General features: G+C 39.7%; 3 protein-coding genes across 3 annotated transcripts; 1 reads left to right on the top strand and 2 right to left on the bottom strand.

The window, feature by feature from the left end:
- The first annotated feature begins 5,814 nt into the window (after positions 1-5,814).
- On the top strand, positions 5,815-19,601 carry LOC106647315 (organic cation transporter 1). Its single transcript, XM_023389770.2, has 9 exons — positions 5,815-6,140; positions 7,004-7,453; positions 16,199-16,457; positions 16,546-16,637; positions 16,734-16,937; positions 17,017-17,269; positions 17,843-17,974; positions 18,064-18,421; positions 18,846-19,601. The coding sequence occupies exons 1-9, from the start codon at positions 6,015-6,017 to the stop codon at positions 19,120-19,122; spliced, it is 2,151 nt and encodes a 716-aa protein (XP_023245538.2). The 5' UTR covers positions 5,815-6,014; the 3' UTR covers positions 19,123-19,601.
- Positions 19,602-22,429: 2,828 nt separating this feature from the next.
- On the bottom strand, positions 22,430-35,694 carry LOC106647373 (tubulin beta-3 chain). Its single transcript, XM_014363715.2, has 4 exons — positions 35,484-35,694; positions 26,713-26,821; positions 24,691-25,190; positions 22,430-24,194 (listed from the first exon to the last, which is right to left on the bottom strand). Exons 1-4 carry the CDS (start codon positions 35,538-35,540, stop codon positions 23,493-23,495), a joined length of 1,368 nt encoding a protein of 455 aa, XP_014219201.1. The 5' UTR covers positions 35,541-35,694; the 3' UTR covers positions 22,430-23,492.
- A 4,008-nt stretch (positions 35,695-39,702) lies between these two features.
- Positions 39,703-48,766, bottom strand: LOC106647374 (tubulin beta-1 chain). The gene is made up of 3 exons (XM_014363716.2): positions 48,534-48,766; positions 40,910-41,574; positions 39,703-40,665 (listed from the first exon to the last, which is right to left on the bottom strand). Exons 1-3 carry the CDS (start codon positions 48,588-48,590, stop codon positions 40,044-40,046), a joined length of 1,344 nt encoding a protein of 447 aa, XP_014219202.2. The 5' UTR covers positions 48,591-48,766; the 3' UTR covers positions 39,703-40,043.
- Between the last annotated feature and the right edge of the window lie 9,028 nt (positions 48,767-57,794).

The following is a 57,794-nucleotide window of genomic DNA, read 5'->3' as shown; positions in this document are numbered from 1 at the left end:
TGACACCGGAAGGGCAGTTTTTTTTTTTCTTCTTTCCCCCCCTCGCGCGCCCAAGTTACACCGTGTGCGGTATAATATTCTGATTTCTGGCTTAATTAAAGCGGGAAGTTGTACACCCGACCGGGCGATGATGGAAATTTTCAAATTAAGATTGCCGGGATTATACCGATGGAAATTCTCTCACCGCGCGGAGGATTTGGTACGTATATATACAGCGTGTGGGTGTACGATGTGTTAGGAGGTGAAATACGAGTTAATCATCTTTTCACGAGGTTGAAAGTGAAGTGCTTGGAGCTGCTTAACTTTGAAAACATACACACAACACACACACACACATACGCGGAATCAATTGAAGCAGGGCCACGTAGGAACTCTTAAGCGACAAATGATAAACTTCCTTTTTCGCTTCGCTGCTCGTCTCTCGGGTTTTTGGTTCCGCTGGGTTTTCCTACTCCCCAAGTCTGAATCAGAGGAACTTTGGCCACTGACCGCCATCGTTTGCACTTCGATCGCTGACTTTAACTATATTGAAAACTGTGTTTTTTGTTGCGCGATGATGAAAAAAGATCATCATCAGGTCCGGTAACTTTGTGCTTTTTGTACTTCGGCAAAAGTGATTATTCCCATCCGAGTCGCATGCGTGTGATTGTTGGCATTTTTTCACGTTCGCGTCAACACAACAAAAGCTCTTGTTTAGGTATTCAAGTAATTTTATTTCGATTTCTCAAGCATTTCTGTTGGCCAACCAAAAGCTTTCGATTCGTGCCGATTTTCGAAAACGGAGCCGACAACCACATAGTTTGCAATGCATGCACGCCGATTCCAAAGACACACACAGAGTTTGTGTATTTCGTGCAGCGCGTGTCGCGGTGACGAAGATCGCGTGTATAATTGCGACGCTGCACGCGACGACTCGGACTTAACAGGTATAGCATACACCAACACATCCGATACTTACGAGAAGAAGAAACCATCAACAGCATCTGAGCATATGTATATGAAATATGGGTGATATATGGCATACGCATAATATACACATGTATACACGAGAAGGAAAAGATAGGCGCACGCGCCGACTTTGCTCGGTTGACTTGCAACGGTGTACGTGTTGTATTGTATAGTACTTATGTATACTGGGTAAGTTGCGCGCGAGTCGTGTACTAGCTGTCAAACGCAGTTAGTGCCCGGCAGTCAAGTAGCGACGACGAGTTTATACATTTTATTTTATTTTTTTTTTACATTAGTACTCGTGCTTCTTGACACGTGGTGTTTTTACTTTTTTTTTTTTTAATGCATGATTTCGCGTACATCCAAGCAAGTGTACAAGAACCGGCAATGTCGATAATCGCGCTCGTGCAGCAGGGCTGGCTGTACCTGCTCGAGAACTACTGGGACGCTGCGGTTGGTTTTGCCTGTTAGGTCAGTTGTTCTTTCGATATTTTATACTCGCGTTGTCGTTTTGGTACCCATTCGATTATTGTTTTTTTTTTCCCACAAAAAGAAATCGAGAGACAATCGGTTAGCATCGATCGATCTCTTTTTTAGTATACCGATCAGCTCGATCGTACCCATACTCGCGTGCTTGTAAAAAAAAAAAAAAAAAGCTACTCCAGCTCCTTCTCGTAAATCATCGTCCGTTGCGTGCAGCTGTGTCACTTCTCGTTTTGTGCTTGAGTGTATCCATCCACGAGAGCGCATCTCCCTCTGATGCATCACAATACATTTACACACAATTACTTCTATAGATCGATGCGACACCTGCAAGCGCGACCCATCAACTATTATTCATTTTGTACATGTATATGCACGTACTTGACGTACACGCGATCGAGAAAGTGCATTTTTTTTATCTCTTGGCGTTAATACCGTGCGGTTGTCGCGTGCGCTTCCGCGTCGTGGGAAATATTGCGGTTCGAGGGTCGCGCGCTCCGAGATTTTTCGATTACACGCGTCGGCATTACGGTACTTCTGTCCGTTTTGCACCTCCTTCGTCGAGGCACGTCATCCGTCCATTACTGACTTTCGGTTAATGGGTAAACGGTACAGACATCGGTGGAGCTTCTTATTTCGTCGCGTCAAAGAGGATCGATTGAAAGGACACTGTGTTTTTTTTTTTTTTTATGGCGAATTGGCTCGATGTTTTCGTCAAAGGAGCACGCGGCGATGTGTGCACTTGATCGACAAACTTTTGGCTCGTCGAGTAAACTGTCCCAAATGTGCTTTTACCACTGGGCGTTGCAAACGGAATTAATTTGCAAGTTAAATCCACGCGATCGAGGGCACATTTAGTTGAGATTTTTGAGAAGGAAAGTCGTGACCTGATTATAACAAAGTTCAATGTTTATGTGCCCTAACGAAGCAGAGAACGCAAATTGTTTGAAATTATACAGGGAGTCAAGATGCTGATGAATGAATAATATATTTTGTGCGTCAATTCGCCGCTGGAAGTTGCAGGTTTTACGCGCTAGTGTACACAGAAAATACTGTATAGAGATGTACGTTGAATAGACATTAGGTTTCTTCAAAGTTTATTGTTTTCTTTAATGGGTGTGAAATTATTTACATATAGGCACTTATAAAGTATACAACTTTATTATTATTATCCGCAACTATTAAAAAAATACTAGATTCTGCACGTATACGGGTACTTTTTTTTTGTTAAAAATTTAATGAATTAGATATGCTCAAAATTTTTTTTTTTTTTTTTAAATTACTACTTATCACACGCAGTGATGGAGGACATTTTTTTCAACAAAAATAATGCACTAAAGAAAAAAAATAGTCAAAGTAATTGGAAAAGTATTTAATCCTCTTACTTCAAATATTTGTGAGAATATTGTACGACAAACTCGAGAAGAATTACACTTATCTACTGAAAAAAAAACACACAGAACAAATGCAACTACGCTTGTTTTTCAAAAAAAGATTTCCGGAATTTAGTCCGACATCTGATGCATTGCTCTTTAAACAAAATGAACAAAGTTTTCAACGATTCGCAACTAGTGCATCTATGCGTGGTCAGTCACGCTTCAAAATGTTTTTCCGTACAATGTACGCACCAAGAGGATAAGAAACCGAGCGCACTTTGTACATATTGTAAACGTATAGTCAAGCGCGCGTGCATTTTTCGTCAAATGCGAAGAGGAAGCGAGAAAGAAGGTGGCAAAAAAAAGTCACTCGTGCCCCGATATCGTTTGAAGTGTCCGCACACGTGTGTGCGCTCTCGAAACGTGCAGGTCCACCGGGCGGTAGTACACGTACGTTCAGTCGCAAGAGGAGGGGATTATGTACGCTTTTGCTGTTCACGGGGCCGGAAAAACTCACGGGTTTCTCTCTACTGATGCGCAACGGGCGAGAAAAAGATCCAGGACTGGGAGAAAAAGGGGTGGGCGCACGTGTGCACGTAGGATTTTTTGCCAACCGCGAGCAGGTTACGAGTTTTTTAGGGGCTCTACCGAAGTTCCCCGGATGGGGTGAGGTCGATAATTGGAGGATAGCTATGGGATCGCTTGATTATAAGGTGACCGGATGACCTTTTTTTTTTTTGCTAATTATGAGATATTGAACTTTGAATCTCTATTTGCAAACTTTCGTGCATGTGGTTGAGCGCGCAATAGCTGTTTACTATTGAAATTGAAAAAATTAGTAATTATAATATTTTTCAACTTTGAATCCATCTAATCCAACTATTGTTCCACATGAAAAAAAAAGCTTACAAAACTCAAAAATTTTACCTCACATATTTGACGCAATTTCGTCAAACTTACATATACACCAACCAACAAAACCTCACGGTAACGACACGCATTATTCATCACTCGACACGTTTTACATATAGGAATTTCGGTGAGCTCTGCTAGCTATGCGACTCTCGAGCTTGACTTACTTATTCATACTGTGCCTTTTTTCTCTATTCTACGACCAAAAAACTTTATCTCATGCAAAAAGTCACAAGCGAATGGTATAGTTATCGTTGTTGCTGAGATTCTTTTTTTTTTTTCCGGCGCGTTGTAGTCGATTTCAGGAGTGCAATTAAAACCTAAAATCTTCCTTATGCGCTTATTCAAATAGTGTGTTTGAACGAGCAATGACAGTTGTGTACTTTGTTTAGGTTCAGAAAAAAGAGAACCGGTTGAAATCTTACAAATATCTACTACTTAACGGCAATTAAAAAAAAAAAAAAAAAAAAAAAAAAATCACAAAGTTTATCAAGCACGAAATTATCGAGGGCAACTCTTCAAACGATCTACTGCCTAATTTGGCCCCATTGGCTCATTCTTCGACGCTACCGATCTGCCAACCTGCAATATTCTGCTCAGTCGAGTTGCTAGTAAAATAGTTAAAATAATAATAGTTATTTTTAAAATACTTATTATACACCGCATTCTGTAGTAAACAGCTTTAAACATGTTTTTTTTTTTTTTTTTTTTCCAACACGCTTAAAATTACAGATTTAACACGTAACTCGACGAGCCAACAAGCTTTGCCATTCTTTCCTATACCGAAAGAACATTACAAAAAAAAAAGTCCCATTTAAAAAAGCTACCCGCACTTGCTCGTGGTGTTGTACCTATTAATGCTTTTCTCGTGTAAACAAAACAACACGTACACACACACACACACACACACACACACACACACACTCATATTGTAGCTGTTATATATACATAGACGTAAGTCGACCAGTGCCACTCTGACAAAAGCGCTGAGGTCTGGTTGTATACTTACCGATCCCCCATCGAGTCTGCCTCGCAATTGCGACGGTCCGGCGTACCATACACGAGACAATTCGAAGGGCAAGAGGAGCATCAGCCATTGGGTTTTTTTTTTTTTTTTTTTTTTTCTCTTCTTTCTGTTGCAGAGACGAGGGGCCGGAAGAAGAAGAAGAAGCTGAGAACACTCGGACGACGCGGCTCATTGGCCAGGGGCGGGAGGGGCCGAGGTTAATGGTCCCGAAGGTGCCCCGGGCGCTTGTCTGCTGGGAAGAGATGACTATTGGTACATATAAATACACACGCAATATACGTACACGGCCTCTGTTTACATACGTGGATAGTATATTGCTCGGTTATTTACGACACCGAGATAAATGTATCCTGCACGATTTTCTTCGCAAAGAGCCGGCACACTTTTGAAATCTTGTTATCGCGACACGAAAAGTTCTTTCGCTCGCGATCGAACGACGTTCACCGACAGATAAGAAGAGCTTCTGTTTGTCGGAGAGAAAGAGAGAGGTTTAAAGCGCGATTTTCATAATTAACCACTGGCCAATTACAAAACACGGGCGTAGCGGGCTCAAAGCAATTAATTTGATCAGCGAGAGCAAAGAGTCGCGTTTCCAATGAAACCCGGGCATCAAAAGCCTAGGATGATAATAACAAAACGAAATCCCCAGGGACAATGGGAGGGGGGGGGAGCATGGAATACGGGCTTTTGTAAATCCAATAAAATGCCGTGTTCTCGCAGGTAGAAAGAGACGGTCGAGCCCCAGAAGCGGTGGGGCGGATGCCAAGCTGGTGTATTATGACGGGGTGCGAGCCGAAGCCGAGCACCACTCGAGAATCAAATAAACCGTGCAGGTGGACCGTGAGAGGAGAGGAGGAGGAGGAGATGCGCGCGTGTTTGCGTTTACGCGTGCTCGCTGGATCGACCTTGGCGCGAAAAAATTTGCAGTGATAAGGAGAGATGGAGGGAGCCGCATGAAAGGAATTTATAAGTTGGGATTCGAAACGCGTGCGCGCGAGTGTGAGAGCCTCGAAGGGGAGGAGGAGGAGGAGGAGGAGGAAAAAATAGAGAAGCGCGGAACAGGTGCGACAGTGCTCCGCAAGCTCGACTGCAAGAGGGACCTATCGTGTATTTTGTGTGATTAAAAGTAATGCATTGAAAACAGTAACAATAAAGAAGAAGAAGAAGAAGAAGAAGATAAAGGTGCAAAAGTGCGAGGCGATGACGGGGATTTTTAACGGACGTTGCAAAACCGCATCGGTCGTCGAGTGAAAGGGCGCGCCGAAAATATGAGCGCGATCGACTTTGACGAGGTGCTGCTGCACGTCGGCGAGAAGGGCCGTTACCAGAACATCATGTATTACCTGCTCTGCATACCTGCTACACTACCGGCTGCCTTTCTCGCCTTTTCTCAGGTGAGTTGTTTCTTTTGTTTTTTTGTCCTTTATTGAGTGTGATGCTCAAGTTAATAAAAAAATCCAGTTGAGTAAGATAGAAAAGTGATACCGATCACTTGACTATCACTTTTTAGATCGGTAAGATCGTTTCTCCTAATTAAATCCAACTTGGTGCTGTTTGCCGTTTTACCACTACTGATTTTACCAACCTGCCAACATTGAGAAACCAAAGTGATGAATACAACTCTAGTACCGATTTTCAACCGATTTAACGACACAGAACCCTTTGCATGTAAGCCGAACCAGTTAAAATTGTACATTAAAATGTGCATTATAACAACATCCTTCATCCGTTAAGGTCCAGCTGTTTAACCCAACAACTGTTCGATCGACACAATCGACGTTCCCGACGCGCAAAGAAAAGCGATTACTTGCCTAATCTCTTTTCCGTTATGCTCTCGCGCTATACCCCGGCGCTTCGGCAACATCGTTCGAGTTCAATAAGTATATGCACACGCAACGCAGTTTACGCGCGCGTACATTACCCGAGTAAGTATATTGTGTATACGCGCAGCTCGAAGAGTCTCGATTGTAAAAGTTTATTTCCAAGTGAGAGGCGCATCTTCCTTCGCCTCTCGATAAGACAACGCAATGGATTACCCGGGAAAACTTTGCTCCGCTCTCGCAACTTGAAGCTTTCCTCGGTCTTTCGAGTTTTCTCGATTAAGCGCACACTTATAGCTGCACCGCATACGGCGTTCCCCCGAGGCTCGATCGAAAATTCAGTAGTAATACGAGATTTAGGGCAGACCGACGCCTGATCGATCGGAAATGAAGAAAAAAAAATAAAATAAAAAAATAAAATGAAATGTCCCCGACAGGTGTTTGTGAGCGCGTCACCGGAGCACTGGTGCCGGATACCGGAGCTGGACAACCTGACCGGGATCCTGAGCCTCGAGGATCGCAAGGCTCTGTCACTGCCCTACCGCACCAAGTCCGACGGCCGGCGCGAGTACTCCAAGTGTCAGATGTACGACGTCAACTACACGGCCATCATCGAGACGTGGCTGAATTCGGCCTACGAGAACGGCACGGCTGTTGGAGGCCTCGATCTCGCCGATATTGCCGATACCGGAGGTGGGCCGCGCAAGGACCTGCCGCTCGACGACTCGAGTCGCGGATCCACCATCAACCCGACGACTTTGCTGAGGTTCCCGAGGAGGTTGCCACCACCACCACCGCCGGTCAGTGATCCTGGCTGGCCGACGGCCAAGTGCAAACACGGGTGGGACTACGACAACAGGGACTACGACAGCACGCTCGTCACCGAGGTAAACTCGACAAGAGCAGCTTTTCTTTCTTTTCGGGAATCTTGTGTACTTTTTTTCTCTCCCCTTTTTTCATGATTTTTATTTCTTTGATAGCCCTTGCGAAATTTTACAATAAATCCCTATAATACCCCGAACAATTCCAAAAAGTTCATCCGTGTCTTTGGATACCGAAAAACACATTCCTTCGACTTTCAAAGACTTTCCTCGGTAACTCTGTGCAAAATCTCCTTGGAGGAGAATTGTTTTTTTTTTTTTATGTTTTTTTTGTTTTTTCAATCTTTCATTATGAGATACCCGCAACACGCCTCATACAACCTTTGCGATGGTAAAAGTCTCTTCGGGTTGTAATTCAATGGCCAATAGAGCCGTAAATTTCCAACAAAAACCCGCACCTTCGTACGAAACAAAGACCACCCGAAGGCCCCAAGCTGAAGCGTGAAAATCAATCTATGCGCTCTACAACGAGACACTTCATTAAACGCACGTACGGCCGCAAGCTCGCTGATAAAATCATCCTGGCAAAGACTTACGTGTGCATAATATTACATATATGTACGAACACACTTGGATGTTAAAAAAGTAAAGGAGAAAGGAAGGGGGGAAAATTAAACGCCACCCGTCGCGATAAATCGCTTTTAACAAGTTTGCGCGAAAAGATATTTATTGCCCATCGGGTGCGAGGCAAATTGATTTTTGAACCGATACTTTTTTTTTTTTTCGAGATTCTCGATCGATGGGAGCATTCGATCGTTAGTCTGGATTTTTTTAATCAACGCTTTTTCCGTGAGTTGTTGTATCCTTTAACCGTTTTGCCCTCGAGAAAAATCACCTCGAAGCAAAAAAAAAACAACAACATTATCCCACACGAGCTCCAACAAAGATCAGCGTCATAAATCATCCGCGAGCATCTGCATCTCTGGCTCGGGAGTAATCGCCAATTATAATCCACGCGCTCGTCTTATAATACGATACACACGTATGTATATGCGTAGCGAGATTTCCAACGCGATTTTCCAGAGTATTAAAAGCGCTGTAAGTTTTTTTTTTTTTTCAAAGAGCAAATCGCTCCGTCCATCTACGTGGAGCCTATATACGTGCATGTACACGCGCAAAGCATCGCATTGTGCGCGCAGCATCGGGTTTCATTTCGTACGTTCTTCTCCAACCTTGGCCTCTGGATCTGGTTATCTTTCTTTTCCTCGGCGACTGGCTGGTGCACACTTCGTATATGCGTATACATACACTGAGAGCACCGGACGACAATGGCAACAACAATTTCTGCGCGCGATTTTTCACTGTTATCCTTCACAGCGTATCATCACAGGGCCTTGGCACGTTTATTTTTCCTCTTTGCATCTCGGACTCTGGATCATGTGCACTGCTTTATGTCACGTTTTTCTTATTTGGTTACAAGAACCAGAAAAAAAAAAAAAAAAAAAAAATGGTACGAGCCATGCGAGTTCGTATTTATACACGTCGGGAGTATTGCTCGACCCTTTGCCAATGAATCGGCATCCAAAGCCAAGAGAGAGACACACTTGGAGATTGCGCTACTCTTAAACTCGGGTACAGCTGTAATCTACCAGGAAAGAAGGAACATCAACTGTTCGCGTCTTATCAGAAAATTTGCCGAGACGCGTAGCTTTCCCATCCCATGGAGCTTTTATTCTGTAATGTGTGTGGGTACATGAATCATTAGTTGAAAAAAAAAAAGGTGCCATCCTCTGTCGGTCGCATCGGCGTGACGAAACAATATGTATATCTGGAGGAAGTTTCGCGCGCGCGCTCACCAACTTCCCAACTTCCGTAGACGTCAATGCAGGAGGAAGTGACGACCCGAAAGAGAGAGAGAGAGAGAGAGAGGCTTGCGATACCTATGATGCCTGTATATTATATATACGCTCTCCGGAGTGGACACTGTACACGGGCGCGCATCGCGTCATAAGGGACACTAGGAGATTTACACACACGTCCCATCATCATGTACCCAGTGGCAATCTCGGCGCGGTCGAATCATCATAGTCGTCGTGGCCGTTATTACTTAATTATACCATTATCCGTTAAATCAATTGATGACGCGCGTGGTGTGTTATTTATGTAATCGGGTGACATAAATATACATATACTTATGGGCTCATGCGTAATTATATAGGTATGCGTGTGCACCCCGAAATGCACGTCACTGCATCGTCGCCGTAAATAAAGCAATCGCAGGGATCGCTATGCTCTCTATATAAACTGTTCCGAAACGTAAAGTTACAGAGACAAAGAGGAGGGTGAGGGAATTACAATGGAAAGAAGTGTCGGGCGTCGTGTTCTTAGCCGAAAACAACAATCGGGGAAGCCCCGACATTTATCATTTGTATGAGCCAACAACAACTCCGATGCACCGTGTAGGGACGCGGTCCGATTCGTGTTGTATAAGCTTTGATTTCATTTGGGGAAGACCTATAGAATATTTTTTTTTGTTTTTCTTCTTCTTCTTTCTTTCGGTATGTCTTTGATACACGAGTACATACCATAATGTATAACGATTATCGACGAGGGAGATGGAGCTACGTGTAGATATGGATGGGTATAGAGCAATCGAGCGCCCGATAGTATGGTCGTCGGCTTTGGAGGCTCTCGTGGCGTTAGCGCAATTGCCGGCCAATTTACCTACCCCCGCATCCGGTCGTGCTAGAGATACATACATACGTATACGCATACCTATCCGCATCTCTGTATACCATATATGTATGTACGTATAGTAGACAACAGTATAAGGTATACATATACATCAGAGATCACGTATGTCGGCCGGCCACCTCTATACGTTACTGCACGTACCTATGTATACTTGTACTGCGCTCTGGAGTGCGATAGATCACGATGGTGTATATATATGGTTCAAGTAGGCTACGGTGTAATATTTATATGTGTTGCGCGTGAGCTCCGGATTTGCCCCAATATCGGCTATGGCTTCAATCGCCCCGACGCGCACCGATCCTCTGCAGTATAGTCTTCAAGGGGACGCGGAAGCGGATGCCAAAAGACGCACTCGGAAATCGGCCTCTGACACCCCTTCCCCACCCCCCCCCTTTCTATTGCCGATGAAGAAGCTTTTTTCAGCCGAAAGCTCGGAGCTCGTTATCGGGCCCACCTTTTGTTGATTTTTTTTTTTTTTTTTCCTTCTTTCCTTTTTCGCGATGACGATCGTTGTTAATCTTACGATGGTTCACTTGAGTTTTTCAATTCGGATTTATCCAAGGGGCAATAAGACGGTGCACGAAACGGCTTCCTTTTGCACGTTGCAGAAATGATTCGTAGTGTTTTTTTTTTTATTATGCTCTCTTTTTGAATGAAGGGTTAAAGTGAAGCCAAAATTTTAATTGACTTGATAAATTTGGTGATTTTGTATGGTTACTTAATTATTACGGTGGTGGTAGTCTCGTAAGTACGAATGAACTTTGGCCTACTTTAGAACTTTTGCATTTCCGCTTAAATTTCTTCTATGGTGTACATGGCACTGAAGACTTGAAAAAACCGTGTAATTTTAATGATATTTTTTTTTATAGAACAGTTATTGGTAATCCTAACTTTTGAAAAATCAATCAATCAAGCCTATAGTTGTTAGTTCAATTAATTTACTGAAAATAGTTTTATGGAAACAAATTTAACTTGTAATAGTTGAACTAATCAGTAATACTAGCTTTTAACGCATTTTTGATGTACAAAAAAAATTACAAAACAATATACTATAAATATTTTACTAGTACAATGTGCATGACACTTGTTTTTTTTTATAATTAAATTTTTATCCTCTTACGATTTCACGTTTTATGTAATTGTATTTTGGAAGAAAGTGGTTGTAGATCTCCTTGCAATGAAATATCAAGTATAACTTTTGCCGGGTTTCCTATACGCGACGTCGATCAGTACAACTGTCAAAATCTTATGGGACTATTAACAAATGGTGATTACCCACGTAAAAATAGTTGGGCGTACAAGCCACAGCCGATCAATTATCGCGAAATGGCAAATGCGCGACATCCTTGGCAATCAGTGGCGGCTGAAGGAGTCGCGACAAATTAGTCGTAGTGAGACTCGCCAAAGTGTACACAATTAGGGAGAGAGAGAGAGAGAGGGAAAAACGGAAGAAGAGGAGAGGAGCGATTTAATCAATCATCGGCCGTCGGAAGCAATGGTTCAAAGCCACACGCTCCAAGTGCGTATATATTATATCTCCGCTCGGCATCTCTCTCTCTCTCTCTCTCTCTTTCTCTCCATTGTGTTTGCTTTTGCTCGTTCATACTACGTGCGAATATTTGCTTGGCTCTACCCTCAAAGGTCATGTTTTGATGGACTTTGGGAATTTGATGGATTTCAGGTATACGTGCATTTTTTCGAGCTGGAGCTTTAGGATTGTTGTAGCTCTGAGTAACTTTTCATTTTTTTAAAGAAAATTTAAATAGTCATTTTCATGACTTTTTATTCGACTGAAAAACAAGGACTTGGCGTACTCGATTATAAACGTATTTATATATTCATACACGCGAACGGTACTTACGATTCTGTCAAATCTCGTTGATGAGTAAAACTGAAAACCCAACATTAACCAAACAGCATTCGTTGGAGTTGATAATTTTTTTGCTTGTATAATTCACGTTCCACAATATTTAGCCTGCAACAAAAAAAACTCGTTCAATCAGAGAAGCCGGCAATGTCATCTAGTAAATAGCGAGCTTGCTCATATACATCGAATATCCAACAAGTGTTTGGACATTTTTCTCATTTTCTTTTTTCGTCCTCCATCTTTTAATTATTTTCTCATTCCTTTTTTTTTAAATTTTTTTTGTTTTCTTTTTTTTTTAATTGTCTTTTGACCCTTAAAGATGACCGGGACGCTTTTTTGTTTTTTCTGTACACCATCATCATCATCATTATTATTATTATTATTATCATTATTTTTTTTCTGATTACTAATTAATTATAATTAAGAGTAAAAAAATACGTATACTATTGGAGGAGATTTGGAGACTCGGAGAAATTCGTGCAAATTCTACTTTGAAAGCAACACCGGCATCTCTGCCCTTACGATCCATATGAAGCGTTTACACGTATCCGCTTTTGTAAACATCGCGCCAAAGTACACGTGTACTTACTTATGCCTATAATCTTCCCGTCTCTATCATTGTTTCTGTGCTTGGCCCACATACATCCTCCACACCGACTTCGTTCTTCGTTTTCTTTTCTTCGCCTTCTCCTTTTGTCAGCTGTTATTGTTAGCCTTAACGTTTGTTTCAATTTTTCGGTCCCCTCGCTTATACACACTGTACTGTTTGACATTCCAGACATTATAAACCTCAAGAGCTTTTGTCCTCGTCGTGGCATATATTTTTAATACTTTTTTTTTTTTTTTTTTTATTATTATTATTACAAATGCACAGTTTTTTTTTATTACTTTTTGAACTTCTTGTAATTGACATATTTTTTTTTTTTTTATCACATACAACTCTATTAGTAGTTTCCTCGTGCAAAATTGTGAAAGCTTTCAATTCAATTTCGTTGTCCGGCTGAATACGCGCTTTCTTATTTGCACAATAAATTTGCGCCGCGCGGACTATTGCTCATTCAAATCTATTCGGTGATTCGTTCGCACTTAAAAGTTATGCGTGATTTCAAGTGGGAAGAGCAGTACGGGGTTTCCTTTGTATATATGTTTTTTTTACATCCATGTCAAAGCTGAAAGGAAAATGCTTTCAAAATTTAAGACTACCAGAATAAAATTTTTATGATTTTAACTTTGATGACGAAAGCATTTTCATATAAACTAGCGATGAAGAAGCAAATATTTAAAATATTTTTCTAATCAAAACTATTATTTTTCTCTGATTTATTTTTTTTAATGTTGTGATTGATTATTTCGATAGTTGTGATAGCTCTTTTTTCTTATTGTAATCGCACACCCACATAATGGTTGTACAACTTTTGAAATTGTATTAAGAAATACCAGATAAGTCTATTTTTTACATAACTTTTTTATGGGTCCATTAACATTAAATTTTTTTTACAAAAGAAACATCTCTCCGTATTGTAAATCACTTAAGTTCAACTAACACTAGCCCTCCATTTAATATTTTTTTGAAAAAAAAGAAAATAAAAAAAGTTATTCGAATATTTTATCAGAGATCATCTACAATCATCTTACATATTTGCATAAGAACTTAACTTATTTCTACATTATTTAATCATTTGCCGAGTTGATAATGTACCAAATGTACCACGCGTGCAATGTTGCGAGGGCAAAATTATTTTAACACAATTTTAATTTTCGCAGCATGATAAAATTTTATTCATGCCATCAAAATCAAACATCGCCTCATAAAATGTATTACACGATCTCTCAAAGTCAATGAACTGAGAAATAAAAAAGCTTCATCATGCAACTCACGAATCTTTGAAAAAAAAAAAAAAAAAAAAAAAAAAAAAGATAACGATTTTGTTAAAACTACATAATTTTTACAACAGTCCTTCAATTACTAAAAGTTAGCAATGAAATGAGATTGATGGTAGTTTTGGCATTGGACGACATTTGGCACGACTGTCGTATTACTTTGTACTCCGGTTTCGTGCATTTAAGAATTAAAATCGGTATTTACATTACTAATCGCAATAATCGAGAGGCCAATAAAAGTATACGTGAAGAGCGAACGTTTACTCTTGGTCGACGCTCTCACACTCTCCTGCAGCACAAATGGTAACGCTCACGATATCTAACACACGTGGCTCACCGCGCGATCCATGACACTACTCTCGTTGGTTGGCGTTACACGTGTATATACCTATATTTGCTGGTGACGCGCGAGTATCATCATCATCATCAGCTCCTCTCGCTCTCCATTACACCAATTTACACGTATTATCCTTCGGGTGCATATGATCAGTTCCACAAAAAGTCGTGCTCATGGTTCTAGAAGAAATATTTTTTTCTACGTTTTTGAAACTCTGGCCTCAATTTTATCGTAATATTACTTGATGAGAGACATGAAAAATTTTTCTATTTTAAATTAGCACCCATAGTAGTAAAAGTTACAACGGAAAAAAATAATAAAATCGGTTGTAACAATCTCAGAGACGTATAAGTACAATTCACGATTGATTTTGAATTTTGTCCAAAGACACGCAATGACTAATCAATCAAGAAGTAATCGCGCGACAGATAAACCATTTTTTTCACGGAACTACTCACATGTATATACGTTCGAGAGAAGACGAGCCTCCTATGATGAAAATTTTGCGACGCGAAATCTGACGACACAATGACACTTATGGACACGAGCTCACGGAAATTCGCTTATTGGACACGTGAGATGTGCACAGTGGCTGCAGGGGATTTGACAGGAGTATATACGGCGCGGGGCTTTCGAAACGTTGCACATGATTATACGGACCGTACGAGCTGATGGATTGTCATTGTCGGCACAGCTTTGCTCGGAGAAATCTTTGGTATCTAATAACCATGGTCATACCAATCTCTACAACAGAGTGACGAGCTCACCTTCATTCGTTTTGGTTGTTGTCTACATGTATATACCATAACATAAGTGTGGGAGATTCTTATTTAACTGTGAAACCCTTTGAAACAGGAAGCCGATGAATTTGTTTTGATTTCGTCCCACAATTCAGGGATGTATATAGCTTTACAGAGCCATTAACTATGCATAAAAAGACGAGATTGCAGCTTTGCGAATTAATCTGATATCCCTGTGTGTGTGTGTGGTTTATCGGTATCATGAATATACGTTTTATCGTGGACCATTAAGCTCAGAGACTATAGAGATCGCTGTTCTGCGAATCAATCAACTTCGTTCGCGGCGCGCGTATTACGAGAGCGCTTAGTCACTTTTCGCTTTGCTCGTATGTCAGGTCGATTTGTCTATTTGTTATTTAACACTACTTTTTCACCCTTTAATGGATTCTTTTTCAAATTTTTGATGGTACAATTTTTTTTTTTTTTTTTTCTTACAATATAAGTAGTGCTGAACATATATTTTTTTTTTTTTTCATCATTAGTTGTAATGTGGTACCTGACAGAATACATTCTTTGGCAAAAATAATACATTGCACCTATGCACATTTATTGTAACAAATTTTTATTTTTCAAATCGTGTTGTGCTATCTTCTTACATTGTTTTTTACGTAATAACGGATTAAATTATTTGAAAGACATTTTGGAAAAAAACGATCGCTACTAATTACCTGTCGTGAGGCTCGACACGCGTATCCGCCACACTTTTAGTTTTGGGGGAAAAAAAAGTTGTGTCACCCAATAATTGACGATTCGATCGACACCGATCTCGATCGCAAGTCAATAACCGCGCCGACAAAGTTGCCTATGACACGCGTAATTGAATCATACAGTCGGACAAATTGAAAAATTTGCAAATCAATGCGATCGGTAACACATTGTCGACACTGAGTTTTATATAGCGCATACACACGCGCATATAAGCCCCTAGCTTATGTATAAATCTCAAGCCGGATGTGTTTTATTCACGCGTACCTATGCATTAAATGTGCTGGTGATTTATGTCGCTCTAACTCGATGCTTCGATGATTCAATTTTTTTTCTCAATTGTGTCCAAGCGATGGGCGATAACCGATTTTTCTTACTGTTAAATTGTATTAAAAAAAGAAAAAAGGAAAAAAAAAAGGAAAATTAAAATACGCCGACATTGTAATTGCATTTTTGCATTTCCATAGCTAGATCTCGTATGCGACAACAGCTGGTGGCCTTCGACCTCGACGACCTTCTTTTTCGTGGGCAGTCTCTTCGGGAACGTGGTTTTCGGCTGGATAGCCGACAAATGGGGCCGAAGGACGGCTTTTCTGGCCATCATCTTCTTCGAGGTTATTTTCTCGATAGCCACGAGCTTCAGTCCCAACTACATCGTTTACACCGCTCTCAGAACCGTAAACGGTTTATTTTTTCCTGCAATTTATCAGATACCTTTTATCCTTGGTAGGTATTTTCAATCATAATACAATCAATACAAAATAATCTCACCTCAAGTGTGATTAATATTTTTTTTTTTTTTTTTTTTCTTCAGCCCTTGAACTAATGGGTCCGAGGTACAGAACCTTCGCCGGTATGGTGATATGCATTTTTTTCGCCACAGCCATGTCGTTGCTAGCACTTTTAGTAAGTACACAAAAAAACGTCACACGGGAAATATATATATATATATATATATATATATATATGAAAATCATGCGTCAACGATAATTTGAAATTTAGAGTTACCTACTGAGGCACTGGTACTCGTTGTCGCTGGCCATCTCCGTGCCATTTGTCCTTCTGTTCAGTTACTACTGGATCATCCCAGAGTCCCCAAGGTGGCTGCTGAGCAAAAACAGGATAGACGAGGCCGAAGTCATCATCCAGACGATGGCTAGGGTCAACGGCAAAGTCGTTCCCCCGAATTTTCTCCGAACGATGGAGGTGGCATTAGTACAAGCAAAAACGCAACTAGCATCCCTCGTACCCCTAAAATTAATCAATTCAACGTCGATTCCGTCAGATGGACGTGCTACGAAGACAAGGACTGCCGTGCAACGGTCAGGCGAGCGCAGCCGAGGGCGCCGATCTCGAGGCGGACTCCAGGCTCCAGCAGTCGATCTCGGCGACGCCCATGGACCTCCTCACCAATCCCAACATACGCAAGAAATTCTTCATCCTGGCGTTCGACTGGGTGGCCAACGCGGTCGTTTACAACGGGCTGTCTTACAACACGACCAATCTCGGCGTCTCCGATTACCTCGCCTTTTTCATCGGTACGTCCTCGCTGCTGTACGAATTACGTAAAATTTCATAAACAACTAAGCGCGTTACCGATCACGTAGATAATACGGTATCTTCATGAAAAAAGGATACTTTGTTCCTATAACTGTTACTGTCACTTTTGCCCAAGGATTACCATCCATCAGAGTGGGATGCACAGATAAGCGGCTGAACAACATTGAATACCAAACAGCAGATTTTATTAATGCGGTTGATGGACCGATTATATACATATTTCCAAGCTTAATCGTACCTATTTACCTGTGCGCGAAGAAGCTATATTTTTTATGCTAATACGCGTCTCTAAAATAGAACGCGGTTCTGTATAAATTGCCGAGTGCCATGAGAACGATTAATTAAACAAATGCTTGTTTAAAAATAAATATTTTCTAGTAGGTATACAAAGCGGGATTGTTTATCAGATTAACAAGCATATTATGGATTGTTCAGTAGCCCCGAGCCATTACTTGAACATTCATTCATTGAAATTATATGTATATAGGAAAGATTGATTTCTTTGTTCTAACGTTTTTTATTTCGAAAAACTTGTTTTTACTCTCGCACAGGAGGAGTCGTCGAAATCCCATCGTACATAGTCACGTGGTACGCCATGGATAGACTGGGCAGGCGATGGGTCCTCTGCATGACGATGCTCCTCGGTGGGGTAGCCTGTGTTTCTTGCATGTTCGTTCCCGAAGGTACAATCAACGTTTTGTTGAAAGCATCGATTCATTCAACCATATCGCAATATAAAAATTGAAAAAAGAAAAAAAAAACCATGCAATAGACGCAGTGTGGGTGACGGTGTCACTGGCCATGGTCGGCAAGTTCGGCATAGCCGCCTCGTTCGCCGTGTTCTACGTCTTCGTGGGGGAGTTGCTGCCCACGGTGCTGAGGTCGCAGGCGATGGGCATAGCCTCCTTCATAGCCGGTATCGGTCTTCTCTCGTTTCCCTACATCGTCCACTTGGCGGTATACTGGCGAGTACTGCCCCTCATCGTGATGGGCTCGCTGAGCGTCGCCGGGGCCGTCACCTCGATCTTCCTGCCCGAGACCCTCAACATCCATCTGCCCCAGACGATAGAGGAGGGCGAGCTCTTTGGCGCCGACTTTAAACTCTGGTCCTGCCCTACTCTACCCTCCAGGTGAGTACATATATACGTCCAATTACCTGCGCGTGTACATCGGAAAAATCTCATTTAATTTAAATCTGTAACCATTCATTCTTTTACAATATTAAAATGAATTCTGTTGGAAATATTTTTGGAACAGTTCATTAACATTCGGCTATGGTCTCGTTTATTAAAATAAAAGAATCAATGCAAGAATTTTAACGATTTATAATGTGTACTTAGTCTTTTTGAAGTTTTTGTACAAATTTTACGAGCCGAACGAATAAATACTTTTTTTTTTTTTCACCTTTATAACTTTAAATTCTTTTAATAAAGAAAAAAAAACGTGCTTCGCAACACTTTGTACTTTTACCATGCTTTTATGAAAAATTATGTGTTAAACAATCCTCCTTACGATGACGATTATCTGATCGATGTCGACTGAATCTGATGGTAGGAAAAACCGGCGAGACTCGGAGGGCGTGCAGCTCAAGTACCTGGTGAACGGTGGCCCGGACAGAGGGACGTCGGGCGACGCGGTCGAATCCGCATCAGCGGTGGTCGCGGGCTGTAGCAGCGGGAACGCGAGGCACTCGTTTGACCAGCAGAGCCGCATGTCGCGCAGTTCAAGCAGCTGCGACGAGGACACCCAATTGACCCCTGCGCCTACGAGGTTGAGGGCCGTCGTGGTCGAGGGTCCCGTTCGCGGTACCATAGTCCGAACGGAAAAGTGAGCCGATTTAACACAGGCCCACGTGTGGAACTTTTTTCGAGGTGATATTATATGGTGTGAGAAAATCTGCTGAGCAGGTTTCCATCATCTACTTCATCGACCTCGTTGATTCTCTATTTCTCTATTGAGTTTTGGCAGTTGGTGAAGGTCGAGTGTTGAACCCTCGCATCGAGCTTAACTTTCAATGTGCGTATCTACAATATTATACGAGTATTTGTGTAATCGTTCGTTCCTCAGACTTCATCACGGAGACACACGTATATGCGTTGGTTGTCGATTTTTTTTTTACTAATCTGTCAATTATACCTAAAAAAAAAGGTTTTAAAAAAACATCTCGCATCTACTTGGATTAGTTGCTGATGAGAAAAAATATTTCCAATGAAACGAAATTGACAACCTATGTGTAAATTGTTTTATTGTCTAGTCCATCATTTTAGACAGATTTTTAATTTTAAAAATATTAATAAAATAAAAAAAAAAGTTCCATACGTTAAAATTGTTAAGGTCGTATTTTTGTTACTGTGACAAAACTTAAGAGGTAACGAAAAATAACTGGATAGTTTTTGTGTTCATTGAAGTGAGACTGGAAACTCGAACCAGGTACAATCTGTCATAATCCAAATCTACGTCAGCCAATTACTGACAAAAATAATTGACAATTTCAATTTACCCTTGCATGGATAATGTTTATACGTATACATACATATCCATGTTCTCGTGTACATTTTTTTAGATAGGTAAAGTCTATTACTAATAAATAGTTGAACATAACTGGTTAACGCTGTTCATAGTTAATAAAACATAGATGAAAGAAGCGTGAGTCTACCACCTTTCGTATTTTAAAACCTACGAATAATGAAAAAAAAAAAAAAAGAAAAAAAAAGAAAACAAAAAATGACACACTATAGTTTCAATATGTTCAACTATTAAATGGGATTTGATAGTTTTTTTGTATTGTATTTATGTTAAAGGTAATATTAGACTTGTATTTGTTTTATATTTAATTTGTAATTTGGTTAACGATTATAAGATTACTGCTTGTCTGGCTGCCAAAGTGTAATTTTTAAGTATGTATATTTAAATATGTAAAAAAATTTATTGAACAATAAATTCAGTTTAATAATGACAGAAATTTCGCTAGCCGAGATTTAATGTATGCTGTGTGTGCTAGAAAAACTATTTTTGTATAGATCCTACTGTTACTCTTTTTTTTTTTTTTTTTTTTTATTTAATAAAAAAAAAAAATTTATAAATTGAGAAATAATATGGGAATGATATTTTTGAATTATAATATTTAACGAAGTACATTTTAGTGACTATATTTTCTATAAAAGAAGTATACCACAAATCATGTAAAAATATTAAGAGTAATTATAATGTAATTGTTATATCCATAGGATGCATAAAAATATTAAATCTACTCTTTAAAGTATTAATAAAATGTACGGAAGAATCGATCAAGAGTTTGTCGTACGATAAATACATTATACATTAACAAAGTATGTATTTATTTGTCTGTATTTTAAAATAAATAACACGTTCAATTATTGAGACAGTGCTTAAAAAAATGACTGAATGTTATTTATTAAATTATACATTCAATCTATTCTTCGAAATCTCTATAGTTTGTTAAACGTGTAGGTATATACTGACATTGTAAAAAAAATAAAATAAAATAAACAATTACAGTATGCACACTGGATACTACTGTAAACAGGAAAATACAGAGCAGAACTATTTGCTCATATAACAAATATATCAAATATAACAATCATAGTAACTTTCTAAATCAATATACAAATAAAATCGAGTGATTAAAAAAAAAATAAATAAAAAAATAAGAAAATGTTAGCTTGTAGTAAAAATCCACTTTGAAAAATACTATTTTTCACTATTTTAAGGTGGAAAAAAATTGAAAGTATTTTAAAATAATAAAAATGTTATACTCTTTCTGGTTGTTATATCGTAAAATTAAATTAACAAAGAGCATGGCATTTAAAATATCAATACTTACCGTGTCATGACAACACGTTACAAGCATACTTTTTGTACTACACAAATTTTGTTTGCATTATAAACATTTAATCATTTTTGAACAATTTATACAAGTTTACGTAAGTGGTGGTTGTGAGTTCATCTAAAAAAATTTTAAAACTTACTGTCATGCTCTTGACCAAGTTATCAAATCCTGAGAAATATATTGTATGTTTGAAAGTGAAATATAATTATTGTAAATAATTTAAAGAAATAAAGAAATCAACAAACAATATCGTCAATGCATTTATTTACACATTAACTCGACTTCATGCCGTTAAAACATTTTCCGAATCGACTGATACTGATCAAAAGAACAAATTGTTTATGCAAGTCATAAATCATGTGAAATAAGGCATTTGGTTGTAAAATTTTTTTATAAATTTCTACCATCGTTTTTTTCCCATTCCATCGTTTGAATCAATAAAATTATCGTTTTACAGCAGCTAACGTTATTAATTGACTCCAATACAAAGCATATAATTATAAGTTTAAAAAAAAGAATTTTAGCCTGTTTTTTATTTATTTATTATTCACGACTAACTTTGTGTTATACGTAGCCATTACATTGTAACAGTTTGAAGACGGGAAGTTTTTATATTAATTTGAGTATCATAAAAAATAGTAGACTTATTTTATTCTCAATAATAGACACTGTGACTTTGCATTTTAAACTGATGGTACTCAATTAACTACACCATTGATTGATTTTTTACTTGATTAGTTGCTTATTCCCTAACGATATCAGCTACTGCTTAAGAAATAGAGTGTTTTTGAATAACACTAATCACTATACAAAAATTAAAATACTTAAATAAAAAAAAATGATTCGGAAAATCTCTTTATTTATTTCAACAGTAAAAATTTGAACTGACAGTATGATGTATCAATTATTTGTATTTGATGTGTCTATAATGAAACGTTATAACTGTATTCTGATAGTATTGACTTAAGTTGTAGTAGTTAAAAATTATTGTTAACAATTATTGTATCATACATAAAGTCACACATGTACTTTTTAAATAATTATAACAATGTGGTATAAATACGATTACAAAAGTGGTGATCATGATTTTTTTTTTTTTTTAAATATTTAAATGAATGAAGAAAGCGTCAATATTTTTTATAAGTTTTATTTCATCGTCACATGTTTCCATATTTTTAACACCTTTTCCGTTACTAGGGAAATAATATTCATAAATACTAAACAAAAAATCCTTGTCAAAATATATAATTAATATCTGCAGAACATTTGTTTTAAAAAGAAAGAGGACTCGTGTATACTCGCACATTAATAACCAATTATTTTCATTAAATTATTAATTACTGAACTAATTTTCAACGTGATTATCAAAAAATGTATATTTTTTGGCTAACATACTTTGGTATTGCTATAATTATTTAGTATATTTAAATAGAAATATTTATGTTTTATTTCTTAGACTGTAAAATATTTTTTTAGTCATGATTACAAAGATTTTTGCTATTAATGATATTTTAATTACCATTTGAAACGTAAAAAAATTCTGAATGAAATAAAAAATGTAAACTAATTGTAAGCTTACACAGTTCTAAAATTTATCATAATGGTTTCGTTTAGATAACAGAATCACAAAAAAAATAAAACACAGGAACATCCCAGCGTGTCATAATTGTTTTTGGTTCACTAAAGAGGAATTCAAAACCATTTCAAAAGACTGATGACGTACTGAAACAATTTAGGCTTTGGATAAATATTCAAAGGTCCCAAAAACTCCTATTGCAAAATGTGCCGTTCTTGTGTATACTATTTTTTTGTATTTCAGTACAATTTTTCATAGCATTCGTTATTTCTACGTTAAAAAAAAAAAACGTCCAAATTCGTCCATGATAAAAATTTAATTCTAAATGCTTCATAAATGCTACAAGATATAGTTATAATATGCATAAATATGTAGTACATCGCAAATAAAATTTAATCTCAAAGATTCATAACCGAACATGAATATTAAAAATATTCTAAAAGACATAAACCCGAAGTTTAATTGCATATGTAAGTACTAAAGTACCAGAACGAATAATATCTATTAGCAAACAAACGAAAATTTTTGTTTAATCTCCACGTTACTTGATTCTCAAAGACACAAAGCCAATCGATGAAAAACAATTTCGTTACATGCATAATTTTGTACATCTCATCCCATACTACGTATATAAAACTTTAAAAATCTCCCGCTTTATATAATATCCGCCTTACAATATTACACCTCTAGACTTAACAAACAAATCGCCGATCTTGTTGAGCGTTCGATTCGACCTCGAATCACATTCCTCGTGGACTGTCAAAACCCATCCATCCTACTCCTGATCGCACGTCTCGAAATCATCGCCCGCGTCCTCAGTCTCAAAATCTTCCTCGGTAGTTGCCTCCTGGTACTGTTGGTATTCCGATACCAGATCGTTCATGTTCGACTCTGCCTCGGTGAATTCCATCTCATCCATACCCTCACCCGTGTACCAATGCAAGAAAGCTTTTCTCCGGAACATGGCACTGAACTGCTCGGAAATACGCTTGAACAGCTCTTGAATGGCCGTTGTGTTGCCAATGAAAGTTGCCGACATCTTTAGACCACGTGGTGGTATGTCGCACACGGCGGTCTTGACGTTGTTCGGGATCCATTCAACGAAGTACGAGCTGTTTTTGTTCTGGACGCTGAGCATTTGCTCGTCAACCTCCTTCATGGACATGCGACCACGGAAAACGGCGGCAACGGTGAGGTAGCGTCCGTGACGTGGATCGCAGGCAGCCATCATGTTCTTGGCGTCGAACATCTGTTGGGTGAGCTCGGGCACCGACAGAGCCGAGTACTGTTGCATCGAACGCGAGGTCAATGGGGCAAAACCGGGCATGAAGAAGTGGAGTCGCGGAAATGGCACCATGTTTACGGCGAGCTTGCGTAGGTCGGCGTTCAGCTGGCCCGGGAAGCGTAGGCACGTGGTCACACCGGACATTGTCAGTGAGACCAAATGGTTCAGGTCACCGTATGATGGGTTCGAAACCTACGACATTAAATTTTGACAATTACGTATGTATTTATTTTATTTCAACACATTCATTTGTTCACTCTGTCCCGTGGGTTATAAGTTCTTATTACCACCCCATGACAAAATAGAGACAGAGATTCGAACTCTAGATCTGACATTACAAATCTGTTTCTACTTGTATATATTTAATACTCGTGCCCTATATTTCAGTATGAAACGTTTCTGTTAAAAAATTAAAATAATGTTCATTAAATAAAAGTGATAGTTTCTAGTGGTTAAAATGGTAAAAATGTCAAGTTTGCAACCTGAAGGGTTAACGTTCGAAACTTGGTTCCCTATTGTTTTTGGGTACCTCTACAGTTGTTAATTTCCACGAGTCCCTATCACCATTATGGCTCCTCTTTGGTATAAGGCACTACTTTGAAAACTCTATCATCTCGTTCACATACACTCATAACATTTGAAAACAAAGAGCATGCGTTTCAATCGGAATCGAACATTAGTCCCTTACCTTGAGTGTTCTGAAGCAAATGTCGTAAAGTGCCTCGTTGTCAATGCAGTAGGTCTCGTCTGTGTTTTCGACCAACTGGTGTACCGAGAGGGTGGCGTTGTAGGGCTCGACGACGGTGTCGGAGACCTTTGGCGACGGCATGACGGAGTAGGTGTTCATGATCCTGTCGGGGTACTCTTCGCGGATCTTGGAAATCAAGAGGGTCCCCATACCGGAGCCGGTACCACCACCAAGCGAGTGAGTGAGCTGGAAGCCCTGCAGGCAGTCGCAGTTTTCACACTCCTTGCGCACAACGTCGAGGACCGAGTCGACCAGCTCGGCTCCCTCGGTGTAGTGACCCTTGGCCCAGTTGTTGCCAGCGCCGGACTGGCCGAACACAAAGTTGTCCGGGCGGAAGAGCTTGCCGTAAGTGCCCGAGCGGACTGCGTCCATGGTGCCGGGTTCGAGGTCCAAAAGGATGGCGCGCGGCACGTATTTGCCGCCACTCGATAACGTCGAAGCTGTAAATTAAGGAAGTTATACTTGTGATCGTCAACGTAATGTTTACTTGGTTTTATCTCGTAATATTGAATTGATTATTATGTAGAGAGTCAGCATAGTAGAATCCTTTTGTAATGTTTTACATTAGTTTTTTAAATATCTTCTTTTTATAGTTCATCCATAATTCATTGATTATTTATAATTGTAGGAAGCATTTAATTTTTGTTATCCCAAGTCATTGTCTGGGTCAATAAATTTATACCAAATTTATATGAGTCTATTCTCGATTATCTTTGGCTCAATTTAAGTGGTTCCCACTGATCAGAGGTTGTTTAGGATGAGCTTTGGGAGCACAGGCTTTTTTATAGATTTCTTATTATACTATCAGGAAACTTTTCCAACATTGGTTTTAATTCTTATTTAATTGAGTAACTCAATACTAATTTTATTTTCTTACTTTTTTTTTTTTTTTACAAAGCACGAAGCTAAGATTGCTTTTTAAAAACGTGCAAATTAGCATGTATGTTTGCAAAAAAAAGCTCTCGATCCCAGTGGTAGCTTTCACAGTGGGCCTCCAAATTGAAAAAGATTTTCTCAGAAAGGCAAAAAAGGAAAAAGAAAATTTTCGTAAGAAACCACAAGTGACACGCAGTCACGAGAAATAAAATTACACGCAGCATCAGGGGGGAGGAAGAAAAATAGAGCCCGCATGCATGTACGTAAGCCTTGGTTTTTTTTTTTTTTTTTTTTTTTCAGCCTGCTCGGATGTGTACGCGCGCGTCCCTTTTGTAAAAATTAAGATCTTTAAGAGAAAGAGGAGGGAAAAGAATGCAAGAGCCACGAGAGGGAATTAAGAAACCCCCTGTAACGCAGTGCCGTTTATTTCTGTCGGCACGAGCCAGAACCCCATACGTGATCTTTATCTATCCATATATCTTTTTCTCTCTCTCTCTCTCCGCGTAGTTTATTTCGCTTTTGGACATATCCCACACAACCCGCGCTTGCAACAGTCTCCGTAAGTTGCAGTCGCATGATCTCTCGGTGGGTATACATGGAGTCAGCGACGACGGCTTCCGTACGTACACATTCCCGTCGCCGTCGTCCCTCCGCTTATTTAGAGACACGCTCTTTCCCTTTTACCAAATGTATATAATAGTCTCTGGCCTCCCAGCCATCCCAAAAATGCTCCCATCTGTGTACTATATACGCGCTTTACACAGTAGCACCTCTTATACACACGGCCTTTAAAGTAACTATTTTCGTATACCGATCCTTGCTTCCTTCGCATCGCGCACACCAGTGATAAGAACGAGCGCGTCGCTTGTATATATACGTTCGCGCTCCCAATTACTTTTATCTATTTTTTTCATAAGTTATGAGGGTTTCATTTACCGAAAGAGGTATTACGTTGCTACATGCCTTTTAGACACTAGCTTTAGCTGAAAATTGAGCTTGTAAATATTTTCCCCAACAAACGGGGTTGGTTGGACGTTGGGATTGAATTGTTTTTACATTGGGTGCATATAGTATTTAATGTCTTACCCGATGCCTCGTTGTAGTACACCGAGATCCTCTCGAGCTGCAAGTCGCTCTCGCCATGGTAGACGCCCGACTGGTCAATGCCGTGCTCCTCCGAAATCACCTCCCAAAACTGCAACAATAATCATGTAGTTGAAGAAAAAATAAAATTATTTTTCCACCGTTGTATTATCCTCAAACGTTTTTTACAGTATACAGTATCGGTAAAACGGCCACCCTTGACGGAGGCACCTCTCGACCTCCTCCCTAAACGCGAGTGCCGCAGCAATAATCGTCCCCGGGCCCAAACCATCGGTGGGCGTGCAAAGCGCCCCAGTTGATGTTTGGAAAGATTTAGCTTGACATCCGAAAATCACCCACTAAAGAAGCCGGATGATTTACCTCGGACGGAATTAGCGACGAAAATAGCGCGCCCGTGCGCGTATACCATTGGGGACGGTGCAGCGGCTCTGCGAGTTTCTCTCCGGGCGCACTTATTAGTCCTTTAGCGAGAGCGCATTTCTCGCTCTCCTGCTCCACATGTGTATATGTATATACATTTATGTGCGCTGTGCGCGCGAGCCGAGAAAGAGCCGCAGAGGTGCTCGTTTCTATTTCTCGAGCTGGCGTATAAATAGGACTTCCTTGGCATATTTCCTCGGCTGGTGCAGCGCGGCGTCAAACCGACGCTCCAGCAGCTCCCATCCCGGCCTTTCCTCCTCCTTTTGCATTTTCACCGCCATATATACGTACGCGCCATGGGGCCACGTACATACTCTCTGTTATAAATTATTTCCGTGAAAGTGAGTTGTTAAACGTCTCTCGCTGCTACGTATATACATATACAGTCGGCTGTTAATGAGGTTTTTCGTGTACAAGTGGAACAAAAGTTTACTCGCGCAAGTGCATCTAATTATTTTTACGCGAGACTCCAGTTTATCGATACTCATTGGATCCGTTAGATTTTTATTGGTCCATACATGTATAGTATACGCGTTGTACGGTCGAATGAAGCATATAGCTGTGGGAGAGTCCTTTTTTTTCGATTCCAACCATACACAAGTAATTGGATATTTCTAAACGAAAACGCGTGGACTGTTGAAACTTTGGACAACAAATGATCCGTTAACAAATCATTAATATTTGGTATTTGGTTTCGTCGTCGCTATACTATCTTTATTTTTTTCTTCCGAGCTCTATTAATATTGTCAACAAATTCTTCATTTATCGAGTGTCAATGACGAAACAACACTGCTTACATTTTAATCAACAACTTTGCGTAGGCTCTGCCGGATATTATACCTTTTGTTTCCACGTACATCGTAAAAAAATGTCCAACTTGGAGTCTTTACTCCCCAGTAACCACAATAAGGCGCATCGAGTCGCAAGAAAACGACACCCAATAAATCGCCAACTCCGAAGCATCGCATATTACGTACAGCCTTTCTCGTGCTCGCGCGTAAAGCTTTATAGACGCTAGACGTCGTTGGCCCGCGTACACACGTATATGGGGAGGCGTTGACCCGCCCAAAGGAGGTCTCCCTTTGCGGAGTTCCGAAAACGTCGCGCGGCGCAAAATACATATAACATACGTAAGAAGAAGAAAAAGGGACCAAAGAGAATTTAGCGAGTGGTACGTATGTATAATGTAATATGTGTGCCAACAGCCAGCGAACGATATATATATGGAAAGAGGGAGAGGACGACGCGTCATGTAAGAGGTGCATGTCGTAGGATCGTCTCCTCTTCGACCTGGGATTATTTTATACTGTCGATTTTTAAGGAGAGCCTTGGTTCCCAGTCTAGTACGTAGACGATCGGAGGGAGTTATTTTTTGTAATTTTTCTTTTCTTTTTGTTTCCAACCCGTTTTTGTCGGTTGGGTTTGATCGAGAACAGCTGGATAAGATACAAATCGGTCGGAAGCGCATCTCGACGGGCTAGAATGAGCACAAATATAACCGGTAGAGATAAGCAAAGTCTTTTCCCAGTACCCATAATCTTAATGACGCGCACACACTGTCCGTGTGCACTAAATTATTAATTATTATGTATTGGAAAAAAGATTGAAAAAAAGCTTTGATTTTTTTTTTTCTTACCGATGCAAAACCTGCGAATCCTCGATCCGTTTATTTGTAAGAACTGTACACTACCCGTCCAATTAAATCGGCGCGCTTTTCACGTCCCTATATATACGATATATATACACGTGACCGAAGGAAGTATGCAAATACTGCGCTCTTCTACTTCATTACAGCGTCTAATAAAGTCTTGAAAGATCTCAAGCCAAGCGCAACTTAAGCGTATATTATATGTATGCAGTGAGTTCGCGTTTTACGAGGCGCAACGCTCCGACCACCCATGTCAGCTCGGCAAGCTAAGTATTACTTGTGTGTATATATACATGTACCACCGTTTCGTCTGATATTATGGATGTAAGTATATACTTGTGCGGGCCAAGCCCATGCACGAGTAATATGCGGAGTAAGGCCCAGTCATCCGGAAAATCGGGAGCTCGAAAGAGCGAACGGTAAATCTGCGCGTCGGTGCCGATCGCATGGGCGCGTAATAATGTATCCGGTGGCCGTTTCGCGGTGAACCCCTTGAATTTTTAAGCTACACGGGGACACAATGTACAGGTATTTATATATAAGTACGTGTCCTGAATGCTTTGTATCGATCGTGATACTAAGCGAAGCTATTTAGTCCACATGAATGTATTATCCGATGGCGAGTTGCAGAATTTGAAGATCCACCCGATTTTACTTTGTGAAAAAAAAAGTTATACACAAAACGCATTGTCTTACAAGTATAGTATACCAAGGGATACTCCCGGACGAATTTACGCCACAGACGCGGTTGATCCATCGCTGCAAGCATATACTTACCGAGCCTGCTAAAAACGTACTTCCGGTCCCCCTCCCAAGTCTCTTTTTAACAAAAATTATATTTCTAAATGCCCCTCTGTCTCCGTCCGCGGACGTATTATTGGAACAGAACCATAAATCCAAGTCAAAAAGGTTAACGACACCCGTACTCGCGTATGTATATGTATTATACGTCACTCAAAAAAAAGTCGTAGGATACCCCTCTACAGTCAAGCCCAAATAATCGTGTAACACTTACGCAACACGTACATAAGTATAAGATGTACAATATTATATATAGCCGGACAATTTGGGTAAAATAGCTCGTACGTGTGTATTTATATAATATACACGTACTTGTGTGACGGCTAATTGGCTGCAGCTTCAATTCGCCGGGATTAATTCAGTCGGCCGGCTGTTGCTGCCGCTTCTGATTCTTCGGCGACGCACACAAGGGGAGCTTTGCTGCTTGATTTCTGTATAACGCGCCGTGTACTTACATAAAAAAAAAAAAAAAAAAAAAAATCAACACTACTTGGCTCTGTGTACACAGTGTATGTATACCAAGACTGGGCACTCCGTAAGAATGGCCCTGTTAATTGCCCGCACGGATAAATTGACTCTCTCACTGAGAGACGTTGGTTGGGTATATCACCCGCGAGGCTCTAAAGCAGAGAGGAAGAGTTATATATAATGCACGAGATGATATTTATGCACGACTCGCGTGAGCCCCTACTGGAGCTTTTGATCACGTTCACGCTGTGTTTTATGCGCGCGGGGGTGCACTCGCGCGCGAGTGAGTAATAATTGTTTTTTTTTTTTCTTCCCTGCATATACATACACCAACGAAACGCTGCAGGAGTACTCGATTGATGTTTAAATTAAACGGTGCAATTTAACGGATTGCGCGTGATTCTGAAAATCACACGTTTGACGTTGGCTCTCCGTTGAAAAGCGCCCGCGGCTTCGTTAAAATTAATCATCAAAATTGCCGGGGCTTCGCTGAAGTTTAAAACAGCCCGGTTTCCTCAAATTTCGCCTGAATATAGATACAATTATCACTTTACCACGGACCAGCCTAAAAATATTATACACATAGCTCTCCCAATCCTGCACAGCTTTCCCTACACCTCTCTACTACTTTCTTGGTTTCGGTTGGCGCACTTGGTGCGTCGACGAGCTCTCAAAGAGGAAACGTACTTGAGTCTCTATAATGTATCAAATCAGCGCTCGATTATTGTTATGTACGATTTATTATCATCGACATGTACAACACATGGACCGTGTGCAGTGCTGAGCGCGCAATACTAGTCTCCCTCGCGTTTTCCGGAAATGTGAGTCACGCCCGGGCGATATACGAGTGTGTTTTCTTTTCGGATGGGGGGACGCGCGAGGGAGATAAAAGGGAGATCAGAGAGCCGAGCCGGGAGATAAGCCGAGCCCGGCGAGTGAGCGTTATATACGCCGAGCGATGCGCGCAGCCGTTCTCGAGTGCGATGATTTCGCGACGCTCGAGCAGAGGTTGTTTTTTTTTTTTTCTTTCTTCGTATACGTGGAGCACGGGTTACACACTCGGATGGGCTGCTGAATGTGCCATTGTGCTTTTTGATTGATGCAATGGTTTCTCGGGACTTTGGGCCTTTGCCACGAGGACGGGACCAGCTCGATCTGTCATTAAAGTAATTACTCTGCTCTCACGGAAATGAGACTTTTGCCAAGGGGACCTTTTTTTTCGACTGGAAAATTGGAGTCGTATATTTGGGGAGCGATACGGGCGACCATGCATACATCATAGTCAGCGGAATCTGCAAAAGTATGGCATTTCTTTAAAGTTGACGCAGCTTTTTTTTTCACAAAACGTGTGTACCTCGTACCACGTCCGCACAGAGTGAATAGTACATGGTTATATATAGGATCTAAACATCATACTAGAATCAGGTAAGTAAAGTAATCAAAGTGAAAAAAAAAAAAAAAAAAAAAAAAAAAAAGTACTTTTACACCAACTTTTGTTCGCGAATTCGATCATGTAATGCGTATCATGACGCGATTGTACGCGTTATTGGCATCGCGAGGGTGAAAAAATACTCGGGATATTCCGATATATCTAATATATCCACTTGCATAATGAATCAGGCCACGGTCCAGCGACCTAACAACTCGCGTATCGCGTATCGTATATCCTATTTCCATATCGCTATGTTTTACGTAATGAACAATATTAACAATAAGAACAAATAATACACCGTACAGGTAAAATAATTCACGAGACTCGACAAACCACGTGTGTGATGTTGCAGATGTTGAAGAACACCGCGAGCAAAGTTTGAAGGCAAAATAAGTATGTACGAGAGAAACGAGACTCTGCAAAAAACCTCCTGGAAAAATCAGCATTCCTTACCACTGTGGAGAAAGGCGGAGGGGGGTAACAGAAAAACAAAAGCACACCGCGTTCGTATAAAGAGCCAGAGTTTACTGCCCACTTTGTTTAAACAGCGCGGAATCCCTGTGCATGCGTACGTAATGGGCCTCAACTGTACGCGGGACGGTACATCTCTCGAGACTCGCGTGGCGTACACCACGAATTTCATCGCCTCCGATGGGTATAATGGTAGTAGTCTCGGAGTTGCGATGCGTGTCCATCCCAGATAATAAAAGCAGGAATGCCAGGGAATACGAGGGGGCGTCTTGTAGTGGACTAAGACGGGGGTTTAAAGAGGCGCTGACTCGATAGGCGCGCTTTTAAAGCTCTTGTCGCAGAGTACACTCACGTCGAGCTTTCCTCGAAACGCCAAGTATATACAGTCGCGCGAGTCCCATTGTGCGACGCGATAAGATTGTGCTGTCGGCAGGGTGGTATGGTGTTTCAAGTCCGGCGTATCTTCGTCATCGCCGTCGGCTGAGGATTAGTAATGCACGCGCGACGTGTCATGTGCACCGTGTTGTATAAATAGGTACGTATACGTATACTGTGCACGGGTGTGTATACATTGATGCGTCGTGTTTCTCTTTTGTTTAATTTTTTTTCGTCCCTTCGGCCGATTGACACGTCACGCGCGACTTGCAAAGATAAATGAAATATTGGGTGTATTCCCACCCCTTTTTTTCGGAGAGGAGTAAGTTGTGTGGCTCGAATAATTATTGATAGGTGGTATTGGCAGGGAAATTGATCCGTTGGATGATGCACCAGAGACACATAATCCCATGAAACTTCTCATTTTACTCTGTGGGTCGAAAAAAAAAAAAAGGGGGGGCTTTGGAAGAAAATTAATTTGTCGCCGAAGCGGTGCCCGTATCGAATTTTCCGTCAATCCAAGGGGGCACAATTTTTACAGGACTGACGTTTCAAGGCTATAATTACAAGCGAAGGAAGTAATACAAGAACGCGTATACTGGGAGACGGGAGAGTAGGGAGCAACCGCAGGGGTCGCTTTACGCGCTTCCTTCTTAATTTCATTACACCGTGTATACGTAATGTGTAGGTGCGCGATATATTGTTGCGCGTTGCTCTGTTATATCGCGTGTGAGTGTTTTTTTCTTTTTTTTTTCTTTTTCTTTTTTCTTTTTTCTTTTTCCATAGGTGTGCCTACCGAGAGAGCAATGCTCTTTCATCGATTCGATGTCGTGAATGTGCTCACTTCTCAGAAATCTTTGTTACTTTGCCGTTGGTTCAATATTGCCTTTTATGGGATTCCCCTGTTTTTTTTTTTGCGCTGTTTATCGTTCGCGATCATGCAGGATGTTTGTGTTGTAAAAAAAATGTTTTTTTTTTTTTTTTATTAGATAAAATATTCATGCTTCAAAGCTATACTCTTTTTCAGTTCATTGACTCTCGATAAAACTGTATAGCGACAACTTTTTTTATGTCATTACGTTCATACAACAGACTATGTTCTATTTCTCTGTTTCTCGGATAGTTGAGATTTTGATTGATTTTTGTATATGTTTTTTACAAGTAGGTATAGCATAGAAAGGGGACTATAGTTTTTTGGGTACTATCCTCAACTCGACAATAGAGAAGCTCATGTGTATTAACAAAAGATTGTAATCTAGTGTTCCAAAATAGTTCAAGCATTTAAAAATAAATTAAGTACAGAGAGAGAGAGAGAGAGAGAGAGAGCTAAGGAAGTGAAATAAACACCGAAACCACACGGCCTGAAAATGTATCCGTAATGACTCGATCGTTAAATGGCTATTGAAAAAAAAAAAAAAAAAAAAAAAATACACAATTCATGAGAAGACCTCCAGTACTTATCTGCTTATGTTTTTCATTTTATTTTTCTCCGTATACCTATTTCAATATATGAACAATAGAGAAGCAAGTGTTAACAAAACAAAATTTTTTCAACTTTCATACGCATATACTTGCGAAAGCGAGGAACAAATGTACCCACACATACATGTATCTACAATATGTAATATACAGCCATGCATGTATACCAATGATTCATGTTTGAGGATTTTTTTTTCCCAATAAGCCGTTCAACGATCGAGTCATTACAACACTCCAAAGTCGGTGCAGTCTTGGATACCGATTTCTGAGCTTTCGTATTATCAAGTTAAAATTATACGATACTCTGAAAGTAGCACCAAGAGACAGACGTACAATAATTAAATTTCGAGGTCTCGCGATGATAGATTTTTTTTTTTTTTTTTTTTTTCGTGCAATGGGTCCGTAACGAGTTCTCGCAAAGTTCAAAAGAACAACACACGCGCGGAGACCGACGACAGCAGCTGCACGTACGTACGTATACGATCATACGAATATATATATATATAATTGCACGAAGCACCGTAGGGAATTCACGCACTGACGTGTCCTCTCTCTCTCTCTCACTCTCTTTTTTTACTTACGCTGAGCGACAAAATTAGCTGTCTCGACGACGGCCTTATGAATTTATGATACGCCTACCCAGCCTCTGTATACTCGACCCGCCAGTTGTAATAACCACACTTGCTTTTGATTAAAATACGCATTATTCTACTGCAATATGGGGTGTATACATATATTCTGATGTAAATGGATATACGCGTGTGCGCCTTGGCTTCTTTGGTACGGATTAATTTGTAATAACGTAGCTGAGGATTCGTTAATTATGAATAAACGCGTTATACCGGCTTAGGGAGGCGATGGTTCACGGGAAGCGCGAAAATCACAGGAGAGTGTGGTATGGAAACCGCGTAAAAATAGATCGTTATTATTCAATGTGCCCGCACATTTCCAGCTAACGGATAATACACGTATACAGTACGCACATTTTTACTCTTTTAAACTGTCCTTACACGTCACTTGCAAGTGTATAAAATATTTAAAAAAAAAACATATATTCACCATGGCTCTGGGAATCGTTTAAAAAGAAAATAACTCGGCATAATTATCTACATCTGCACGACAGCGTGAGTCCGGGCGTTGACCAGCTAATGCTATATGTACGCGTGTAGGGTATAGCGCGCGGAGTCTTGCGAAAACAATCAATTCACGGGACGATCGTTATTCGCGTGCCATCGTATACAAGAGAGATAGTGGATTTTTTGTTTTTCTCGTTACGATCTTCCAATTCGTCTCCTCGGACGTGGTCGATCGGCTGCTCGCGCGTTTGGTTTTCGTCGCTGTCGTCGCCGACTTCGTATGAATATATACACGTAGCGTTAAACACGTGCTCTATTCAATTGCGATCGGATGCTTCGCCGATCAGATACCGATTTTTTGTTTTCTCAACTCTCGGCAGTATTTACGTTCCCAACCGATCTCATGAAAAATAAATACATCTCAAAAACCAGATCGGCTTTGAATGCGAGGGATAAAAACTGTTGATTCACTGACATAATATACATAACGAGACTTACGATCGCGTGGATAAAACCCCAATAATTTGCATTGTAAAAGTAGCACATATTGTTATGTATACACGTGAAATATGAAGCAACGCACCTTGGCTCCGATCTGGTTGCCGCACTGTCCAGCCTGTAGATGTACAATTTCCCTCATGTTGCTCGTCTCCTTGATTTCCTTTTTTTTCTTTCTTTTTTTTTTTTTTATCTACGGGTACTATGTAAGACGTTAGGATTGTACTCTGAACTATCGGCGCTGGCTACAAGTATATACGGGCTGCAGTGCTCTCAGCTCGGAGTCTCGAGCGCTAATGCAGTGTAGCATCGAGCCGGCCGGCCAAAAGGGGCTTGGGTCTACGCGTCTCTCTCTCTCTATCTTTCGCTTGACGTGCGTGCGCCTCCTGGTGAAGCCTCCGTGTATACACGTCGGACTCTAGGGGGAGTAGGTACTCGAATATAGAGCCTCCTCCAGTGCGTCTCTACATGGGTAACGTAGCGGTTTTTTGCGCGATTATTGGAGCGAGTTTTTTGCACGTGTACGTACTCGTAACTGTAAATAATGCGCACGTAAAGTTGTATCCGAGGATTCGTTTGCACGAGCTACGAAGGCGATTGCTGTTGGGAGAGAAAACATAACACTTTTTACCGAGTACATAATATATAGGGTTGAAGAAATTTTCCATTTCTTTTTTCTACGTATCAGCTCAGAATAATTAACGGAGACAGGGAGATTTTTTTTAAACATTTTTATTCGTCGCCTTCGACGAGATTTTTCAAATTTTTTAGGGAATACATTAACTCGAAAACAATTATGGAAGAAAAGAAAAAAGGTCACTCTCAATGTGGTCCCTGCGTTTTGCGGAACAGCTCATAAATGCCATCATCAACCCAACTCTGGAAAGAAGCGACTCACACCCATGCAGATACGCGACCGCAAGTAACAAGCCAGACGCACACTGGAGGGCTGCTGTACATTACGCAGACTTCGTTTCTCCGCCGCAAAAACGCGCATCCCCAAAGTAAAGGAGAGGAGGAGAAGAAGTAGTTCTATCTTTGAAGCTAACCGAGCAGCCCTCGCGGGAAAAAAGGCCCGCTCGAAAGAATGCCCGTCTCCGCGCGCGCTGCAAGGGACCCCGAAAATGGATTTCAGCCGCTCGGGAGGTTTTTGCTTTTCCCTTTTTTTTTTTCCTCCTCTACTCTTTCCCTCTGTGCTATTCTGGCCCCGTCTGCTCTTTTTCCCCCGTGCGCGGCTCTCGACACCTCCGTGTCCTCCCGTACGCCGAGAGAAAAAGTCGTCCGAAAATAACAAGGAAAAAAAAACCCCCCCGAGAAAGAATTGGACGAACCGAGGAGGGCCAGAGAAATGGCACTCCCTGCGAAAGCTACACATATACACACGGCAGGAGTTTTAAGGCTGCTCTCCCTCGGGTGTATTTAAAAGGCTTTTTTTCCTCGCTCGTCTACAGGACGTTTATTTCGCTCAACGCGCTTTATCGATTTTTCGTTTTCTCCTCTTCCGCGTCGGCGAGCAATGCCTAATGAAGTCATTATAGCCGTATTTTGGTTTCGTTTTACGAGATGCGCGCGCGCCATGGTAAATATAACTAACGAGTACATACATGTAGAATTGGGGGAAAAATATCATCCCGATTACGAAGAAAAAAAAAATACGAAATGTCACAGGATAAATTGATGGTCTAATTTTTTGTTGTTTAATACTTTGCTCACAAATTGTTTTAAGAGGCTTTACTTGCAGGGCTTATTATACTCTTCTCATTTTTGTTCAAGGAAAGCAAAAGTACACTTTTTTTGGACCACTTTCATACCAACGGAATATATATATACAATCATAAAAATTAATTTATAAATTGTTCCTACAAAAATGTAAAACATGACCATTGAAACACAATGCGATCTTTTGTTCACTGCTACTAACGATATGTTGTATGTACTTTTTTTCTTACCTCCATATTTATACAAAACGTTGTAGGCGGATGAGCATCAATCAGATGAAGTGTTTTCTAATGGATTTCCCTGAAATTAAAAAAAATGTTCGTAATACAATAATAATAGCAAATACCTATACAATTTTAGATAGTTTCCCTGCATCGTTCATTAGATATTTAAAAAATCAGTTCATCGCAACATAGTGTCACATATTTACAGGATTCATCCATCTACTATTTCATGCGATTGTTTACAATAAAAAGACTGTTTTGTTGAGTTTTCACATAGTTTTACAATTCATTTTCGTAATGATTAGATAAAGCAGGTCGAATTATAAGCTTGTTTAAACGGTAATGTTATAAAAAAACGACATATTTATAAACACGTAAACTTTGATGTAATAAAACGTGTAGTAATTGTAGGTAAAAAATTGTGAAATCTTTCGGCGCGATTATTATGATTAACACCTTTTTCAAAAATATAATCTAAATATATACTTAAGGATAGGTATGCGTTTTATTTTGTAAGCATCTCATAAGTACATCTGCGGCAGCAAAAAAAGAAAAAAAGTACAGACACGGGAATAACATTGGTTTTTTGCATCTAAATACCTACATGAATTCATTACAGAAATTCACTTAGCATTGACGTTGTACAATAGCTTTACGTGTGCCAGTATATCACTTAAGACGGTTGACAATGTGTTGCATGTGTTACGTTGGTTTGAGTACAAAAATGCAATACAACAATTAATTAATACATTTACTTGTATAGGATTCGATATTTCCAATGTAGCGCTGGGCAGTCGATAAAAATCATTATAGGTAGGTTTGGTCCTTATTATGCATAATTAAGTATTACTAAGTATTACATTGATTTTTAATAAAGTACCTATATGAATAGTAACTTTAGATTTATATAAATAAAACTCTTAGATTTAACTGCATTCACTGAATGCCATTCAGCAGTATTTCAGGGTATGATCAGCGCCATCTAGCGTGGCTGATTTCGAACTAAAAAGTACCCCAGTGGAGGGGGTAAGGGGGTACTTTTTAGTATAAAATCAGGAACGCGAGATGGCGTTGATTGTCAACTAAACACATCCATTATCCAAATCAATAATTTACAAGATGAAATTTTACATGGGAGAAAAAATACTTATTTTAAATTGTTTTAAGTACTAAATAAGTACCTATCGATTAATTTTAGACAAAAATAAGCATAGGTTTTACCAATAACTTCTTTTTATCGTTACATTTTAGGTTACAGTGTTACACGACATTGCCGCAACATGTAGCATTTAATTGTCCATAACTACTTACTGACACTGCAATTATAAACTTTAATAGATGTAGTATCTGACTGTACATTGTTGAGCTATTGACTAGTTTTTAAATCTACAATTGCTCAAATTAATAAACTAAGAATCATTGATAGTTGTTAAAACACAATTTTTTTAACTTGGGCACAAAAAAGAAATTTATTTTATTTAATAATTTATCAAAATAAGTATTTTTCTTTGCTCAAAATTAGCTTCATTTCATGAAAGCGATGTTTTCTGGTACCTAATAAAAAAAATTTTATCCTTATAAAGTACATTATAATCATACTCATGATACTCTAGAGATAATTTTTATTTGATATAGATTATAAATGACAGCTTTCTATTCCCAAGAACAAGCTTATGAAACGTAACTTTGAATGGCATATTATTTAAATAAAAAATATTATGATTTAACAAACAGAGCCAAATAAAATTGCTAATAAAAATAAATCTTAATTTAAAAAATTGGATGTTCTTGCAATACAATTTAATTGCAAAAACTATCAACAATTAATCATTACGAGTTATTCAATGTTTATTTTGAATATAGAAACAATTGTAGATGATATAAATCTGCCAAAGATCGATAAATAAAAATAATAAAATGCTACAAAAAATATTCAAGTAAACGGACACATATTGAATATTTCCCACAAAATTGATTAAGTAATTGTTAATTTACGTTTATTAAATAAGTAATTAGGGAATAAGCTTAATACAAAAAAAAATTAGTTTTTTGATACATAATTTATTCAAACTTGTTCAGTATTGCAAATTATAAAATGTTAATTTAAACTTAAGCTTAAAAAATATATATTTTACAATAATTTGAAACATGGACTTAAAAGAAATGAGCCGGCCAAATCGTGTATAATAAAGTTTCAATTGTATTTCTTTTTAATTTCTTGTAAAAGTAATAAAAGTATTATAATACAGCCATTTGTAGGATTAAAAGTCCAAGTTACATTGATGTTGATTGATTTCTTAACTTCTACTGCGGGTCATGCCAGATTGATAATCGTACATCAAAAATATATAAACAGATTACTGAACTCGAATTAAAAATTTATTACAAATATGCGGTTATAACGTACAAAATCCTTGTAAGATGTTTTTCCGATATTACACAACGCAAAAGTCTAGTTAATTATGAAGAAAATAAAATATACGAGTGAAATTATTTTCGCTTCGTTTCGATGGATATGAACAATCGTGGACTTCTGTTTCATGTATTACGCTAAAAATGTAAGTAAAAACATAGAGGAAAAAAATTGATTTTAATTTAATATTTTTATTACATCTTTAGTGCAAACGTATAAATTACAATTAACTCTTGAAACGTTTTGTATATTTATTAACTTTAGGAGAATCTCAACGCGTGCTGCTCATTTAGTTTTCGTCAACTTCCTGCTCATTCTCCTCGTCGAATTCGGCATCTTCGTCAGCCGTGGCTTCCTGGTACTGTTGGTATTCTGATACCAGATCGTTCATGTTCGACTCTGCCTCGGTGAATTCCATCTCATCCATACCCTCACCCGTGTACCAATGCAAGAAAGCTTTTCTTCTGAACATAGCAGTGAATTGTTCTGAGATGCGCTTGAACAGTTCCTGGATGGCGGTACTGTTGCCAATGAAAGTTGCCGACATCTTCAGACCACGTGGTGGTATGTCGCACACGGCGGTCTTGACGTTGTTCGGGATCCATTCAACGAAGTACGAGCTGTTCTTGTTTTGGATGTTCAACATTTGCTCGTCGACCTCCTTCATGGACATGCGACCACGGAAAATGGCGGCAACGGTGAGGTAGCGTCCGTGACGTGGATCGCAGGCAGCCATCATGTTCTTGGCATCGAACATCTGTTGGGTGAGCTCGGGCACCGAGAGGGCTCTGTATTGCTGGCTACCTCTGGAGGTAAGCGGAGCGAATCCGGGCATAAAGAAGTGGAGACGTGGGAACGGCACCATGTTTACGGCGAGTTTTCTGAGATCAGCGTTCAACTGACCTGGGAACCTGCAATGTTTCAAAAGAAGTTAGTCGATTTCTTTTGGTGCAAAAACTTTGATTTCAAAAAACTGTTGTACAATCAAAGAGAATGTAGTCAACATTTAAGTTTGTCTTGTTTCAATGAGGCCAGATTTAGAAAAGCCTAAATTTTTTTACTTTGGTTTAATGTGGTTCAGTTTAGAGCTGACTACATTCTCTTCGATATTTTATAAAAACCATCATTACGAGTGAGCGAGAAAGATAAACAAACCTGAGACAAGTTGTCACACCAGACATTGTGAGAGATACGAGATGGTTGAGATCACCATACGTGGGTGTGGAGAGTTTGAGTGTTCTGAAGCAAATGTCGTAAAGTGCCTCATTGTCAATGCAGTAGGTCTCGTCTGTGTTTTCGACCAACTGGTGTACCGAGAGGGTGGCGTTGTAGGGCTCGACGACGGTGTCGGAGACCTTTGGCGACGGCACGACAGAGTAGGTGTTCATGATCCTGTCGGGGTACTCTTCGCGGATCTTGGAAATCAAGAGGGTCCCCATACCGGAGCCGGTACCACCACCAAGCGAGTGAGTGAGCTGGAAGCCCTGCAGGCAGTCGCAGCTCTCCGCCTCCTTGCGCACAACGTCGAGGACCGAGTCGACCAGCTCGGCTCCCTCGGTGTAGTGGCCCTTGGCCCAGTTGTTGCCGGCGCCGGACTGTCCAAACACGAAGTTGTCTGGGCGGAAGATCTGGCCGAACGGGCCTGATCTGACAGAGTCCATGGTGCCGGGCTCCAGATCCACGAGGATGGCGCGGGGCACGTATTTGCCACCAGATGCCTCGTTGTAGTAGACGTTGATCCTCTCGAGCTGGAGGTCGCTGTCGCCATGGTACGCACCAGTAGGGTCGATTCCATGCTCGTCACTAATGATTTCCCAAAACTGCAAGAAGCAACGAAGTAAAGTTAATTTAATTTTTCCTAGGATTTTTTGTTTACTTCTGGTTAAATGACATCAATTTTAGGCATCTTGTACACAAATAAATAATTTTTACTGTTAAAAGTGTCTGATGTGGAAATTACGGTTTTGTGACGTTACAGGGTCGTAGTCGAGCAATCGAGATTAATTAGCAAGTCTGACTGAGCTGTACGATCATCGCAAGCGGACATGGACGAGCGAGCAGCACCAGGCCACAAATAGAGGTGTAATTGAGTGGTCGAAACAGCAGCTGTTACTTACCGAGACAATGTATAACAAGGAAAATTCGGTTTGTGAGACAGAGACACTCAACTGTTGCAATGTTAACACTATAATTATTTCTATGGAAGAAAAATGGTTACAAGTATTGGGGTATTTATCACAAAAGATTGAGGAAAAATTGTATTGATTAAAAAATTAAAATTTTGATATGAGTATGCACAAAAAAAAACCTATATTAAGCCAAGTCTCATTGTGCGCTTACTGATGGTCTGATAACAAGAGGGAAAACAGTTCTATCAAAAGATGAAACTTGATAAAAAGAACTTTTGCAATACTCGTTGGATGGATTTGGATGACTGAAAAGGTACAACATTGATTCTCTTCGATAAGACATTTAAGACATTCAAATGGATTTCCCGGTCAAGGCTGAATTCCAACAGCAGAATGTACAGCGTATTATTTTTTCTTATCAGTGTCGTCTAAAAAAAAGCTAGAGATAATCCTACCTAAATTGACGTTACACACGTGCACGTACCTACATGTGTAAAACATATTTGGCTACCATCAGTGTTTGTTCAGCCGCGTCATACCGAACATGTATACATATTTTTTTTAATGATTTCATCAAAAAGAACGCCTGCGCGATACATGCGTGTCTCTTCCACATTTTTTATGGATGCATAATTACACACCTGGAAAGAGAGCAAGTCGAGTTTGCGTATGCCTGCATGCGAGTATCTTAAATGGATAGGCGACGGTGTATTGACCACAGATGCCCATAAAAGTGCATCACATCAGCGTCATCACAATTAAAAAAAAAAAAAAAAAAAAAATTCAGCTCTTATACGTGTATACCCATTCCCTTGAGTCTTTCTCTCTTTAACACAAAAGCAGGTCTCCTCCTCTGCTATACTCTGCTTTTGCCTCGCCTGCCTCCCACACAAAGCAATAGAAGTAGGTGGATAGGTAGGTCGTATGTCAGAGAGAGATAGCGAAAACTCGGTATTATACAGACACACACATATGCAAGCAGAATAATGGTCGTCCAGGAGAATCGAACAAGACCAGGGGGTTGTGGTGCTGCGTGTTAGTGAGGTGTGACTCACCGTATCAATGTCAGAACTGTGCGGTACACGTAAGTTATATTATGCATAAAAGGCCAAACTGTGGCCATATAAGAAAAAAAAATTCTTAAACGAGAAGACAGCAAATTTTACGCTTTTATAAAGTCAAAAATTCCGCAGTTTATGTCTTTTTTTTGTTGGAGGACAAGTTTCCGAGGCAATCAAATAAGGGTTTATGATGAGATTTACATGCCAACGACAGAGTTTTTATATAAGTTAAGATTTGTATTGTCATAGAAAATATTGGACAACGAAGTTGGCGATGACTTCAGATCTATTTTCGAGCACTGATATGGATAAACAGGAATCTTTTTTGTTGAGCAACTGATTTAGAGTTGTTTTTTTATTTTAACGATAAGTTAAACATTTGAGTTGGGACATTAAAAAGCTATTATAATAGCTGTAACGGAGTTAAGATATGTTGTCAGTTATTTAATACAAGACACCATACTGAAATTACTCGACAAATCACGGTAAAAAATTTGAAGGGGACCTTATCCGATTGAAAAAATGATCTTGTGATGAACCGAAAAGTTTTTTCAGACGCTCCTACATGACGCCTACCCGCGGACATGATTCATAGAGCAAGGCTCCCGCGCCGCGAGTGACGCAAGCTCTAATTATGCAAATTTTTTAAATTACATCCAAGTACCCACGTCCCTTTTTTTTAATCTTCTTAAACTCCGTGTCGCAATGAGTTTCGTGTTATTTCAGCTTAGAAATTTCAATTCGAAAGAAAGGAGGCCGCAGGAAGTCGAAAGAAGAAGTTTTAGAAGTTAATAGGCGCGCTCGCCAGCCCGTGCGGAATTTCCTCGACGACAGCTGGACGGGAGGCAGCAGCAGCTGCACGACTCGTTTATTTTTTTTTTCTTTTCCTTTAAAAAGCTTTACAGCCTATATGTACGACACTGAGCGTAGCGTCGCAGCATGGGTCTCTCGTGAAACTAAATCATTGGTTGGTGAAAGACATGGTTTTTTTAAATATGCTCATAACTTTACGTCCTGTACGATCAAATAGATTCACGAACCGATTACTTGTCAGTGGGACTGTCAAACAGTTCTCACGGCAGCTCGTACATAAAATCGAACAACAAAGTGTCCGCGCAAACATTGAAGATAGCGATTAATATAAATCAATCGGCACGGATATTGCGATTGACGACGAAACGAAGTGTAACCAGTAATTCGTTAATATGTGGCGCCTATGTGACGCCAATGGCGCGAATAAGGGACGACGAGAGGACGAAGAAAGCTATGCAAGTATGTTATGTATTGAAGGTATACGCGAGGCTCGGCCGAGCAACATCAGGTCTTGATCCTTTATTTGGCGTCTATAAGAGGACGCTGGCGCAACATGGCGAGCGAGAACCCGGCTGTCCTTGGTCCCAAAGACAAGCCGGCACGACGGACTGTATATACAATACACACTCTCTTCTCGCCGTGCCCTCGTCCCTCCATCGTAGGTATTATGGCTGCGCTCTCGCGGATCGTAATTGTTGCGCAACCGCCTCCTTGTTACTCACTCGGATACATTGTTATACACGCTTGAATAATAATATCGAGCACGATCGGGATGACTCGTGCGATAATTGCGTGGGACGACTGATTTTGGCGTTTTTTTTCTTCCGTCGATCGACCAATGTGGGTGGGTGTTTGCAAAACTAGTGGTTGGCACGTAACGTTTTTTTTCTTTCTACTTAGAGATTAAATATTTAGATAGTTGCATAAATGACCCTTGGTAGTGTCAAGTGTATTTGATCCAATTTGGGAATCAAGGGAGTTTATCCATAATTGTCACTTGAGAGGACTATATTTGTGCTTCTCTGTATTATAATTTTATAGTTATAACAGGCAAATTAAATAACAGTCCTTGAAAACGCTGTACACGCTTGGATGTATAAAATATCGACTACAACTTTGTCGTAACCACGACGGGAGCTAAAAATAAAAACAAATTTATATTCGTGCATAAAACGAAATTGATGGCACAGTAATTTATCGACATAATTTTATACTTCGTATCCCTCGTGCCCCTTTCTAAAAGATTGTTTTTTCATAAACTTTTATCCTTCGAAAAATCTCTTTACTCGACGACTCTCGAGTGCTTAAGACATGCGGCGTATCTTTACGATCAATAAAAAACGACAGGCTGCAGGAACGGAGAGAAGAGTGTATATTTTGAACAAGAGAGGAGCAAGGGGGGCACGCGAAAAAGAAGCCTATTGGTGTGTCTGTATAAGCTACGAAAGAACAGGCACATCCGGAAGGCACGTCACGAGGGGAGGGGGCGTACATGCGAGAATAAGTCGGTATATGCCCACACAGAAAAGTGAAGGAAGCGAAGGAGCGGCTGGCACACGGCTCGGGAAGGAGCAGCCGCTGGTGAGCGGACATTGACTCGATGCTCGATATCCTTGAAAGTCGCGGGAGCGTGACGATGAGCGCGGTTACTTCATCGTATATTTTTTTTTTTTTTTTTTTTTTTTTTTTTTTTTTTTTTTTTTTCTTTTCTTACCCGCAACGAGTCGCGGTGGAAATCCAAGGGTGAAGTGGAGCTCGTTATCCGGATAAAATCACGGGAATCGCGATCTTTTGGGAAGACGAGCATGAGAGAGGTGGGAAGAGGGACGAGGGATAATTGGATGCACTGGGGCTGTTTTCGCAGCCTCGGTGCTTCTAATTTACTTCCATCGGGGATGCTTGCGGTTGTTGCGCAGGTGATGAATATTGAGTGTTTTTTTAAGCTTTGGACTTTATAGCATTAACATCTCAAGTTGCTACAAAACCGTTAGAGTGCTTGTGATATAGAGATTATCTCATTTTTCATGTTCAGTAAAATCTTGGCGAGCTAAGGTTTAGGCAAAGTCACGAAATCAATATTAAAAACACCTTATCATGAGTCGCATGATGCAGGGATATTCGTTTTATTTACTATAGGAAGTATTTTACGTTAGTGTAGAACTTGTCTACGAAATAATAGTTGTAAAAGCAAGAGAATAAAAAAAAATTCTGTGTTCAGCTAACAAAATCAATATCTATATGCTACAACTGGCAATCGATGAAAAAAAAAGGTTTAACGAAAGCACTTGACTCGCGATATGAAGTTAAACGTACTAGCTCGATTACATTTATATAATTAATAAACACGATCACGAAAACAAATACCAGCAGAACCACGAGTGGCTGCTGTGGAAAATTGAGCACAGGTAAGAGATACCTGCCCACACACACAAACAAAAAGTTTAAAAGGTCGTGTCAAGGCGATAAAATCATACTATTATATATCTTTTACATGCAACACACACACACCACTTACAGCACTTAGCAGGCAAATGCTGTGTAGGGACGAGGAAGAGAGAAGGAACATTCAAGATAGCGGTGTTTTATAAAGTTCAGCTGCTGCTTCTGCTGTCGCATTGCGTGTTTTGACTTCTAAATACCCTCTCCCCTTCTCTTTACTTTCCAACAGCTCTTGTCTGCCGACAAACATGTCGAGAACCAGACACCGCTACATTTGTCTGAACTATTTGGAGAAACTATTTTTAAAAAAAGCAGGATAGTCTGGAAAAAGTCATCAAGGAATGATTGTTATAAACTGGAGTTACGGCAAACTAAAACTGGGCACTCTATGCCAGCAGTAGAAGCAGAAGCTTTTTTATTCTAGCTCTTTGGCACGTTATGATTCTAAAGAGAAATAAAAAAATTGAAATGTTTGAGAGTAACAGCAGCCCTTTTCTCTTGATGAGAGAACCTCTGCTCATCACAAAAGAATACCAGGAAACAGCCATGTATGTATGTATGCATGAGTATTCACAGGATTAATTCGTACGTGTAGGTGATGTTGAGGCGGTCTAACCGGTCCAAATCCCAATTCTATACATTTTGCACGTACCGCTCCGACTATCTGTATAAGTTAAAAACACTAAAAGCATTGAGAGAAAAAAGCATACAATAGACGTAGCAGACACATCCAAGAAAATGAGAACCCACGTCATTACATATGTATCTAATCCGTGAGGAAGACTTGCCCGGTGAGCAGGAGCGTACACATGCACACTCGCGCATCACACGGAACTGGCGTTCGAATAGGAGGCAGACAGCAAAAAACGCACTGCGCGCGCAGCCGCTCGATGCCGCATCCAGCTTTGCTCGACTGCTACTTACGTTAGCAAATGTGTGTGTACTGATAGAACAAGTACATTAACGTTTTGTGTGTATTGCTGAGTTTTACCACATCCGTAATTTCGAAGGTATACTGTAAAATCTTGCCCACGGCTAGCTAGACGAAAAAAGAGCGCGATGTAGAGAAAGATCTCAACTCTGCCACACCCAGCAGAAGAACAGGGATCGAGCGAGTGTACGTATTCTCTCTCGCGCACACACCCATCGCTAGCAGACTCAAGAGATAAAATACAATGCTTCGCGCACGTACTCATAAAACAAGACTTTTAGAGGATTCAAAGGATTATTTTCTCGAGATAACGCGCGAAAAATTTTGCAACCCGTCACAATGACTCATACCGACAACTCGAGTATGTATAAATTATGGCTTAGGGGCATGCTGCCATTTCTTTGCGATCAAAAGTAATTTGGAGTGTATTTAAAAATACAGAGTTACTTTTTCGAAGGACGTAACGAACCCAATTGTGCTAACCTAACCTTGAGTATATAGAATGTTCAAGTTAATGTGGCATGTTTGAGAGATAATTAAACATTCGAATGAAACCGTCGCTTGGCAGTTAGTACTCCTTCAACGTTCTCTCATTTAACCATGTGCGAGAGCCGAACTCCCTTTTGCAATACAAGCGGCTAGAATTTCGTCATTTTCACCCTTGCACCGAGAACCGGACGCCATACTTATGCCAGTGTTATTTCCGCGGCAGTTTACGTGCCCCGTAGTATCCCAGGGGTGAACCATTTCTTTTTCGCACACATGCGCAGCCGGCCTTCCCCTCTCGGGCTCTCGACTTTTACATTATGACGCACACACACACGGCGGCCAAATCCACGGCATCCACGCACCCGGCAGCAGTCGGAGAATTCAACGGTTTTTTTTCTCTGTTACAAGTACCGAAAACGCAGGGAGGGGGAGAGAGCCGGGCGACCGTTGGAACGCGTCGGAAGAAGAGAAAGAAAGAGACGGAGAAACCGGGCCGGCGTCTGAAAGCATATCTATAGGTTTGATAACAAGTTTATTAGATATTAATATGAAATTCACGGATATTACTCCCCCGCGGGAGAAAAAGAATAGAGAAATACGTCGAGGCAAGAGTGTGCAAGTCGAACGGCTAACGGTTTTTAGGATCGCCACCGGCAAATGGAACTTTCACGAGGCTATGGGAGGAGAGGTCGCGGCGTCGCTGGAGCGAAAGGCTCTCGAGATTCACGCGAAAATACACCCTCGAAAGGAACGAGGAGAGCGGCCATGATAAGTTTGCTGGATCACTCGGGAGATTCGCAGAAACGAAGACAGCGTGAACACGCACTGCAGGCATCATGTCGTACGTGTATCGTGTACGTATCAAAGGTTATTCAAGTGTGACGATGATAATTAATAAATTAATGATAACGACTAACCTTAGCGCCAATTTGGTTTCCGCACTGACCAGCCTGGATGTGTACGATTTCCCTCATATTGCTACTGTGGAAGGATACTCTTTGTGTGTATTATATGGTACAAATGTGTAGCTGCCGCTGGAAGATGATCTCGTGTGTACGTATGTCTCTTGAAGTCACTCTGCACACCGCGAGAGCCAAGGGACGAATGTTCGTACGGCCGGCTCGTTGCGTCGGTAGGTACTCTCTCTCTCTGCGGCTCTACTCGCTGCCTGCCTTCGAAGTGGAGCGCGGGAAGAGGGGCTTAATCTCGACTGCCATTGGCTGCTTGGCTATTTCAGCGCGCGCTGCTGCCTCTTTTTCGAACCAAACGCTCGATCGTGCTATCTCCAACTCCCCCTGCCCCCTCTCCCCTCTCCCTTGACCATAAGTCGTGTGTAAGTACATCTTTCTCGCTCCTACATATTTGATCCTTGCAGCGCAGCCTTTTACTTTCATATTATCCTTTCGTTTCTGGAGTTTTATTTGTTAAAAATAAGTTATGGTTGATTGTTGGTAAGTATTTGGCATTTTCATTCGCCTGTGTCACTTTTAATTTTATCGCGCGTATGAAACTGTACTTGAATATGTATATCATTGGGGACGCTTAAAATTAATAAAATTAATTAGATCAACGGTTGCGGGATTGGGCCCAGTCGGGTCAGTGTTGCCAACTACATTGGACGGGCTCATTCATCATTACCTCTTCTATCTGCTGTTTGCAAATTAAATATGTCATGTGTTTAGTTGAACCTATGCGAAATACACAATAATATGTACTGTACGATGATAGAAGATGAGTATTAGTACGTCAGCACAAGGTGACTTTTCTACACTTTTCCTTTTCTTTTGCTAGATTGAAAGAAAAATGGATTCAGCTAATGGGGCTGCTGTAAAAGGATTTCCTCTCCGAGAGTTGCTGATACAGCTGTCATACTGTTCTGCTAATGCCATGTCTGCAGCGTTCAAAGTAAGATCAATCGGTAAAGCTTTTTTTATTTCTTTTTTTTTTTTTTTTTTTTTTTTTTTTTTTTCTTGTGCTCATTAAATCGTGTTGAGAATTGGCTGGAAATACGTACACATTTGGCTCTGTTAATTTTTTTTTTTTTTTTTACGTGTACGCTGGTTAAATTTTCTCGTTACAGGGAGATAATTGGTTGGATGGATACTTTTAATTTGAAAATATCGTGGCTTCACATTTGTTCGTTGTTGCAATCATAAAGCAATTACGTTGGAACCCATCATTATACGAGACCATGTTCAATAACTGTCGAGCTTATTTGCAATTGTATATGTATGAATACATGCTTTATCTAAATGTCTCGATGATAGTATGTAACAAAGCGTTTGAAATAGATACATTTGTTGTTTTGTTTTCATATTTTTTTACAAGAAATGAGGCAAATTTTTCAACAAGTTAACTGTAGGCTCTCTGTCTGTAGCAGTTAAAGTAACTGATGTAGTACTTTTTTGATAGTAATTACAATAGTTACGCTTGTTTATTGCTTTATAATTAATCCACCATTCAATTTTTTAAAACTAAGTACTATTTGCCTTTAGAAAGTTAACAAAAAAAAAGGAAATTTCTTGCTACACTTACTTGGAAAAAATAACACCTACACCTATCTAACTGTTAGTTTTTTTATCTTTTACAAAACGTAAATTTAAATAGGTGTGACCAAATGGCGAATGCGTGTTAATAATCGAGTCATCGCGAGATAAGACAAGTAGTTTTTTAAAACTGATAATCGTGTAATTTTTTTTCTTTTTAAAAATTTGTTCAATTAAAATTTTCTAGAAATAATGTCTTCAAAATTAGTTATGACAAAGCCGGCCTCGTAAAGAAAAAAAAAAAAAAAAAAAAAAAAAAAGAACCACGCTTTTTGATAATAGTTTGAAAATATTTTTGAAGTTTAATTTTTTGGCATTTCAAATATAAAACAATGTGTCAAAAATGTGTATTTTTTTTTGAAACGATAGGTCTGTATTTAAAAAAAAAAAAAAAAAGAATATCAAAAATACAAATTTGAATCAGTGATTATATTAAGCACTGTGATGAAAAGAACAATGAATTATATCATTGCATGCCTAAAATTAGTTTGTAAGACTGATGCATAAAAATAATGTATTTAGACACACACAAAAGAATTCAATAATGCAAATGTATAATATTTCACGCTGCAAATGTAATATGTGCAAAAAGTTTTTATTTCAATGCTCGTACATAAATAAATTGATACTCTCTTCATTCGCGATGTATTTATGTATCACGGATGTGACAGTATTTTTTATTCGATCAAAGAACACAAAAAAAAATTCATTTGTCAAAAAGATCCGGGTACAGACACGTGCCTGTGATACAACAAAAAACGTCGCGGGTATATATAAATAAAACCCACTGTTCATCTCCAACATAACGTATTCGTAATATCGACGTTCTCATGCATCCGCTTGACTCATCGAACAATCTACTTTCCCTGTACCTATGAGGGCACTGCTCGATGTACAAAACAAAAAAACCGCAAAATCCCGCACGCAGTGTGACTTTCACCCCCGTATCACCTGTCGAAATCCCATTTACGAGCCGTCCTCACCCGTGCATGATACACCCTATCGTCCACACACCCTCGCATATAAAGAGCTTACGAGGCAAAGCCTCGAGTAAGAAAGCGAAAAAAGCTCGGTGCAAATGCAAGGGGGGGAGGAGGGGGACACAATGCACGTGTGCTGTGTTCTCGAAAGAAAAGCTCCAGTCGTGACGGCTCGGAGTGCACATTAGCGGTCCTCTTTGATGCACGCCGCATCTGACATCCATAAAAACCCCGAGGCGCGCACAGGTGTGCGTTACTCTCTTTTGTTTTAACACGTGTAAGTTGTACATTGTATACATATGTACAACAGTTACCTCGTATATGTACGTTAATATTGTATAGCTTGCAGGTGTAAGCGTGCAACGATGACTCGGTCTCCAACTCCCCCACGCGTCGAGGGGATGGTGATGATTCACCCTCCAGTATGGTGGCGCACACGCATACGCACCCAATATACAAGCTGTATATATATTCTATCGTTATGTTCCACCCCCCTGTGTTGCTAATGGGGAGCTTTTGTGTGTTATTTTCTGCCTCTGTCTCGCTTTTTCTATATGCGTTATAGCTGAGTTTCTTTGTCCGTATATGACGTACGATCTACAACCTTTTTTTTTTTAAGCTGTACATGTTCTGGGAAACGCCAGGCGTGTAATACACACACAATTGTTAGATCACGTGGCTCACGGTATTACGTGTACTTTGTTTACACTAATTGACGATAAAAGTCAAATTTTTGGCCCAAAAAAACAATAAATAAATTTAAAAAATAGAAACAATTACGTTGTAGAAGACCTGATGACAAATTCTTCCAGTAATATCTTATCCCATCATCAAAACGTTTAATAAAGTATGTACTATGATGCAACCGTGCCTCTTAAAAGTCATAATAGTAGGAAACAATGTATTTTTTTATTATTTATTTAAGTTCTGAAGGGAAATTATTATTTTATCAGAGACTAATACGAGCAATCAGCTACAATGAGATTTCATGAATTAAAGCTTGTTTCAAGAGCTGCTTTTCAAGTGGATGGTTTAACTTTACCATGAGCTACCTAATAAAAGAAAAAAATAAGTAGAAAATCAAGAATTTCAAATGAATTTGGTGTTTCTCGTGTGCAGGCCTTTTTTCCCAGGATATAAATGTACACACGACATTGATTTTTTACAGGGTATTGGTTATTGAATGATGGGCCACGTGAAAATCCAATTCTTTTTGCAAATTCTCTATTATATGTGTCTGCTATTAATCATGGAAAAATATCTTTTGTTGCAATTTTTACGGTCTGAAGGAGACATTTATGCATCGTCGTCAGTACTTTGTACCTCCTCGTATTTTGCTGAATGTAAAACACTGAGTACGTCATGTACATATACGTGCCCACTGACTTCACTAATAGTACACCACCAATCCCTCCTACACACGTACACGTAGTCGCAAGAGGAGAAGCGACTGGAATAGAAATAAAGGAGAGAAAGAGGAAGAAAGTCGATAAACGTGACTCACCTCTTGCACACACACACCCATACACGTAGGTACTCGTATCCATAGCGTCGCACTTCTCTTTCTCATTCGTCAAATCGATTTCGACAAGCGTACAAAGCGCGCGCGTGTCTCTATGCCGTTCATTTTTTATTGAAGCTCTCTTTTTCGCTATTGTTAAACGTGGATATAAGATGGAGAAAAAAAACGGTATGACGCTCTGTGCGATTTTTCTCTTGCGTTATCATTTTTCGCTGATGAACAATTCCACAGACAACCACCACGTACTCATAAAATCGCACAACTATTGTTGAGGGTTTCAAGTGTCTGTACATTTTCACTCGTAAATAATACATCGCGAGCTATAGTTCAAGGGTACGCGAGAGAAACCCACGATTTAAAGAGCCAACTATTTTTTTCCATCTTGGCATAAATAACGAGTCAGTCGCGTTGGGTCAAATATATAAAATGGGTGTTTTTTAAATTATCCTTGTAGCAACCGAGTGCTTGCATTAAACATTTAGTATACCTTCGACGAGGGGACAGATCGATACAGGTACCATACACCAGTATACATGTATAGATCTGTATGATTCGTTGCACGCACCTGTAGATGGATACAATAATTTAGTTAGGAAAAAAAAAGAAAATTACAATATTCAACGCTACCATGTACCTACACATGTACGTCCACGAACAGATTGTGTATGTGCTACCGCTGATTACCAGTGGGTTTTCTATATTTAATGGCTCGCGTATTGATCAACCCATGCGCGCAGGCGGTGTAGGACTGGCGCTGACGCCAACGTCGCTTCCAAGGAAAATCAAATTGATCGCGGCACCCGATAATTTGCCAAATCGATTTGGCTACCCTACTGCCGTTTATTGTCGTGTTACGAATTTAAGGAGAGTTTTTTTTTTTTTTTTTTTTTTTTTTTTACCGTACTTGGGCCTGCGAATTTACATGATTTTTTTTCGGCTCTCCATTGTGACGGGTGACCGAAAATGTGACTACACGCGACCTGCTCGTTACATTTCACGTTGTTGACAGACCTTGGAAAGCTTCTAATCAAACCCCCCCCCCCTTGCAGAGGCAAGTTATTGAAAATGATCTTAAAAAAAACAAAATAAATAATAAATAATTTACGATGGTTTGTCGTCCAAGGATATAACCATTATTTTTATGATAACATAACAATCGTAAAATCGGACAAAATTTATAGTTGTATCGAATATCACTTCACGCGACCAATTTTGGGCTGATAAAATTTGAGAAACGTGGATGCGTCACCGTGTGTCATTCCCAAAGATTTCGCGACAAAATTTATTAAAATACAATGGGTGCGGCTTTGGCAATCCATCTGGGGATTAGCTGTGAGTTCACGCAAATTTATCGATGAACTTTTATCATTTTTTTTATTTTCCATAAAGCAATAAGTCGAAGCCGCAAATTTTTCTATTATTCATGGAAGCGTAAGTGAATGGCGTTCGAAAATATAATTATATCTGCAGGAGCTTTGCTGCATTCGAAAACTATCACTCCCTTCCTGAAACTACACGCTCGCAGCACGTGACCGAAATAACGTTGAAAGCTGCTGCAATTTGATTTAAATTCAGTCCGCATGTATTCTTCGCAGTAAATTTAAGTTTATCGCAAAAAGTTTTTCACATTTTCTGTTTTGTAAAACGATAATTAATAATAGTTAATTATTTTACACGCTCTAGAAACTCAAATTGTGTCGTTGCATTATTTGGTTGCGATTCAAGAAATGTAATCAAAATTTGTAATTTCCCGAGAAAAAATAAAAAAAACTTAATGAGTTGTAAAAAATCTGCAAATAATTGTTTGACGTAAATTTATTGACACTCTGAAGTAATATACTATTTTCAAAATGTAATTCATTTCTGTTGCTAGGATTTCTTTTTAAATATTACTCACAATGCAATGCTCAACATCAATTACTTCAACAAAAATTTTAATGCTTTACGATGTTGAAGAATAAATCATACCATAAACTATTTGAAAAAGTATTTAATAATTATTTTAAAATAATTTAGTATTAATTTTTCTATTTCTAAATAAAATGCATTTACACTGGAAAAAAATTTGGCAAGTACTTACAATAAAAAAAATTTACTGTTACGAACAATGGATTTAACTTTTCTTCGTTTATACATGCTCGAGTCTAATTCTATTAATATGTATAGGTAAAATGTAACGGTGCATTTTTTAAGAAGCCAAGTGTCTCCAAAAAATTTCGCGCGATCCGAGCTAGTCCGCACATCCGGCTAGTCCGACCAGATAAAATATTATACCATTGAGCTTGGAGCTTCATCAAAGCGAGACGCGCACACCCTCCGCCTAACACCAAATATTTACGGCGGCGCCCCGTTAAAAACCGTCTCGCCTGGCGTTCCTGTAACGTATATACACACGCCCCGCGGACGCAAATACTTGCCACGGGCTCGAGGCGTCGCGTGTGCCGAGAACAAAACACGGAAGGGCATTCCGCCGCCTCGTTATTGTCCATTATAACTGCAGTGCGATGTGTACTTGTATGCAGCGCATGAGAAAATTCGGAAGTTTAAATTAATCGTGTTAAAAATATTACTCGTTTATTATTTTTTCTATTTCTTATGCATTCAAACTTCGAGGAAAAAAGTAAAATTGTTTTAAGGGCTGTTGGATTTGTTACAGAAAAGAAAGTAAACAATTGCTTCGTGAATTCCCGTGGTTCTTAAAATTAAAATTTTCAAAGTTTCTAAACAAACATTTTTCGGATCATTTTTTATACTTGAAAAATCAGTGAAACATAAGAATCCATAGTAAACATCGTACCGTCCCAAATCTCAAAGAAAAACAAAAATATTTTCAGGATTGTCACCCATTGTATTGAAAATATTTCAAAAGGCCGAAAATCAGTTTCCTTGCGCGTCACGTCATTTATTTCATGCCCATGAATGTACAGGTCAGTATGCGTCTAAAAAAAAAAAAAAAAATTATTTTTGTTAAATTGCTGCTACAAGTCTATTCTTCAGCTCAGAGACGAAACCTTAGATACAATGTGGTATATGTACAGGCGCGCAGAGAAAAATAATGAAAAAGAGACGACTAAACACCAACTCGGCGAATGAAAAATGAAACGTGGTCTGGATTACTTACGCATTGCAGGTTGCGTGCATGCAAGCAGCCGTCGGCGCTCATATATATTACATACCCATTTACAAATAATAATAACAATATGTCTCTCTCATACCTATACTTATACAGGTATACAGTTTATATTTTTATAACACACGTCTCTCCGTCTTTCGTATTACCCCTTTCGTGTGGAACGTGCGCGACTTGCTATACATATTCGCAGACTATGTACACAGGCTTGTATTTTATAATATCTGTTTTGCAGCGTCTATGTACTTGCAACTCTGTATTGTACGGGATGCAGACAACTCTCTGTTCTGACACCAATATATTTATTTTTTTATTTTTTTTAATTCAAAAAAGAAACAAGAGTACGGGTAAAATGAAGAGTGTTGGAAAAACTAAATGCTGCAAGCGCTGCCGCGATTAAAATTCTCGCGGACAAGTGCAGTGGATTCCTTGGGAATAAGTATTGCGAAATACGGTTGATACGTGATAAAAGAGCTCGCGCTCGAGCTGGCGTTTACAATAGATACATTTGTTTAATTAATATGTAATTTATTCGTACTGGGTGTACTTTTCGCGTGGGGGTTCTCGGATTTTCCCATCCGCGGCTGATGGAGCGTGGCCGCTAATTGAATCGAACAAGTGATTTTTCAACCATCCGTCGAGTTATCGATTTGCGAAACGACTCGAGGGAATTATTCATGCCTTTGCACTTGGGGAATCGTTGTGCGTCGAGGATGGCGTTTGATGCTTAGGCATACAAGATAACATTTCTATTTTTTATTATTATCTTTTTTTTTTTTTTAACTCATCAACATTGCAGTGCTTGACTAAGCTTGAAAGTCGTTTCGATCAATCTATTATAGCTCTGCTGGACTAATAACTTTTTTCTAGAAAGAATTATTTGGATGTCCTTATTTAAGAGTGTTTTACGTCTTATGCAGTTTTTCCGCATTAATTTACCTCTGTTCAACATTGCACGAATCAATGGACCAGGCCAAATGATCGATTGAAAATTGTGCTAGTCAACATAACAATTAAAACCCTTGTGATGCATCTCGTAAACGTGTGGAAATGAAAAAAAAAAAAAAAAAAAAAAAAAATACCTCACTTGTATTTACAGGTGTAGCTATTGGAACAATCAAATCGACATCACTCGTTCGACGAGGCACAATTTGGCTTTGAAGTATCGAGTGAAGAAATCTTCAGCAATTACATATTTATACCCACCGTACATGGGTCATGATACAGTCAAGATTCAATATTACGCACAATCCAAGTGGGTTATAAGGGAAAAAAAAAGGTACAAACGTTCTCACGAACTATAGTAGTAAAAAAAAAAAATCGTCAGTCATCTCCAAAAACCCACCAACAACCATATTATAGACACGGAAAGAGAGAAAGAGAGAAGGTTTCATTAAAGATTTCCGGGGTCTGTTGTAAGTATACTTACAGCCTCCGAGCACCTTCACCTCGTAATAATAGCACGGTATCCAATATCCCTCCCTTCTCTTTTCTTTTTGATTATTCTCTCTCGAGTGTCCGCACTCGATGCCCAATATCCGAAGCAATTAAACGAGACGCGCTCACAGATTCGTATGTATATACCCATGCAACAATCTACGCCTGCACGATTGCATATGGATGGTAAAAGTCGAGCTTATGCATTCAAGATTAACGAGGCACACAGCCTATAAGTACGAAGCAAGACAAAGTCCAGCCATCACGGTGGTAAACTTATAATGGTACCACATAAATATATACATATACCATCGTAGGTAGGTATAGGTACTTGTGGCACGGAATGCCAAGCGCACACCATTATGCTCTCGAGAAAGGCGCGCATCATTCGAGATCGGACTCTGCACTCTCTGCAGGCGATGGTTGCACTTCTTTGGCTCGCCTTGGATGTACTTTGTACGTGCACTTAATCGTGTGGGCTCCGTGGATGGGCTAACGGAGCAAAAGAAAAAGTTGTACATAGAGAGGCTTAACGGTATTGTATACACATGCCAGGACTGTAT

The sequence above is a fragment of the Copidosoma floridanum genome, unplaced genomic scaffold (genome assembly GCF_036245765.1).
Source record: "Copidosoma floridanum isolate Cflo_tuat_1 unplaced genomic scaffold, Cflo_Japanese_pri ptg000013l, whole genome shotgun sequence".
Lineage (NCBI taxonomy): Eukaryota > Metazoa > Arthropoda > Insecta > Hymenoptera > Encyrtidae > Copidosoma > Copidosoma floridanum.
The sequence above is the reverse complement of the archived record's forward strand: the minus strand, read 5'-3'. Positions and strand labels throughout refer to the sequence as shown.

Excerpts from the sequence above, each read along its gene's own strand:
- LOC106647374 (XM_014363716.2), bottom strand. The coding sequence starts at position 48,590 with ATGAGGGAAATCGTACACATCCAGGCTGGTCAGTGCGGAAACCAAATT. Across the intron at positions 41,575-48,533 it reads GAAACCAAATTGGCGCTAAG|TTTTGGGAAATCATTAGTGA; the intron begins GTTAGTCGTTAT and ends TGCTTCTTGCAG. Across the intron at positions 40,666-40,909 it reads GGTGTGACAACTTGTCTCAG|GTTCCCAGGTCAGTTGAACG; the intron begins GTTTGTTTATCT and ends GAAACATTGCAG.
- LOC106647373 (XM_014363715.2), bottom strand. The coding sequence starts at position 35,540 with ATGAGGGAAATTGTACATCTACAGGCTGGACAGTGCGGCAACCAGATC. Across the intron at positions 25,191-26,712 it reads GTACTACAACGAGGCATCGG|CTTCGACGTTATCGAGTGGC; the intron begins GTAAGACATTAA and ends CTTAATTTACAG. Across the intron at positions 24,195-24,690 it reads TTTGCTTCAGAACACTCAAG|GTTTCGAACCCATCATACGG; the intron begins GTAAGGGACTAA and ends TTAATGTCGTAG.
- LOC106647315 (XM_023389770.2), top strand. The coding sequence starts at position 6,015 with ATGAGCGCGATCGACTTTGACGAGGTGCTGCTGCACGTCGGCGAGAAG. Across the intron at positions 16,458-16,545 it reads TCAGATACCTTTTATCCTTG|CCCTTGAACTAATGGGTCCG; the intron begins GTAGGTATTTTC and ends TTTTTTCTTCAG. Across the intron at positions 18,422-18,845 it reads TGCCCTACTCTACCCTCCAG|GAAAAACCGGCGAGACTCGG; the intron begins GTGAGTACATAT and ends ATCTGATGGTAG.